The sequence below is a fragment of the Littorina saxatilis genome, linkage group LG10 (assembly GCF_037325665.1).
Source record: "Littorina saxatilis isolate snail1 linkage group LG10, US_GU_Lsax_2.0, whole genome shotgun sequence".
Classification (NCBI taxonomy): domain Eukaryota; kingdom Metazoa; phylum Mollusca; class Gastropoda; order Littorinimorpha; family Littorinidae; genus Littorina; species Littorina saxatilis.
In genome coordinates, this window is record NC_090254.1 from 33,078,736 (window position 1) to 33,139,683 (window position 60,948).

The 60,948-nt window shown below is 41.2% G+C and overlaps 1 protein-coding gene across 2 annotated transcripts; it reads left to right on the forward strand.

Moving 5' to 3' along the window:
* Window positions 1-13,741: 13,741 nt before the first annotated feature.
* On the forward strand, window positions 13,742-60,669 carry LOC138978624 (trifunctional purine biosynthetic protein adenosine-3-like). 2 transcript variants are annotated; one of them, XM_070351387.1, is made up of 20 exons: window positions 13,742-13,885; window positions 28,115-28,268; window positions 28,848-28,970; window positions 30,796-30,943; window positions 32,151-32,331; window positions 34,199-34,324; window positions 37,139-37,226; window positions 37,672-37,757; window positions 44,342-44,510; window positions 45,021-45,237; window positions 45,891-46,116; window positions 46,978-47,176; window positions 47,458-47,706; window positions 48,437-48,639; window positions 49,002-49,155; window positions 49,688-49,798; window positions 51,295-51,431; window positions 52,485-52,602; window positions 58,540-58,679; window positions 59,372-60,669. In XM_070351387.1, exons 2-20 carry the CDS (start codon window positions 28,121-28,123, stop codon window positions 59,552-59,554), a joined length of 3,006 nt encoding a protein of 1,001 aa, XP_070207488.1. In that variant the 5' UTR covers window positions 13,742-13,885; window positions 28,115-28,120; the 3' UTR covers window positions 59,555-60,669. The 2 variants fall into 2 exon arrangements, with proteins under 2 accessions (XP_070207488.1, XP_070207489.1); XM_070351388.1 differs by lacking the exon at window positions 13,742-13,885 and adding an exon at window positions 14,231-14,276.
* Window positions 60,670-60,948: the final 279 nt, after the last annotated feature.

A 60,948-nucleotide genomic window follows, 5' to 3' on the forward strand; every position in this document is an offset into this window, starting at 1 on the left:
ATCCTCATTACTGCCACAGAAATACACAAGTTGTTGTTGCAGCGTCTTAGAGATCGAGATTGTTAAATACTTTGCTCGAAGGTCTTGATAAAAAGGACATAAAAATACAACATGGTGTTCATCTTCTTTATCAGCTGTACAGAGAGGACAGTTTCTTGTCGTTTGGTTTGGTGTGTTCCGAAACTTGTGAGCGTTGATTTCGGATACTCCTGCGCGAACGAGCAACTCTGTACTTAATATCTTCGATTAATTCAATGTATTTCTCTTTTTCCAAACATGTTTTGTAACAATTATAAATGTCGAAACGTTCACTGCATTCTAAAAAGGAGAGAGAGGGAGAGAGAGGGAGAGAGAGAGAGAGAGAGAGAGAGAGAGAGAGAGATAGAGAGAGAGAGGGAGAGAGAGGGAGAGAGAGGAGAGAGAGATAGAGAGAGAGAAAAAAATTTGTATTCTAAATTTATTGATAGAGGAAAGAGGGAAACAAAGAGAGGAGGGAAAGGGAGAGAAATCGAGATAGGGGGAAAGAGAGATATATATTTGTACTCTAAATTTATTATAAGATACAAGAGAGAGGGGGGGGGGGGGGGGAGAAAGAGGGACCGTGAGAGTTACAGAGAGTGTGAGGGGAGAACAGCGGTAACCTTCCACTACCTAGGGTTTCTTCCCAGCATGACTGTGAGGTCTTGACACGCACCATGCCAAAGACCAACAGTAGACAATTTTAATGATGAACTCGAACTGCCTGAATCTGTGTTGCCTTTCTCATTGCAACTCGGCTGCATGATCACATGCCTGTATTTGTCATGTAAATTCTTACAACCCCGGATACAAAAACAAAACCAGAAAATGACGCCACAGTTTAAAAAAAAAAAAGCATGGCTTTAATTTAAAATAGCAACATTAACACCTAAATGTTTGTTATAATGCAGTAAAACTATTACATATCTGATTATTCTTATTCACCTATTTCGTCTCCTCTACCCCTGTGCGTGTATTGTATGTGCCTCTTGTTTTATGGACTGGGCAAAGGAGCTGCGCCTTCGGCTATCAGTGTGACTGACTTTTAGGGTTTAATGTCCTCTTAGACCAACTGGTCTATATTGGGACAGGTATTGGTAATACGTTGAAGTTATGGTGTGATACTTTGATTCGAACAAGCCCGCTGTGGCTGTCTTCTTTGACACACCAGCATTGGGTTTGTCTCGTCAAAGTATCGAAATACGATCATGATAATCAGAGACGAGAGATGATGCATGCGTGTCTTCGTGTTTTCCAAGCCCCTGAGACTTTCGCTGTGAACGTGGGATCTTTTTCGTGCGCATGTGTTCACACGGGGGTGTTCAGACACCGAAGAGAGTCTGCACAAAGTTGACTCCGAGAAATAAATCTCTCGCCGAACGTGGGGATCGAACCCACGCTGATAGCGACCGACTGGCTACAAAGCCAGCGCGCTACCAACTGAGCTACCTCCCCGCCGCGCTATCAGTGTCAAGTTACCAAAGGCGGAGGGGAAGTGTTTAACTAACCGTATCAAGCTTGTCGTGCATTCCGAACGCGTGTACTGGAGTGACTGACAGGGGCTTGTCTGGACTTGACTGCGCCTGAACTGATGCGTTGTTTCATCGAACTATTGACAGTTAAAAAGAGAAGTACGCCTTCTTTTGGTTTAAATACATATTTATCCAACAGTCCGAATTACAATAGAAAGGGCAAGATGAAGAAACACAAAAGCACTAGGCTCAAATAAGTGCTACCAAAATTAAACAGAAACGTTTAAAACAGTATATTAAGACAGTATAAGCATTTTACTTCACAGTTATTTTTCAAGTCAGTAATATCAGTATAAATATCACACACTTGAATGTTGTCCAAGAGCTTCAAGGCATAGTCACTGATGTCATTATTTCAGTTATTGTCAAGATTGTGGGTCATGAGAACTTAATTGTAATATTAATGGTTTTATGATAATACTAAAAATAAACAGCAAGAAAAAAAATATGAAAAAAGTTATAAGTGTATAGTACTTGTCTTAATTATAATAGTCCTGATTTTGTGATCAAGTGCTCTACACAAGGCTAGATGTTATCAGAGGTCAAGGATGTCAAATATCACGTAAAGTTGAAGCAACCAGAGCATCGGTGGCTAGCAGAGGAACCTCCGATTGGGCCACCAGAGAGGTGAAAGGAGAGGCTGGTGCAGCGGGGTGCCCGAGCCTCAGAAGGGTAGTTGGCGATGCAGCAAGGCCATTGATATCAGCGTGAACTTGTTATCAGCCGGTGCCGTTATCGGGTTACAGCCGTAGCCCTTTCGCCGTGGCTTCGCCGAGCTAGCACTGTAACTCAGATGCTGACCACCGGTTACGGGTTAGCGGCGCCACAGGACCATGGTTTCAGCGTTCCTTTTCGTGTTGGTATCAAGTTACCGTGCCCTGGCCAAGAACGCTAGCATTGAAGAAGGGAGAGAAAAGTTCTACCTCCCCATCTTCGGTTTATGTAAACGACTAGGGCTCCTTGCATTAGGAAGTATTCGGATTCTAAATGTTTATTATTATTATCACTAGCAATACTCGTGCTCCTCACGGGATGTAACAAATGTTTTATGATTTTCATTAATCACTGATGGTGTGGATATTAAAGTGTCTATGCGAATCCATACCATTATCAATTGCTATTATTGTTGCAATGGTCGACTTATCTTGTCTGAATCATGACTGATTTATTATTGTATTCATAGCTTCAAAGCGATGGTGATTCAGTGGAGTAGATTAGCTCCCCTGATCAGCGAAGCCTTATAACTATCAGTCATATGATTACCACAAATATGATGGTTAAAACCCTTATAACTTTGGAACCAGCCAACCATTTTTTTTAAATGAAATTAAACATGAAGACGCAGCACATTAGTCCCTTCAACTTAAGGGGGAAAAAAGAAGAAAAAATTCAACTCGATTTTCTGAGAAAAACATTGAAATATTCCCAGAACTTTGGGAGACATGGCTGATTATGTATTTTGACCATCGGGCCCCGTAATGACCTTGACCTTTGACCTATCCAATATAAATGTTGCACGCAATAGGCTATCGTGTGTCTACATCTACCTACAAAGTTTGGTTGAAAAATACTTAGCCGTTCAGGATTTATCGCAGTTCCTATATTGTGACATACATACATACTTACGGAATGGAACAATCGCAAACGTCCCCGCTGGATGACGAATTAAATTATAAAAAACGTATCAGTAAAATAAAATAACAATGAACAGCACACATTCCCTGAAAAGTAATGTAGCGTAGGGGAAAGGGAGAAAAAAAAGTGACACCGCGTGGATTCGAACGTGCGTGATTAGAACGTGATGAAGCAAGAGTGTCCTAACCAACTGGCCTACTAATAATTTGCAAAAGTTTCAGGGAGAAATACAGCTATGACATTACAAAAACCATAGGCAATGGATGTTCCGTTTGCCATTCCAATAAGTAACAACAATAATAACTTGATAGGTTTGAGAGTGAACTTGATTTGACATGATACTGTGTTGTCTAAAGTGTTTATTGGATTCTCGGGCAGTTTTATCCCGGACGGCTGCATGTCGAGCTTCAGGGGTGCCTAAGGGCATCCGGCGGTAGGTAAAAATATTTAATGTTCAAATAAACCCACTTAATTAAAAAAAATAAACACATTAGTCCCAGCCAGTCCTGATTGAGGTGGCCTCCACTATGCCCATGCAAAAGGAATAACGTGAAAGTTGCCCAGTACCACAGAAATTAGCAATTTCGTGTGACTGAGGCTACCAGTACCTGTATTAATATATGAATTATGATTGGCAACGGTAAGCGATTTCACACAGATTAGCGCGGGACAAATATTGACAGAATTTTTTTTAATCATAACTGCAATGTTCTTCTCCCCCAAAAAACAACAACAACAACGCAACACCTCCCCCCCTCCCCAACCCCTAAGAAGAACAGGTCCGACAAACCCCTGCGTCACCCAGTGAGCTTTTTTTTTTAAATTAACGACGCCAATGGGATTCGATCTCCTGCCTCAGACACTTTCGTTTTGTCACGTTAGGAGAGCAATTTACCAACTTATCTATTTTGCGTCTTGACAGTTCGCGTGAGTGATATTTTAGTGACTTGTGTGACATATAGACTGACCGGAACAAACGCAAACGTCCACCCTCTGGGGGACAAACAACACATTTGCATTCAAACAAAGTAGTTTGTTGATCATAGTGCAATTATCCCGTTTGACTTGTGTCTGTTCTCAATATGACTAACATATATATGTACTCATTTCTCCCAAATAGGTAAAGCTATTGAAACTCATTTTGGCTATGAGCTCGAGGTCCATGGGAATAAACGCTCATAATTATGTCCTGCGGATCGATGACCCTGGTGTCACTCAAAATTATCCCGTCAGGAAATGCTATTTCGTATACATGTACTCAATTGTCTAACCGGCACGGTTGGCCTAGTGGTAAGGCGTCCGCCCAGTGAGCGGGAGGTCGTGGGTTCAAACCCCGGCCGGGTCATACCTAAGACTTTAAAATTGGCAATCTAGTGGCTGCTCCGCCTGGCGTCTGGCATTATGGGGTTAGTGCTAGGATTGGTTGGTCCGGTGTCAAAATAATGTGACTGGGTGAGACATGAAGCCTGTGCTGCGACTTCTGTCTTGTGTGTGGCGCACGTTCTATGTCAAAGCAGCACCGCCCTGATATGGCCCTTCGTGGTCGGCTGGGCGTTAAGCAAACAAACAAACAAACTCAATTGTCTCCAGTAAGGACACAGTTATTTTCTCCGAAATTAAGGCCCCAGTTTGTGGTGATTGATATTGATTTGCTCTGTAGTTTGATGATCCTAGTGCCAACATTATCCCGTCAGGCATGGTTTAAATGTTTTCGTTTGCACCCACTTTTCTCCAAAACTGATAAAACTGGTGACACCACTATTCGGAAGCATGCTCATCGGAGTCGATGCCGAGAAGCTCTGAACTTTGGTGACCCTAGGTACCATATTATCCGGCCAGGAAGGGTTTTAATATATGCTCACTTTACACCCGTTAGGGTCTATATGTTCTATCAGCCCCAGATACTTTACTTGATATTTGCTTTCGGTCCAGCCGACTCTTTTGAGCCATATCAGGACCAATCAGCCCGAGATGTCTTATCATTTCGATGAAGAAGACTTTAAATAATAAAACAACAACCACAGCACGAGATGATAAACGGAAAGTATTAGGATCCTTATGGTCACTTGTTAATTATTATTTTGTTACCCCTTTATCACATGCCGGCTATTGATACATGCCATATCATTATTTTTGTTATCAAAACGAATACGTTGTGTGTGTGTGTATTGTTAGGAAAACTCCAATCTTTTAGATTAGTTAACAATGTATCAAGAAAAATCACATATTTGAGCGAGTTTCTAGGTGACCGTCTTCGTGATTAGGGACCTAATGTACATCCTATATGATCTTCCATGAATGGGTTCGGTTGCTATTTGAATTTTCTGTAAAAGGGGTCGCTCAGATAATCGTCAAAATGTAACTGACAAGTCCAGTGGCTAACGAAGGAAAGCACCGATCACCATCAAGACTAAATCACTACCAGATGTCAGTAGGAATGTTGGTAACTGATCCACTGACCGCTATCATGTTTCACTACTCGCGTACAGAACTGACTGGGCTTGCTAATAAGCAAGCGTTAGTTTGTAACACATTCCCTGGCCCGTCCCAAGAGAACATGAAAGATATATATTTATGCTACACGGAAGCGTTCTGCTTTAAGCAGACTACATGTATAGACCGAAACAGTTCAAAATAATGATACTGGATTCAGACTTCAACATTATTGTTTTCATATTAGGCCTACGAAAAATGACTTACATAACTTATTTTATACTCGTTAAGAGAAATAATACATGCATCGAGGGACATTGCTTTTATTCTAGGCTACATCTCTTATGGAGGCATCTTACACACTCTCTCTCTTTCTTCACCCTCCCATCTCTCTCTCCTTCTCTCCCCCTCTATCTTTCTAATATTGACAACACCCCTCATATGATCACTCAACCTCTCCCCATCGCCCTCTGTCTCTCACCTTCTTACACACACTCTCTCTTTTCCCAACTCTCCTCTCTCTCCATCTCTCTCTCTCTTCAATAATGACACCCTCCACTCTCGAATCTCCAAACATTCGGTTAAACGTGATTAACTGGTATCGTACCCCTATGACAGCTAATATTCCATATTCTCTGCATTCTCTGCTTGTTGCATTACGTTAAAGGTTTTAATGCTCTTTTTTTTCAAGCCACATTTCACGTCAACCAACTTTTATCAAGACGTTATTCAAAGCGTCATTGTAGAAATGACATTCGGAAATATTAGGGGAATCTCTGTCATAACATTTTTTTCTATTTGTTTCCTATCAGGCATTTTTTGTTTTAATCACAAGTAATATGATACAGACACACAAAGAGAGACACCTATAGTGACAGCCGCTCTATCATGCTAGGACTGGTGTCAGTATACTGTGACTATATGAGGATGTCAATCAATCAATCAATATGAGGCTTATATCGCGCGTATTCCGTGGGTACAGTTCTAAGCGCAGGGATTTATTTATTTTATTTTTATTTTATGCAATTTATATCGCGCACATATTCAAGGCGCAGGGATGTATTTATGCCGTGTGAGATGGAATTTTTATTACACAATACATCACGCATTCACATCGGCCAGCAGATCGCAGCCATTTCGGCGCATATCCTACTTTTCACGGCCTATTATTCCAAGTCACACGGGTATTTTGGTGGACATTTTTATCTATGCCTATACAATTTTGCCAGGAAAGACCCTTTTGTCAATCGTGGGATCTTTAACGTGCACACCCCAATGTAGTGTACACGAAGGGACCTCGGTTTTTCGTCTCATCCGAAAGACTAGCACTTGAACCCACCACCTAGGTTAGGAAAGGGTGGAGAAAATTGCTAACGCCCTGACCCAGGGTCGAACTCGCAACCTCTCGCTTCCGAGCGCAACTGCGTTACCACTCGGCCACCCAGTCCGATGTAACCCTCTGCGACTTCAATCTCAGTGTGGCAGTACATTAATCTGCTGACCATAAACAAGGAATGCGTCCAGCTGTCTCTCTAGCTCTCCAGTAGGTTTCTCAGCGGGTTACCTGCTTGACGACGTGCTAATTGATGGCACGCGAACCGTGTAATGTATAGCCACTGCGCGAGTCGAACCGCTCTACGACTAGCTGCTCCTCTCCACGCCCCCCCCCCCCCCAACCCCCACCGCCAGCCCCACGCATCCCTCTCTCTCGCCCTGCCTCTCTTCCCCCGTTCCTCTCCCCCCCTCCCTCTCTCCCCCCCCTCTCTCTCCCCCTCCTTCTTTCTCCCCCCCTCTCTCTTTACCCTTAATTGTCAATCCGTTTTTCATTGCTAAATTCATACGAATAAATAAAAGCTTGATGTTTAGCAAGAATCACCTCTGATTTGTTATTTGCATTGTCACTGAAGACTAAACCGTCAGTGAAACTTAACAGTTCGCCACCTGTTTACCTCTTTTTATATTTTAATCCAGACAGCATTATCCACCACCACCCATTATATAAACATTCTATTTTGTGTAGTCCCGAAATCAATGTTGCACACCTTTTGATGCAGCTTTTAATAATATAAGAGATTTGATTTATACGTATTCCCTGTTTCACTCAATGAATATATATATATTCCCTAAAATATCCAGGTAATATACATATTTCCTGGAATTTGGAGGCCATTTTTAGACGTATTCCCTGACTTATATTTAGCATTCAAAAGGAGATACTTTGATGGAGTGAAAAATCTCTCTCTCTCTCTCTCTCTCTCTCTCTCTCTCTCTCTCTCTCTCTCTCTCTCTCTCTCTCTCTCTCTCTCTTATGCTTACAAATATAACAACAATCGCATAACAATAGAATTTACAACACAATATTACACTGTTTGCACCAATGAAGTGAGAAAAAATGACTTTTGTATTGGCAAAATCAACAAGCCGTAATAACTCTAGTTGGCGAGATATATTTTGTTTGTTTGTTTGTTTGTTTGCTTAACGCCCAGCCGACCACGAAGGGCCATATCAGGGCGGTGCTGCTTTGACATTTAACGTGCGCCACACACAAGACAGAAGTCGCAGCACAGGCTTCATGTCTCACCCAGTCACATTATTCTGACACCGGACCAACCAGTCCTAGCACTAACCCCATAATGCCAGACGCCAGGCGGAGCAGCCACTAGATTGCCAATTTTAAAGTCTTAGGTATGACCCGGCCGGGGTTCGAACCCACGACCTCCCGCTCACTGGGCGGACGCCTTACCACTAGGCCACCGTGTTGCGGTTTGGCGGGATATAGTGATCCTTACATTCGTTCGAAAAAAAGACCAATAAAGCTACCCTTTCAAACCATGTTCTGAGTTTTTTTGCTTATTTGCTATTGTGTTTGGTTGTAATATGTTATATAGAATTGTGCATGTGAAGTGATATTATATTTTTTAAATATGGAAAAAGTGAAAGCTGATTGAAAATGTATGGACAGATTAATAGATGAAAATGGCTCTCAATAACGACGCAAAAAGGAATTTTACAGGAGCAAGTGAGATTTTACAATAACGTGTTTGATAAAAATGGGAATTTTGTTGAGGAGGATGCTGAAAGTAAAGTTCTTAATTTAAATATTCCTCAGTTAAATGACGAACGAAAATATGGTTTGGAAACTGATTTTACCGTGTTAGAAATCGGCAGGGCGCTGTCTTTATTAAAAAATGGTTCGTCATCAGGTTTAGACGGATTGACTACAAGTTTCATGAAAAAATGTTGGCCTAAAGTAAAAATGATGGTGGTTAATTCCCTTCAAAGTGCATTTAGAGTCGGTGAATTGTCAGATACTCAGAAAAGAGCAGTTATCACGTTGATCCATAAGGATAAAGATTTGCCGAGAGATAGCCTTAAGAATTGGAAACCCTATATCTGTAACCAATACAGATTATAAAATGCTGGCAACATGTTTATCGCAGCGCGTATCTGGTGTTATTTCTGACCTCGTGTCAGAAGATCAGACAGGATGTATTAAGGGAAGAAAGGCAAGTAACTTGATTAGATTAATTGATGATGTCATTAATTACGCTAATGAAAGAAATCAAGCAGGTATATTACTTGCCCTTGACTACGCCCGAGCCTACGATTCCATCTCAAAAGACTATGTGGTCTGGTCCTTTAAAAAATTTGGTTTTGGCGAAAAATTTGTTAAATGGATTAAAGTTTTAAGAGAAGTTAAAAGGGCAATAACCAACCTGGCTCTTCCACGGTCTCAAATAGCATTACATATTGGTTTAATGACAAACACCACGAGCTGCATAAATTATATGGGTTGGATTTCGGAAGAAATAAGTGTAGAATTATTAGCAATACAAATCCGAAGTCACCCCAATATTAAAGGATTTGCCTTACCAGATGTAGGTTTTGCAGAACAAACATCGCGTATCTTGAAACTGGCTATGTACGCCGATGACATAACTGTTTTACTTCAAGATAAAAACGACATGGAAACGGTTTTGAAAATTATTGATGATTTTTCCAATATATCTCGCTTAAAATTAAATAAAAGTGAAACGGAAGCAATGTGGTAGGGATCGCGTAAAAACTGTCAAGAGAAATATTGCGATATTAAATGGAATACCCAGGTTAAAATCATGGGAATTAGTCAGTTTTAAAAATGACATCCCGGCCTCTGAAATTATGGAAAATTGGTCCAAAAAGACTTGAAAAAGTTGAACAAATCATTTGCAGATGGTCAAGAAGAAATTTAAGTATAAGCGGCAAATTATGTATTATTAAGTCCTTCTTAGTTTCACAATTTGTTTACGTTATGCAGGCGCTTCTTGCCCCTGTTAAAGTTCTCGATAAGTTGAATACTATTTTGTTCAGGTTTCTCTGGAAAAGGAAGTATTCAAATACAAAAGCCTTTGAAAAAGTTAAACGAAATGTATTGTGTAATGTGGTGGAAGAAGGTGGTATTAACATGATAAACGTCCACGATATGCAGACTTCTTTTTTACTGACATGGGCAGCAAAACTTCAACAACAAAAACATGAACCGTGGACAACGATTCCGTTAAGTCTTTATCAGGTATTGGGAAGAAATTTACTTTGTTTTAAAGCCACAACACTACTAAAACCAAGGTATTGAATGCATTCGATCAAACTTTTTGACAGAAGTTCTCTTAAAATGAATCCATAATAAAGCATTGATTTATGAGAGAGAAGATCGCTTTGGCGATCAATGTTTGTGGAACAATATAAAAGTGGTTTATAAAAATAAAAGCTTATATTTAAAAAAATGGATAGAAGCGCATTTAGATATGGTGAAAGATATTTGGGTTAACGGAGATATGATTCCTTTTAACCAACTGTGCACAAAGAAAGGATACAGTCCCTCTAGATTTTTTGAGTACCGCGCAGTGAAGACTGCTGTGCGAGCGCTTGCACTTCGCAAAAACACAGCCAGCCCGCGAGCAGGCGAACACAATAATGACCTTGACACACGGAACCCTGTGATCATTAACCCCTCCGCGAGAAAGATTCGCATGCTGATAGTCCAGTCTAAAGCGAGCGAGCCTTGCGCTGCTACATTTTGGTTACATAAATATCAGGTTAAACTAGATCACAGTCATTGGCTGTTAGCAAGCAAATGTACAAAAGAAGAAAGATTGCGATTGTTACAATGAAAAATATTACATAATATTTATCCCACGAATATATTATTAAATAAAATGAAAATTAGAGAAACAAAATTATGTACATTTTGTAAACACATTGATTATGTTGAACACTTTTTTTGTCAATGTGAGAAGTTGACGAGCTTTTGGGAAAATGTTGTCCATTATATTTTTAGAAATACAGGATCAAATGTGCACCTCTCAGAACACGATGTCTTGTTTGGTTATCAACCTAGTAATATATGCCAAAATAATAAGGTACTTAATCACATTATTTTGATTGCAAAAATGTGTATTAGTAAATATTAGTATGGTGATAGATACGATTTGAATAGTATCATTATTGGAAAATAAAATGTACATTAGAAGATTGTGAGTAATGTATAAGTCGAGATGAGGTGAAGTGATATATGACGTTTGTGAATATTATGAGGGGGGTGGGAGGGAGCGGATGGACGAGAATAAGAAAAACAAAAAAAGAGAAAAAAAAGGAGAAAAAAAAAGTAACCATCTATGGCTCCTCAATTGCTTTTTGTATAAACAACCATGCAAACCACACAAAAAAAACCAACAAAAAAAGAAACCGGTTTTCTCCAATTTAAAAAACCCAAAAAAAAACAAGTCGCGTAAGGCGAAATTACTACATTTTAGTCAAGCTGTGGAACTCACAGAATGAAACTGAACGCACTGCATTTTTTCACAGTGACCGTAGTCCGCCGCTCGCGCAAAACCAAGTGAAACTGACGAGACTGTTTAGCGCGGTGATGGTTTCGCTGTGCTGCATAGCACGCTTTTCTGTACCTCTCTTCGTTTTAACTTTCTGAGCGTGTTTTTAATCCAAACATATCATATCTATATGTTTTTGGAATCAGGAACCGACAAGGAATAAGATGAAATTGTTTTTTAATCGATTTCGGAAATTTGATTTTGATCAGAATTTTTTATATTTTTAATTTTGAGAGCTTGTTTTTAATCCGAATATAACATATTTATATGTTTTTGGAATCAGAAAATAATGAAGAATAAGATGAACGTAAATTTGGATCGTTTTATAAAAAAACAATTATTTACAATTTTCAGATTTGTAATGACCAAAGTCATTAATACATTTTTAAGCCACCAAGCTTAAATACAAAACCGAAGTCCGACCTTTGTCGAAGATTGCTTGGCCAAAATTTCAATCAATTTGATTCAAAAATGAGGGTGTGACAGTGCCGCTTCAACTTTTACAAAAAGCCGGTTATGACGTCATCAAAGACATTTATCGAAAAAAAGAAAAAAAATCCGGGGATATCATACCCAGGAACTCTCATGTCAAATTTCATAAAGATCGGTCCAGTAGTTTACTCTGAATCGCTCTACACACGCGCACGCACACCGGCACAAACAAAACTTGACTAAATGTAAAAAGAGAGAGAGAGAGAGAGAGAGAGAGAGAGAGAGAGAAAAAGAGAGAGAGAGAGAGAGAGAGAGAGATGATAATGATGATGATGGAACTTTATTTTTCAAGGATAGAGGTTTAAGGTGACGCCTTTTCTTACAACCGGTCCTTACTTCTAATACAAATGTCTAATAAATGATAAACAAGTAAAGCAACATGACAAATAAACAAAGTAAACGAACGAACCAGCAAACAATCGACAAGTAAGCAAACAAGCAAATAAACATAAACAACAAAATGACAAAGTAAGGAACATACAAATCAAAAGCAAAACATGCAACATATTAATTGAGGTTATACATGTAAAGTGATCGACGGTTAAAGTTCCATCCTCACCTATTCACACTTTACTGACACTATACACAACCATCAGTGTGTATAGGAAACAGGTACTTAACGTCTTCGTCCGTACGGGTTACACACTGTGTATAGCCAAACGGTACCTAATGTGGATTTCGTACGTACAGAAGTCACACAGATCCGTCTGCGTATGACCGGTACCTAAGGTGCTCCTCGTCCGTATGTGTGTATGTGTATGTGTGACGGTGTGTGTGTGTGGTGGTGGTGTGTGTGTGTGTGTGTGTGAGCACAAAGTATTCCTACGTGTATTTTGCAAATGCACAGTTAACAAGTTTGAAAATATCTCATGTCATCTCCAACAAACGGCTTAATTCACACACACGCACGCACAAAACATAATGAATCTTATATGTATGACTACCTTGTAAAAACACACACAACACGTTTACATGCACAACTGGTGATATAAAACACAATTTTAAAAACAATGTTTTTTAATCAAATTTAAACAAAAAAAGTAATACTTAGCTGATAAGTTATATCAATAAAACAATAAAAATAAAAACACAAAATGCATGTATACTATTACTACTATACTGTACCGCAGTACTATGTACTGTAGTACTATAGTACAAAGTACCACAGTGTACCATAGTACAAAGTACTTCGTACCATAGTACTACTGTAGTACAAGGTACATCACAAAAAAGTACCATAGTACAAAGTACTAGGTACTATAGTACTACTGTAGTACATGGTACATTTACTAAAAAGTACCATAGTACAAAGTACTAGGTACTATAGTACTACTGTAGTACATGGTACATTTACTAAAAAGTACCATAGTACAAAGTACAAAGTACTATACTGTACCACAAAGTACTATAGTACATGGTACATTTACTACACAGTACTATAGTACAAAGTACCATGTACTACAGTATGTACTATAGTACATGGTACATTTACTATAGTTTACTATAGTACAGGGTACATTTACTATAGTTTACTATAGTATACTATAGTACATCGTGTGGTACTTTTTCAGCTGGGGTATCTGCACAGTTATAAATTATAGTCACGCATAAAATTCAACAAATACATTAGAGAGAGAGAGAGAGAGAGAGAGAGAGAGAGAGAGAGAGAGAGAGAGAGAGGGGTCAGAATTTCACGAGGCAAAAATCTTTGACAGTACACAACACCCCCCCCCCCCCCCCCCCCCCGAATGATGGAGTGAAGTCCCTTGCTACAGCCCTGTACTTGTGTGATCCACGTGTTGTGTGAAGCGCAATAAGCTTATTGTTATTGCATTGGACGTCTGCTTGGAAGCACTCTCATAATTTGTGGATGTTTCTTGCCTTTTTTGATTCAGTGAGACTTCTCAGGTAGCTTTTGCTGATCAGTATGGATGCATTCTAGAAGGCTGTCACCCTCGCGTTTAACCACAGGCGGAAGGTATCGTTCACTGGACCACTACTTCCATAGAAAGACTACTTTCTATGGAAGTAGTGGTCCAGTGAACGATACCTTCCGCCTGTGGTTTAACGAAGATTAGATGCCGCAGACTGGCGTTCATGTACAGCTAGTACGATATGTTTCAGTGTGGGGACAATACATGTGTTGTTTTGTAGGGGGTGACTAGGTAGGTCATTGGCATTGTACGTTGTGGGTGCATTGACCTAGAAAACTGGTCCTGGGGTCGGTTACATCTGTGTTGTTAAAACGTTGCCACTGTCAGAAAGAGACCGTTGTTTTACACTGCCTGTCATTTCAAAGGTTTGCATCAAATGTGGGAATGCGTCTAAATTTATATCAATGTAATGTTATCATGCTCAATTGTGATATCAATTAGGTCTAATCTTTGGTAATAGTTTATTGACTTTGCTAATGATTTTTGCTGCAGCAGAAACAGAGGCTATCAATTCATTGTTGTATGTGAATAGGAAGATTTTACAGCCTTTCAATGGGGGACGGATTTGTTATGTCAGCATTATACTCTCAGAGCTGTTGTTTTTGTGTTGCTTCTTGTTTCAGAGTCCACCAAACTCTTTTCAGACTTTTCTGGGGTAATCTCTTTAGTTTGAAATGTTGAAGTTTTTTTCAGATGATATCATGAAGGAAAATATATTTGAATAGACCTCAGTTTATTAGTTCCTGAGTCTTTGAGAGTATTGTTTTGTTACATTGATATCTGCTATCATGCATTATATCTCTGTGCTTTTGAAAAGACAGTTAATTGTCTTCAGCTGATGTTTAAAAATGTCCTCATTGAGATCTATTAACCCTTAGGCTGGTTGTCGCGATACTTTGCGTATACTGTCACCTGGTTGTCACGACATATTTCGCGCTACTGGCTCAGTCTGTTTGGTCGGTCCCGATTACCTCCCATGGATGCGAAAACCTATATGACCGTTTTTCTTTATTTTTCTCTCTGTTAGTGTTAATTCACCAGTGGCTATGTAACATGTGTAACAGAATTGCACCAGTGTAAGGGTTAATACAATTCACGCACATGCACTCGCCTATGGAAGGCAAAAAACCGACTCCTTACAGTTGTTTCACTGTCTGAGAACACTGTGAGTGCTTTTTGTGTGTACATGTATAGGTGTACTCTTGGCAACTTTATATTCTGTCAGAACAGATGATGCATACATGTATGCCTTTCACCCTCCAGCCATCCATGACCAGAAAAAAAACCAAGTCATGTCAATTTGACAGTACCGACTCAACTTTAAAAAAAAACCCACCATTCAGATATATGACATTATCCCCGAGTACGCTAGTACAAGGGTCCAGCAGACTTTAATTGTGTGTCTGTGTGTGTGTCTCGACTTGTGTGTCTGTGTGTGTGTCGGGAAACTACTGGGCGCAGTTCGTTCAAAAGTTGATACACTAACTTGATAATAGGTCCGATTGATCGTATTAAAACTTCATAATGTTACCTGGGACCTAAATGCGAAATAAACCACAAAAAAAGACTTGGCGGTGGGAGGAATTCGCGGTGCAACAGCCAGCCAGGCAGTCTGATAGAACGGTGCAAGGTCTCGGCAAACCAAGACTATGCCATACTCGTAGCAAAGCCGCCGAATCCCAGCTGAAAAAGTACCACACGATGTACTATAGTATACTATAGTAAACTATAGTAAATGTACCCTGTACTATAGTAAACTATAGTAAATGTACCATGTACTATAGTACATACTGTAGTACATGGTACTTTGTACTATAGTACTGTGTAGTAAATGTACCATGTACTATAGTACTTTGTGGTACAGTATAGTACTTTGTACTTTGTACTATGGTACTTTTTAGTGAATGTACCATGTACTACAGTAGTACTATAGTACCTAGTACTTTGTACTATGGTACTTTTTATTGAATGTACCATGTACTACAGTAGTACTATAGTACCTAGTACTTTGTACTATGGTACTTTTTTGTGATGTACCTTGTACTACAGTAGTACTATGGTACGAAGTACTTTGTACTATGGTACACTGTGGTACTTTGTACTATAGTACTACAGTACATAGTACTGCGGTACAGTATAGTAGTAATAGTATATATGCATTTTGTGTTTTTATTTTTATTGTTTTATTGATATAACTTATCAGCTAAGTATTACTTTTTTTGTTTAAATTTGATTAAAAAACATTGTTTTTAAAATTGTGTTTTATATCACCAGTTGTGCATGTAAACGTGTTGGGTGTGTTTTTACAAGGTAGTCATACATATTATAAGATTCATTATGTTTTGTGCGTGCGTGTGTGTGAATTAAGCCGTTTGTTGGAGATGACATGAGATATTTTCAAACTTGTTAACTGTGCATTTGCAAAATACACGTAGGAATACTTTGTGCTCACACACACACACACACACACCACCACCACACACACACCGTCACACATACACACACACACACACACACACACACACAAATCCAGTCACACACACGCTCGCACGTGCACACACACAAACACGTGGGAACGCACATATTCACTTAGGAGAAAGGACTTTTGTAACGTCAGATGTACATAAGTATAGTTAGTTTTTTTGTAAACAGTTAGCATCAAATGTGAAATTAATTTTTCATTAACGTTAGCTGGAAACGCTTCTCACAAAAAAGTTTTCAAAAGAGAATTTAACAATTGCTTTAAAAGTTAAAGGATAAGGATACGCGATAAGGATAAGATTTTATATAGTCCTGTGAGGTTGCCCTCATGGAAATTCGGGCTGCTTTCTCCATGGGGAAAGCGAGCTGCCATACAGTATACGGCGGTACCCACACATTTTGTTTCCTGCATGCGTGTATTCATGTTTCCGAGCCCTGAGACTTTCGCTGTGAACTTGGGTTCTTTATCGTGTGCATGCGGCCACCGAGGAGAGTCTGCACGATGTTGACTCTAGGAAATAAATCCCTCGCCGAACGTGGGGATCGAACCCACGCCGATTGCGACAACTGGTTTTGAAGACAGCGCCTCTACCGACTGAGCTATTTCCCGCCCGCCCGAAACGCTTAGTAAAATGGTCTGCAGTGAAATTTTGAAACAATACCTTTTTTATGTTAAATTTAACGTTTGCCAAAATAATTCTTCATGTAGGATCAAGTGCAAAGTTCTTGGTTTGACCTGAAGTTGACTGAATTTTGCTGTGTGTACAATATTGTTTCATTTTAAATAATTTGAGAGAGAGAGAGAGAGAGAGAGAGAGAGAGAGAGAGAGAGAGACAGAGACAGAGACAGAGAGACAGAGAGAGACAGAGAGAGCGTTGTGGCATACAAGCATTACAAACAAGTGTTTTTTCACCCATGCAGAGAGGCACCCCTATTCTAATCACATCATATACACGGACATTCACACACACACACACACACACACACACACACACACACACACACACACACACACACACACACACACACACACACACACAATATGAGATTTAAAAAAAAGGTTATGGAATATGTACACATCGAATGCTTAACAGAGAGAGAGAGAGAGAGAGAGAGAGAGAGAGAGAGAGAGAGAGAGAGAGAGAGAGAGAGAGAGAGAGAGATCATAATTAACTTTGTTACGTCAGGATAAAGGTTTTAGGCTTAGCCTCAACTTCCAACCTGTCCTTGCAGGGCCGGACTACCGGGGGGGGGGGGGGGTGTTATGGGGGTTGCGCATGTACATGTACCTCACTTATTTAAAACATTTTTTATTATTGTTTATTTTATGCCGTTTCATGCAAGGAGCGACCATTTTCCTATCTCAGAATATGACCTACCCATCAGCTTCAGGGGGCTTTGCCCCCTGACCCCCACAAGGGGCTCTGCCCCTTGACCCCGCTAGGGAGAACATCCCCCTGGACCACCACTGGCAACCCCCACCCCCCCCTCTCTCCTCTTTGCCTAGTCCGGCCCTGCCGTGGAACATATACAGAGAATAATTGTAAACGTAAGCAAAAGACTGCACACCCACACACACACACACACGCACGCACGCACACGCACATGCCGCACTCACGCCCACACGCATGCACACACACAAACCGCTGACATTCGCTTACCAAAACACACACACACACACACACACACACACACACACACACACACACATATATACCCCCACACCCCCCCCATACACACATCCCCCATACACACACATACTGCGTAAACTCACACACCGTCACACACACACACACACACACACACACACACACACACACACACACACACACACACACACACACACTTGTGTGCGTTGCATATCTATGCACATGCTAAAATGAACAGAGCAGTACCTAAAAGGAACTGTAACTCATAAAATTAAATAACTAGTAAAAACATTTAAGTTTTGGTTGAGTATATATATACATAAAATATTGGACTAGCAAAGTCATCAAACACAAGACCAAACAAAAACAAAAACAAACTGAGCCGGCTACTTTCGATACGAAGAAAGGGTTCGCATGCGAGAGTTATGTCCCTTAAAAATCGAAGAGGAGACCACTCCGAAGTAAATCAAGGGACAGCACTAGTAACTGATTTTCAACGAACGAACGAAGAAAGTGTTTGCACCAGGGAGATTGGAAAAAAGCGGGCTACAACATCACGAAAGGAACCCACCAAGAGAGTGTAACCATAATTCAGAGAGCAGAAGATGGATCTGGACTGAGAAGTAAGCCTTCAAGAGTTTTCCACGTAATCGTATCCAGATTCGCTCAGGAGTTATCGAGTGATTTGCAACTGTAACTGCCAAGTCATCGACTATCGAGTGAGGAGTACGTATAATTATTCTTTACTCCCACAACTCTTTTTCACTATCACTGTCACTACCCGTATCCGAATATTTTTGAGATTTGCAAAGTTTATACCATTGTGAGAATCTGAATCTGATACAATTACAGTGACCATTGGGCCGTCTGGTTGGTTTTTTTCTTTTTGAGTTTGAGTTTGATGTTTTTACTTTGAGTTTTACTTGTTTGTTGATTCTATCTGGATCTGGCTGCCCCACATGGTGGTGTTCGTGGGGAGTACGTGACAGAGGCGGACTATTTCGTTAACTGTTTACTTGTAAATTCCCATTTTGAAAACATGTATGTATACATGACTTTTTCAGATTAAAAATCTGTCGGCAATGTGGAAAAGAGGTTGAACTGGTAACAGGAACAGTGAGCTGGTTGATCAACTTGATGGCATGGCTGTACCAAATCATTCAATTGGAACGGAACCGACAAAAACACCAATGTTTCCATTCTTCTTTGTGCTGAAAGTTTACACTGACAGGGACAACAAGTAAGTGACATTTTAAACTCTTGTCTTAAATTACCCGTACCACTTGTATAACACACACACACACACACACACACACACACACACACACACACACACACACTGACACACACACACACATATTTAAACATCAAGTTTTTCTGTTCACTTTCAGTGATGGACGGCCTATCTGGTGGCCTGTAATTATTCCAGTGTCTTGGGGGCACAAGAGGCAAAACTGTTTGATGTTACTCTTTGTGTTTTTATTTCTGCATGCTTTATTTGGATTACTAGAAAACCTCTTTTTATTCCTTTGTGCAAATCTATTTGACCTTTATTCTTTTACTTTTAGTGAAAAACAAAACTGCCTGAGTTGGTGGGGAAGCTTCTGGACTCCAGGTCAAAAAAACAGTCGGCAGGGTGATGACAGATGGCTGTACCAATGAGTCATTCAGATAGAAAAGGAAGCAGACACCAAGGATTCCATTCTCTGTGCTGAAATTGTGAAAAGTTGTACTCTTTAACCAGTAAGTAAATTATTAACAACAAATTATAAAATTTCATTTCAAATTTAATGTAATTTGCAATTATATTGTACTAGCATAGCTGAATTTGGTATTTATGATCCACTTTTGTGTAATGTTTGCAACACACACACATACATTCAAATATAAACTGCGTCTGAATCAGTGATGGACATTTCTTGTTTGATTCACTGTCTTGGAGTTTGATCAAATTTTCAAACAAATTTTGCTTTTCTTGGGTGTGTGTTTGTTTTTGTTTAGCCCTTAATTGTGATGCACAGACAGACACACACACTTAAAGACACACTCCCTTTTAGGACCTTGCTTTTTGACTCACATGCGAAGCAAAAGTGAGTCTATGTACTCACCCGAGTCGTCCGTCCGTCCGTCCGGAAAACTTTAACGTTGGATATTTCTTGGACACTATTCAGTCTATCAGTACCAAATTTGGCAAGATGGTGTATGATGACAAGGCCCCAAAAAGCATACATAGCATCTTGACCTTGCTTCAAGGTCAAGGTCGCAGGGGCCATAAATGTTGCCTAAAAAACAGCTATTTTTCACATTTTTCACATTTTCTCTGAAGTTTTTGAGATTCAATACCTCACCTATAAATGATATATAGGGCAAAGTAAGCCCCATCTTTTGATACCAGTTTGGTTTACCTTGCTTCAAGGTCAAGGTCACAGGAGCTCTTCAAAGTTGGATTGTATACATATTTTGAAGTGACCTTGACCCTGAACTATGGAAGATAACTGTTTCAAACTTAAAAATTATGTGGGGCACATGTTATGCTTTCATCATGAGACACATTTGGTCACATATGATCAAGGTCAAGGTCACTTTGACCCTTATGAAATGTGACCAAAATAAGGTAGTGAACCACTAAAAGTGACCATATCTCATGGTAGAAAGAGCCAATAAGCACCATTGTACTTCCTATGTCTTGAATTAACAACTTTGTGTTGCATGACCTTGGATGACCTTGACCTTGGGTCACATGTATTTTGGTAGGAAAAATGTGTAAAGCATGTGAGTCGTATGGGCTTTGCCCTTCTTGTTTCATATTTTCTGTGAATAACCTTTGTGAATCATCAATCAACGGCCTTTTTAAGACACCCAGGGGTCCTTTTTAAGGCCTATTTTTCTCAGATATTTTGAGGTCTAACAAGGGGAGTTCCACTGTATGAGCAAGCCTTAGTTCTATGTTTAAGTATAACAATGGGTGAAGTGCATCTGACTTTATATTTGTCATATCATTTTAAAAGCCCTAAAAAGTTTTGTTGATCATCATTATAAAAATACAGTCATGAAATTTCTGGCTGGATACTCAGTCCTCTCTTGTGTTACAGATGCTGTGAAGCGACAGGAGGTGCTCCTTCAGCAGATAAGGACAACAACAAAGAGTTTTGTATCACTTTATGGAACTTGTTATATCTTTCAGGGTCCTAAATGGAGGGTTTCACTGGAGCAGTGACTGTTGGACAAGTGCAGGGTGTGTTTGGACCTCCTGGATCAACATGTGTGCAGAACTGCTTAGGGCTTGAACTTCATGGGTGTGTGTAGGAAATTTCATATTAGATTTTGATATTAACATATTCCTGTGGTGCTATATAATTTAAATTATATGAGTAAATGAATATGTCTGTATGAATGTACGTATTTGCTGTGTCATTGTGGCATAGATATATAGACCTATAGCAATAACAAGACATACATGCTGTGAATGTATGCTTTTATGCTCTCCTTGTACAAATCTGAATTAACTGAAATTTTTCTTAATGGCCAAGCACAGCCAGCTCTTTTCGACCTTTACATAGGGCCACAGTCAGAGATTGTAGAGTACACAGAGACCATTCATACTTCTTTGCGCTAAGGTAGGACTGCAGGTTATGTTTTTATCACGGCTTTGTCAACATACTGTCATTTCTGTCCGGCTGACAGTGCTGCAAACATTCATTGGATTGAAAATGTGTTTGTTATTGTTTGTGAACATCCTTTTTTAAAAGACCTGGAAAAAAGCCCCAGAACAGATTATATAGTACATAATAATATGTAATTGAATTTAAATTTTCTTTTCAAATCAGTGTCTTTTTACAAACTAGCCTTTGTTATTTTTGTGAGTTTAAGTCAGATATCAACACATACTGAATGCATAGTTCAGTCTTAGAGTGGGAGAATGTTTGAGGCATAAATTGCTTTTGACAACAACAAAAGTTCCCGGTTGAATCGAGAAGTTCCCCCAAAATAATTTTATTACACATGCCTAAAGCCAGCATAGTGCAAGCAGATTTATTTGTGTATGTGCTTGTATAACATGTACAAAGACAGATAATTTGTACAAGTGTTGGCTCTTCATTTTTAATTATTTTTTCAGGATCCTTGGGGGGTTCCCCAGTATCTGTGACTTTAGGACAACATATCGAGTTCTGGTGGTTTTTTGACCTAATGGATCAACATATGTGCAGACCTGCTGAGTGCTTGAGGTAAATTGGTGCATTTAGATATATATTGTTTTGCCTACCTGAGAGATACCACCCATGTGTCATGATGTGATAAATGAACCATCTCTTCACAGGCGTGTCTATCATGTAAATGAGGTTGGTTCAAACAACATGTCTGTCAGGGATGTCATTTTCCACTGCTTATGCAAAATCTCCGAGACAAACTTCATTCTCAAAACACTCGCGAGAAAATGGCAAGCCCAAACGCGTTACGAGAATTACTTTGCATCTGTGACTTTGTAATCATGAGCAGTGGAATATATAAGGTCCCTGCCAGACCAGCTTGCCATGACCTCAATAATATGCCCATATGTGCGTGTATGGTTTAGTTACTACATGGGTTATCTCTCCGGTACGTAGGAATTGAAAACAGAATACTTCATGGCTTGCTGTGTGGCACCAGATTTACACTTATTGCTTTTCAAATATTGAAATATTCACGACGGGCGCATTGTACACGCAAGCACAAGACCAAGTGCGCACGGAAAAGATCCTGTAAACCATGTGGGAGTTCGGTGGGTTATAGAAACACGAAAATACCCAGCATGCCTCCCCCGAAATTGGCGTATGCTGTCTGAATGGCGGCCATACACGTAAAAATCCACATGAGTGAACGTGGGAGTCTTAAGCCCATGAACGAAGAAACAGAAGAAGAAATAATATTCACTTTTACTTGTGTAAACCCAGTAACACACAGTAGGCTATGTAGTGTTCTCTATTTGTATCATTGAAACGCTTCTGTCCCGTCAATCACACTTTAAATTGCCTTATATTTTGGATGACATATGCCACCCCTTTGGTATTCCACTGATAATAGTTTAATGTTTTAGCTAAATAGTTTCAGCTAATCGCTATGGAGTATGCAAACACTGGAATTATATGCGATGAAACACTCAAGCTGCTTTCTCTTGCTTATAGCTGAGAGCAGCACTGTAGCTCAGTGACTGTCGGGTGGAGGATCCAATTCCTGCCTGTTTCCGACATAATGGATCAACATGAGTGCAGACCTGCTGAGCGCCTTATCTTCTTGGGTGTGTATAGATGTATACATTAAAGGCACAGTAAGCCTCCCGTAAACCATCACAGAGCTCCCCGAGCGTCTACATACAGTACAAGCATACTTCCATTTGAACGCTCACCGAACGGGAACATCCTGGCTGCTTTCTGTCGAGCGTGAAAAATTTTCAAAGAATTTATTTTCGTGGACTTGGTCCTCTACAACAATGGCGCCTCGTTTTGGTGCTGGACGGCTGTTATGAATATTCAATACCGGAAATCACGCCCGGACAGTAAGCCTCCCGTAAACCATCACAGATACTGTCAGGCTTTTACACACAGTACAAACACCCTTCCATTTGAACGCTCACCAAACGGGAATATCCTAGGTGCCCTACGTAAAGAGCGAGCAATTTTTAAAGAATTAATTTTGCCGATTGAACTCAGGTCAAAAATGAGTTACTTCCCTTCGGGTCTCATTCTATCGATGTAAACTGGCGATAGCCGTGGATCGATGATTATCAGAATGTTTTTGGACCGTGGTGCGTTTTTGCGCTAGACCTAACTTTTAAAATCTAAATAATAAATTGACAGCTTGTCACACAAACATTCTTTAATCATAAAAGAATTCTTTTTTCATCAAGACAAGATCAGTACAATTCGAAGTTGTGAAAGTTTGAAAAAAGAAAAGCCCGGAAGCAGGGTCACGCAAGGGTCGTAGCAGACGGCGGTTAATGCATATATCACCGTTCCTCTCAACAGTCAAAAACCATCGCTAGAGTTTTTGTGAACCACAGCCGTTTGTTTCGTGCATAAAAACGTGCTATTGTAGATAAGCTCACATGGAGTCGCATTCAAATGACTAACTGACGACTACATTGTGAAAAAAGGGAAACTGGATCACACTGGTTCACGATGGCTCAGGGGTAAGATAAACCACGCAAAAATAAATTATTTGAAAATTGTTCGCTCTTTATGGAGGGCACCTAGGATGTTCTCAATCGGTGAGTGTTTAAATGAAAGGGTGTTTGTATTGTAGTCTGTGTGTAAAAGCCTGACCGTATCTGTGATGGTTTACGGGAGGCTTACTGTGCCTTCAATTGTATTCATAAATTCACACACCCACACACACACACACATACTGACAAAGACATTCATATTCATGCCTGCACACACGCAAGCACAAACATACACGCACCAGCACGTTTCAAACCCCCACCACCACCACCGTCTCAGTCGGTGCAGCTGTTTCGGAGCCTTTAGTCATCATAATACACACACAGACGGACACAACTTTTAAAAGTTAGATATATATGCACTAAAAGCCACGGCACTTTAAGTTAGGTTTCATTATCATTCTCTTAAAGTTTGGCCCTCTTTGCTTCAGTCTGCATGCTTTCTCATAGTCATACTGCTGTGTCATTGCAGGTTTCATTCCATGCTCTGGTGTGGGTGTCATAAGCAAGAGAGCCTCCTGTTCACTTCCAGCAGATGACTGCATGGTGAAGGACCTTGATACCACTTACAGACGTCAAAGCAGCTAGCTAGATGCCATTGGAGAACAACCAAAACTATTCAGCGGGTGCCATCGGCGAACATAAATACAAGTTACAGAACAGGAAAGCAGATATCACTGGCAAAGGGAACCGGACAGCAGCTACAATAAACTTAATCAGATGCCTGTAGCAAATAATCTGGACACCAATCACAAATCAAACAGATGTGGAGGACAGAGAACATTTCATGTGATTATTGCCACATATATAACCCTGTTTTGAAAAAAAGGGACATAACGCCACACTATATACTTTCTGGTTGCATGCTGAAAACTCTCCATTGGACATTTAGTGAGTTTTGACTCACCAGGTCAGGAGAATGTCACTGATGGGGAGCATAATTTGGCTGACTTACAATGGGTAGACAGAATTGAACATTGTTGTTTTCTTGCATGGTTTTCGGGATAGACTTTACAAAGTTAACATACTGCTATGGTTTGATCAATTTCAAACATGACCACATTTGGCATTTTTTCAAAACCACATTTTTGACAAATATCAAGGATGTGTTGCGAAAGCATGTGTTCTTATTTTTCTGAAATGTTTTGAAAGCTAGATTTTTGATACTTTACAGGCTATTGAAGTTGGATGACCTGTAGATGTGACCCATGTAAAATTGATCCTCATAAACTTTTAAGTTCACAGAAATTAATAATAATAACAGAGAAATGGTATTATTTTGAATGTGTTTGAAGCAAGATCGTTGTAACTCAATAACCCCCCGTGGGTTAGGGGGAAGAATCTACCCGATGCTCCCCAGCATGTCGTAAGAGGCGACTAACGGATTCTGTTTCTCCTTTTACCCTTGTTAAGTGTTTCTTGTATAGAATATAGTCAATTTTTGTACAGATTTTAGTCAAGCAGTATGTAAGACATGTTAAGTCCTTTGTACTGGAAACTTGCATTCTCCCAGTAAGGTCATATAATGATATATTGTACTACGTTGCAAGCCCCTGAAGCAAATTTTTGATTAGTGCTTTTGTGAACAAGAAACAATTGACAAGTGGCTCTATCCCATCTCCCCCCTTTCCCCATCGCGATATAACCTTGAATGGTTGAAAACGACGTTTAACACCAAATAAAGAAAGAAAGTAACTCAATAACTTTATCTGTGTAAGGTCACACACATACAGGGTTAGATGACATCAAGTCAGCTTGATAGTTTGCATTATTCAAGTTCAGATTGGGGTAGAGTTCCGGTCAATAATAGGGACAATCATTGTCTCCTTTGATTGTTCACAGAGTTTTCATGTACTGTTGTATGCATGGTCACTTTCAAAGCTAATCATAGAAATTTAACTTGGCTGTAGGGGAGATAATTTTGAGAAAATATGTGTTGTGCTAAAGATGAATTCCCACAAAGAAGAGTGCTATAATAAATCTGTTTCGTGCATTTTATTATTACTTGTTCTGGTTAACAGGGTTATAAAAAAATTGCATTAAAGCTGTTTCTGCATTGGGACATTTACCAAAAATCAACAGCTTGGTTACTCACTGTGCAAGATGGACACCTTATTTAAAATTATTATTTAATTGAGTCTTTTACATGTTAGTGGATATTTTAAAATGTTCTTACATAAGTTTGACTATTAATGCTCTGCCGAAAAATGAAAATAAAATTTAAAACATGTGATGAACCTTTACTTTCCTACCAAATGTGACAGATTGACTGCAGCGAGTGGCCTGATCGTGCACACACACATTCAATTCACACAAAACAATTGATTCAGCAAAAATTGGGGCCACATTTACATACAGTGTAATTTTTAAGGCTATGGTACTTTTTCAAGAAAGTACTGCAGTATACTATAGTAAACTGTAGTAAAAGTACTATAGTACAAAATCTACAGCAACAAAAGTACCACACTGTACTATAGTAAACTATAGTAAAAGTACTATAGTACAAATGTACCATGCCAAAAATACCACGCTGTACTATAGTAAACTATAGTAAAAGTACTATAGTACAAATGTACTCTACGAAAGTACCACGCTGTACTACACTTTACTCTAGTAAACTGTAGTACATGTACTCTAGTAAACTATAGTTTACTATAGTTTACTATAGTATACTATAGTACATTTTGGCAAAAAAGTGCTCAAAATACTATAGTACATTTAAATGTACTATAGTTTACTATAGTATACTATAGTACATGTACCACAATGTACTATAGTACACACTAATGTATTGTACTATAGTACTTTTTGTACTATAGTTTACTATAGTACTAGTACTATGGTACACCATAGTACAATTCAATGTACTATAGTACTTGTACTATAGTAAACTATAGTATACCATAGTACAATTCAATGTACCATAGTACTTGTACTATAGTAAACTATAGTATACTATAGTACAAGTACTATGGTATACTATAGTACATAGTGTAGTACTTTTTTACTTGGGATGGTACCGTAAACCAAGAATAGTGACGTAAGAAAATAGAATGTCGTCTTTTGATTTGGAACGTGACATGTTTTAGAATGGAGATGTGGTAGTGTGTGTGTGTGTGTGTGTGTGTGTGTGTGTGTGTGTGTGTGAGAGAGAGAGAGGGAGAGAGAGAAGGAGTGAGGGAGAGAGAGTGTGTGTGTGTGTGTGTGGGTGTGTGAGAATGTCTGAAGAGTACTCGGGTCCAGCGCGAGCGTTTTTTATGAAATGTTGTTATCCACCAAATTGAAAGAAAAGAATCTTGGAATATCATCTGGAAGAATTCACATTATCTTTCTATTCATACCAGGTACAAATATAAACACTATTTCATTATAAAAACGGGCGGGGATGTAGCTCAGTCGGTAGCGCGCTGGATTTGTATCCAGTTGGCCGCTGTCAGCGTGAGTTCGTCCCCACGTTCGGCGAGAGATTTATTTCTCAGAATCAACTTTGTGTGCAGACTCAGTCTCCTCGGTGTCCGAACACCCCCGTGTGTACACGCAAGCACAAGACCAAGTGCGCACGAAAAAGATCCTGTAATCCATGTCAGAGTTCGGTGGGTTATAGAAACACGAAAATACCCAGCGTGCTTCCTCCGAAAGCGGCGTATGGCTGCCTAAATGGCGGGGTAAAAACGGTCATACACGTAAAAGCCGTGGGAGTTTCAGCCCATGAACGAACAAACAAACAATTATAAAAACAATTAGTTTTGGTCTTCTCTTGAAAATCTGTCCACAACAAGTTACGACAAAATTCCATGAAGTCGATTTGTGAATGCAAAAAGGGAAACCTCTGATCTGTCTTGATTGCTGATGTTTATTTATTTATTTGACACACAGGAGAACATGGCGCCAGTCAAGGTGCTGCTGATTGGCAGCGGCGGGAGGGAAAATGCACTGGCATGGAAACTGGCACTGTCATCTCAGGTGGAGAAGGTGTTTGTTGCCCCTGGCAACGCTGGAACAAACGATGGAAGAAAGATGGAGAATGTTGGTGAGTATTGTGTGAGAATTGGGGGGGGGGGGGGGGGGGGGGGTGATGAAACAGTATTGAAGACCAGTGTTGGGTTTATATTGTCTTTTTTTGTTTTATGTGCACATTGTCTAATGTCTTGAAATATAACAAAAACTCTTATGGTAAATTTACGGAATGTTTGATAATTGACAACACAAAATCTTTACGAGTAATTAAGTCAACCCATGGGTGAACAGACAAATAGTAATGAGGAAGCTAAGTCCCAAGGGATTCTGTTCTATTATACATGTCACCCTATTTTCCTAAAATAAATACGTTTAAACCAAATAGAAGACTTATCTTGAGTGTTTCTTCCAATGCAAAAAGAACCAACTGATCTCTTCAAAATAGACAATTTTTGGAAATAACTCCATTGGATTTGTATGGATTGTGGAAGAGTGACCTTTTCTTGCAAAACCTCTTACAAACATGTGAGGGGCCAGTCACTAACGAGGGGTGTGTCTAAACATGGGCGTGTTTCCACATGTTTCCGACACTCCCCTCGTTAGTGATTGGCCCCTCCAATTCGTCTTTTACACCATGCTTGTTTGTTTTCAGATGTAAGTGTGAAAGATTTTGAGGCTGTGTCTGCGTGGTGCCAGGAGCAGGGTATCTCATTGGTACTTGTGGGTCCGGAAGACCCTCTTGCTGCCGGCATAGCTGATCATCTCACAAAGAAAGGTTGGTTTCACGATGGTACCAGGCCAACAAACGAATACAACAAAATCTGATTACAAGGCAAACAAAAATTAGGGTTGGTAGGTTGATTACTTTAAAAAAAATTACGATTATGGTAGTCGTGATATTTTTTTTTACCCAGGTGCATATTGCTTTCATTGGTCAGAACTCGTGCAAACTGTGACCCTGGATGTTGTAGAAGAGGTGCTTTCCTTGTAAGTTCTCGAAAATTTAGTTGTTATTTTTTTAATGTCAAAAAAAGCTTTGTGAAAAAAAAGGTGGGTCTGAGAGCCAGACACACTGAATTTTTGTGTGTTAGGTCTTATCAGTCACTGATGCTAACATAATACGAAATGACTGATTGTTTTTTGCTGGGAGTAAGCAACAAACAAAAAAATATGCATTTCAGACATGCACTGATGCAGTCCTCTGGGATTGAGAATGACTCCCCTGATTCTGAAGTGTCTTGTTGACTTATGATGATTCAGTCAAATGTCAAAATGAGTTGTGTGCTGAATAATGACTGCCTGCATTTTTTTCAGTTGCAGCATTTTGTGTGTGTGTGTGTGTGGTATATATTTCATGCAGCCCTAGTGGGGGCCCGGTAGCTCAGTTGGTAGAGCACTGGACTTGTGATCGAAAGGTCGCTGGTTCGAATCCGGGCCGGGACGGACACGGGTCAACTTAATGTGCAGACCCAGAGACGGAAGCCATGTCCCACCCCCGTGTCATCACAATGGCACGTAAAAGACCTTGGTCATTCTGCCATAAGTGCAGGTGGCTGAATACACCTAAACACGCAGACACCTGGGTAGCGCGACTCCGTTGCTGCTAGCTTTCCACTGGGAGGAAGCGACCCGAATTTCCCAGCGATGGGACAATAACGTAATGAAAATGAAAATGAAATGAAATGAAAATGATACTGCTGTCCATTTCTCATTCAACAAAGATTGAACAGGACTTCGCCATACACTGAGGATGTCTGTTACTTTTCTTGTTGCTTCTCATACAGTGGCACCCCCCCTTTTAAGACCCCCCACTTTAAAACTCCCTTTTTTTAAGACCCTGGTTTCTCTGACTTTCTGTTCATAACCTGTGTAAAGTTACCCCCATTTTAAGACTTCTTCCTTTTTAAGCACCCCCCGCTGGTTAGGGGGAAGAATTTACCTGATGCTCCCCAGCATGTCGTAAGAGGCGACTAATGGATTCTGTTTCTCCTTTTACCCTTGTTAAGTGTTTCTTGTATAGAATATAGTCAATGTTTGTAAAGATTTTAGTCAAGCAGTATGTAAGAAATGTTAAGTCCTTTGTACTGGAAACTTGCATTCTCCCAGTAAGGTAATACATTGTACTACGTTGCAAGCCTCTGGAGCAAATTTTTGATTTGTGCTTTTGTGAACAAGAAACAATTAACAAGTGGCTCTATCCCATCTCCCCCCCTTTCTCCGTCGCGATATAACCCTTCGTGGTTGAAAACGACGTTAAACACCAAATAAAGAAAGACCAGTAAGGTAATATATTGCACTACGTTGCAAGCCCCTGGAGCAAATTTTTGAGTAGTAGAGATGGGATAGAGCCACTTGTTGATTGTTTCTTGTTCACAAAAGCTTGTGAACAAGAAACAATTAACAAGTGGCTCTATCCCATCTCCCCCCCTTTCCCCATCGCGATATAACCTTCGTGGTTGAAAACGACGTTAAACACCAAATAAAGAAAGTAAAGAAAGTTCCTTTTTAAGACCTGATTTTCTCAGATTTGTGGAGGTCTTAAAAGGGGGGTTCCACTGTGTCATACAGGTATTACCCAATGTAGGCGCTGTGTTTTGCAGGAATTGCGTGCTTTGGGCCCAGCGCTACGGCAGCAGAAATTGAAGCCAGCAAGGACTTCGCCAAGCAGTTCATGTCACGGCAAGGCATCCCTACAGCACGGTTCCAGTCCTTCACTGATGCAGAGGAAGCATGCAAGCACATCACCGGGTGATTTATGATAATCATGATGATAATAATCATAAATCACTTTTTAGGAGAGTTAAAGGATTTGTAACAAAATATCGACTTTACCAATATTCAACTCGTAAGTATAGCTGTAAAGGCAGTCCTGAATTGAGCCCGAACTCGACTTCGTGAAGTCTTTTCATCGAAAACTCGGTACTGAAGCTCCTTGCGGGCAGCTTCGCAAAGTATAGTTAGCATAGTCGACTTTTCCCAGTTAATTTGAGGCTTTTGTTGTTGGTGCTGATCTTTTTATATTTAGTCAAGTTTTGACTAAATATTTTAACATCGAGGGGGAATCGAAACGAGGGTCGTGGTGTATGTGTGTGTGTGTGTGTGCGTGTGTGTGTGCGTGTGTGTGTGTCTGTGTGTGTCTGTGTGTGTGTGTAGAGCGATTCAGACTAAACTACTGGACCGATCTTTATGAAATTTGACATGAGAGTTCCTGGGTATGAAATCCCCGAGCGTTTTTTTCATTTTTTTGATAAATGCCTTTGATGACGTCATATCCGGCTTTTCGTGAAAGTTGAGGCGGCACTGTCACGCCCTCATTTTTCAACCAAATTAGTTGAAATTTTGGTCGAGTAATCTTCGACGAAGCCCGGACTTCGGTATTGCATTTCAGCTTGGTGGCTTAAAAATTAATTAATGACTTTGGTCATTAAAAATCTGAAAATTGTAAAAAAAAAATAAAAGTTTATAAAACGATCCAAATTTACGTTTATCTTATTCTCCATCATTTGCTGATTCCAAAAACATATAAATATGTTATATTCGGATTAAAAACAAGCTCTGAAAATTAAATATATAAAAATTATTATCAAAATTAAATTGTCGAAATCAATTTAAAAACACTTTCATCTTATTCCTTGTCGGTTCCTGATTCCAAAAACATATAGATATGATATGTTTGGATTAAAAACATGCTCAGAAAGTTAAAACAAAGAGAGGTACAGAAAAGCGTGCTATCCTTCTTAGCGCAACTAATACCCCGCTCTTCTTGTCAATTTCACTGCCTTTGCCATGAGCGGTGGACTGACGATGCTACGAGTATACGGTCTTGCTGAAAAATGGCATTGCGTTCAGTTTCATTCTGTAAGTTCGACAGCTACTTGACTAAATATTGTATTTTCGCCTTACGCGACTTGTTCTCTTTTTAATAGCGTTCCACGCCTTGCCTCTGACGTTTCAGTGTAAGCTACAGAGCACTAGTGGTGAAGGCGAGCGGGCTAGCGGCGGGAAAGGGAGTTGTGGTGGCCAGCAGCAAAGACGAAGCGTGCCAGGCTGCCCGTTCCATGCTGTCCGACAAGTCCTTTGGCGCAGCAGGGGAGACTATCGTGGTGGAAGAGCTTTTGCAAGGAGAGGAAGTCTCTGTGAGTAAAAGCCTGCGTGCTTGTCAAAGCTGGTTTTGGTAGTGCGGTACAGTGGAACCCTCCTTTTTAAGACCCCCATGTTTAAGACTCTCTTCATTTTAAGACTATTTTCTCAGATTTTCTGTTCGTATCCTCTGTAAATTTACCCCCATTTTAAGACCTGATATTCACAGATTTTTGTTTAGGTCTTAAAAGGAGGTTCCACTGAATTACTTACCATGTGAGACTGCTCTGGTAAAAGCGCACCTTCCGTAGTTCATTTGTCTGAAATTTTAAAATCTATATAGGTTACATACCTCGGAGTCCTGGATAGCTTGCATATATATTTTCCTGAGGGTCGATTTTTAGGTATTCCTGAGCCTCAGTACTTTACACCAGGTGCTAGCTCTACTCTGTGTTTACCTGTTTGTGTGTGTGCTCATTATAGTGAAGTGAGGATGCAGTGTGTGTTTACCTGTTTGTGTGTGCGCTCATTATAGTGAAGTGAGGATGCAGTGTGTGTTTACCTGTTTGTGTGTGTGCTCATTATAGTGAAGTGAGGATGCAGTGTGTGTTTACCTGTTTGTGTGTGCGCTCATTATAGTGAAGTGAGGATGCAGTGTGTGTTTACCTGTTTGTGTGTGCGCTCATTATAGTGAAGTGAGGATGCAGTGTGTGTTTACCTGTTTGTGTGTGCGCTCATTATAGTGAAGTGAGGATGCAGTGTGTGTTGACCTGTTTGTGTGTGCGCTCATTATAGTGAAGTGAGGATGCAGTGTGTGTTTACCTGTTTGTGTGTGCGCTCATTATAGTGAAGTGAGGATGCAGTGTGTGTTTACCTGTTTGTGTGTGCGCTCATTATAGTGAAGTGAGGATGCAGTGTGTGTTTACCTGTTTGTGTGTGCGCTCATTATAGTGAAGTGAGGATGCAGTGTGTGTTTACCTGTTTGTGTGTGCGCTCATTATAGTGAAGTGAGAATGCAGTGTGTGTTTACCTGTTTGTGTGTGTGCTCATTATAGTGAAGTGAGGATGCAGTGTGTGTTTACCTGTTTGTGTGTGCGCTCATTATAGTGAAGTGAGGATGCAGTGTGTGTTGACCTGTTTGTGTGTGCGCTCATTATAGTGAAGTGAGGATGCAGTGTGTGTTTACCTGTTTGTGTGTGCGCTCATTATAGTGAAGTGAGGATGCAGTGTGTGTTTACCTGTTTGTGTGTGCGCTCATTATAGTGAAGTGAGGATGCAGTGTGTGTTTACCTGTTTGTGTGTGCGCTCATTATAGTGAAGTGAGGATGCAGTGTGTGTTTACCTGTTTGTGTGTGCGCTCATTATAGTGAAGTGAGAATGCAGTGTGTGTTTACCTGTTTGTGTGTGCGCTCATTATAGTGAAGTGAGGATGCAGTGTGTGTTTACCTGTTAGTGTGTGCGCTCATTATAGTGAAGTGAGGATGCAGTGTGTGTTTACCTGTTTGTGTGTGCGCTCATTATAGTGAAGTGAGGATGCAGTGTGTGTTTACCTGTTTGGGTGTGCGCTCATTATAGTGAAGTGAGAATGCAGTGTGTGTTTACCTGTTTGGGTGTGCGCTCATTATAGTGAAGTGAGGATGCAGTGTGTGTTTACCTGTTTGGGTGTGCGCTCATTATAGTGAAGTGAGGATGCAGTGTGTGTTTACCTGTTTGGGTGTGCGCTCATTATAGTGAAGTGAGAATGCAGTGTGTGTTTACCTGTTTGGGTGTGCGCTCATTATAGTGAAGTGAGGATGCAGTGTGTGTTTACCTGTTTGTCTGTGCGCTCATTATAGTGAAGTGAGGATGCAGTGTGTGTTTACCTGTTTGGGTGTGCGCTCATTATAGTGAAGTGAAGCATGCAGTGTGTGTTCACTCCACCAGGTGCTAGCCTTCACAGACGGTGATGCTGTGTCGGTGATGCCACCAGCACAGGACCACAAGAGGCTGGGAGAGGGAGACACCGGTCCCAACACCGGGGGCATGGGGGCCTACTGTCCTTACCCAAAGGTGAGACTGAGTGTGTGTGGTTTGTGTGTGTGTGTGTGTGTGTGTGTGTGTGTGTGTGTGCAGGCATGGGGGCCTACTGCCCTTACCCATAGGTGAGACAGTGTAGAGTATGCTTGTCTTTTTCTGTTTGTGTGTATGTATTGTGTGTGTGTGTGCCTGCGCTGCATATGTTTGTGTGTTGTTTTATTCTAATTTTATGTTTGTGTGTTGATGTGTGTGTGTGTTTGTATACAAACGTGTGTGTTTGTATGTGTGTGTCTACATTTGTGTTAGTTTTCTGTAAAAACTGCTTATGTTTGAAGAGGTGTTTAAGACAAAACATAGCACTGCAAGAGACTGTGTATGGGAGACACAGACACAAGCACAGATGGCATCAGAGTACTGTTCATAGGCCGGAATGAGAATGTGGAGTATGTTACACATAGGCTTTATACTTTCATGTCTGTCCGTATATGTTACAGGCAATCCGTGAAGTTAGGAAATTCACGTATTTCCTGATTCATTTAGGAAATTCATGTAATTCGTTAACAGCTCAGGAAATACATGAATTTCCTAAAATATTTAGGAAATTCACGTATTTCCTAAAATAAAACGCCAACAATTACATGGATTTCCTGATCTATAAATACACCCAAACGAAGGGCGCCGAATACTTGTGTGAAATACTTTTTTTCCCCGACACGTGAGACTTTTATTATGCACGAACTGTAAACTATTCACACATTTCCTGTAAATAAGAGACGATTTGATATTTGATATATGAATTTGTTGTCAATCTGCCAGGAAGTTGAACAAGTGTTCACAAGTTAGTGACATGTGTTGTGTTTACTTTTATTATGCTCGTTTTTTAATCCCAACATGTTCATATGATCGAAAGTAGTATAATTTTGTTAATAAATGCATTTTTTTAAAACTGTTTCTCCGTGCCATGGAAGTCTCGCGTGTAAAAACAAATAATAATAATAATGCAAACTTTTATAGCGCTATTCTAGAAAAATGTCTACTCTTAGCGCTTTACAATACATACATCGACCAAGCATACTATACACGCACAGGCAAAGAAACCGACCAAACATAACCAACAAACTATACATGCACAGACAACAACAAAAAACCGACCAAACATACAATACACGCACAGGCAAAAATAACGACCAAACATAAGCAAACATACTATGACCAAACATAACCAACATACTATACGCACGCAGACAAAGAGAACAATCAGCACATGTAATAATTACTGACAACTAATAATGCAGGCATACAGTGACAGTCCAATACACAGCCTGATTCAAGCAGATTTTATTGTGACTGAAAAAAGATGGCGCAAGTTTACTTGATGATGATGATTCTTAAAATTTGTTTCCCACAGGAACTAGAGCCTATTAGGGACATGAGGTGTTTATGTGCTAAAACGTTTACTTTGATTATGCTAATTGTTTTAGTCTAATATGTTCATATGATCGAGAGTAGTACAATTTTTGTGAATAAGTGCATTTTTTAAACTGTGCCATGGAAGTCTCGAGTGTAAAAACAAATGCTGATTTTACTTTTGTACTGCATTTGTTTAAACTGTTTCACCGTGCCATGGAGGTCTCGCGTGTATAAACTAATGCTGATTCAAGCAGATTTTATTGTGACTGAAAAAGATGGCTCAAGTTTACTTGATGATGATGATTCTTAAAATGTTAGTCCCACAGGAACTAGAGCCTATTAGGGACATGAGGTGTTTATGTGCTAAAGTTTACTTTGATTATGATCATTGTTTTAGTCCAATATGTTCATATGATCGAGAGTAGTACAATTTTGTGAATAAGTGCATTTTTTAAACTGTTTCCCCGTTTTATTAAATAATAATTGAATAAATGTAGCAAAATGAAAGGGACTATTTCTCATTTCTTTACAATTTTCGTGCATCGTTTGGGTGTATTTATAGATTAGGAAATCCATGTAACTGTTGGCGTTTTATTTTAGGAAATACGCGAATTTCCCAACTATTTTAGGAAATTCATGTATTTCCTAAGCTGTTTAGGAAAAACATGTATTTCCTAAATGAATCAGGAAATACGCGAATTTCCTAACTTCACGGATTGCCTGTAACATATATAAGACAAGATATCGAACACAGGAGACAAGATTTAGGAGACAGAAAACATCAGAAATGGAAGCTTGATACTCCTGGAGAGAGCATTAGCTGCTATAGCACTGTCTCGAAACTAACACGATAGTCGGACAGAATTGCGCCCCTGGAACGGCAGGTAGTTCCGGTTTGTGTTTGCAAAATGGAACCGCATGACAATCCGCCCTTCAACTTCTTTACCCACGTAGTTTGAACAGCAGACACAGTAACGTTTCCCTCCGCCACTTATCTTCTTCTCTCGTTCAACCGGAACTACCCGCCGCGGGTTATGGCAGGGACGAACAACTCTTATCGCTTTCGTTTTGAGACAGTGCTATAGCATCTACTCCTTTTTATACTCTGCATATCGTATATACGGGGAACATAGGTTTCACTCTGTTTATTTGTCTGTTTCTCTGTTTGTCTGTCTTTCTCTTCAGACTTGTATCTCTAGTTTAGTTTAGATTTTGAGATCGGTGCAGAATCAGGAATTGTGAGCAGACTAAGGTCTCTGGTGTGGTGTGTGATTCCTTGCAGGATTTGTTGAGATCATATTGCACAAATATTAGCTAAACAATAAGACTGGGTACATTATGGTTTTCTTGCATTTAAAACACCCTCTTTTATAGTTTGCCATTGAGTCTGTAAATGTTTGCTTTGCCTGATAATGTTTTGTTCCTTGTTACTGACAGATTAATGAGGCTGAGTTGCAATACATCAAAGAAAAGATCATCCAAAAAACAGTTGATGGGCTGAGGAATGAGGGCCGCAAGTATGTGGGTAAGCAGAATAAAAGACCGCTGGGTCGCTATATCTGTGAACGCAACGTTTTGTTTTGTCAATAATTAAACATTCAAACAACATACCTTTCTTGTTTTTTTTATTCTGAATGTTGGGACGTTGGCAGTCTATTTTTGGATTTGTGGGTATAAGCAGTTTTTTGTTTTTTTTACATTCACTAAGACCTCCAGAAATCTGAGAAAATTATGTCTTAGAAAGAAGGGAGTCTTAAATTGGGGGTCTTAAATTGGGGGGTCTACGTTGCAAGCCCCTGGAGCAAATTTTTGATTAGTGCTTTTGTGAACAAGAAACAATTGACAAGTGGCTCTATCCCCTCTCCCCCCTTTCCCCGTCGCGATATAACCTTCGTGGTTGAAAACGACGTTAAACACCAAATAAAGAAAGAAAGAAAGTCTTTAATGCATTGTATGTTGTGTGTGAACAGGTGTGTTGTATGCGGGTATCATGCTGACCAGTGACGGACCCAAGGTGCTGGAGTTCAACTGTCGCTTTGGGGACCCTGAGACACAGGTAATTATTACTGTGGTCTGCTGCTAGTTTCATGTTCTTTGATAGAGTGGGAACCCCCTTGTAAGACCTGTTTCCAGAGAATAGGTGAGGGTGGGAGTGAGGGACGAAGAGAAAGAGAGAAAGAGGAGAAGACGATTCTTTGGTAACAAGCATTTCAATGGTTCTGCTCCTACCTGACTGGACGCACTCAGGCTGTTGTTATCCAAAATAGGCACTCCGAGGACACCATACTAAAGTATGGAGTCCCACAAGGATCTGTGTTAGGCCCAGTGTTATTCACTATGTACATACAGCCGTTAGGCAAAGTCATAAAGCACCACAATGTCCTGTACCACATGTTCGCAGACGACACTCAACTACAAAAATCCGCACACACCAAACAGTTTACAGAGTTAGTGCAGTCAATAGAATCATGCAGCGATCACATCAAACAGTGGATGACAGTCAACAAGCTCAAGATGAACGATGATAAGACAGAGATCATGCCAGTTGGCAAACAATCAAACTTAAAGCTTCTTTCAGAAACATCCAGTCTTACCCTTTCCGATACCACAGTCACATTCAGCACCAAAATAAAAAACCTGGGTGTCCACCTTGACAGTAGCCTGTCAATGGACGCCCACATCAACTCACTCTGCAGAACCGCCTTTCTTGAAATGCGGAGGATTAGCCAAATCAGACACCTTCTTTCCCTCGACGCAACCAAGACACTGGTTTCGGCTTTTATTTTGTCGAGACTGGATTACTGCAACTCGCTCCTAGCCGGCCTCCCAGACGCCAAGCTAGACCGCCTACAGCGCATCATGAACAATGCAGCACGTCTTGTGCTGCGCAAGCGCAAGCGCGACCATGTCACCCCTCTCCTCATGACCCTTCACTGGCTACCAATCAAAGCACGCATAACATATAAAATAGCTACCCTGTGTTACCGTAGCCTTCACGACGACTCTGCCCCTTCTTACCTGTCTTCGCTCTTAAAGCCACACGTCCCCACACGCAACCTCAGATCCGCTGACGCAGGGCACCTTGTTGTCCCACGCATCAAACTGAACGCTTTCGGCAAGCGCGCCTTTATCTACACAGCTCCCTCTATTTGGAACTCTCTGCCCATGTCTGTCCGCCTTTCTACCTCTCTCCTTTCCTTCAAGTCCTCTCTAAAAACACACCTCTTCCGGCAATACTTCAACGCCTAGCCTGTTCAGTATCTGCCACATTGAGGAGAGGGGTCACTTGCCATCGTAGCGCGCTGTGGGCCGGCTGGGGACGGGTTGCTATTTCATGTGCCTGTTTCCTTGTTTATTTCCGTGTTTTTTTTCCTTGTACGTGCGCGCGATAGCTGTCGCGGTGTATGAGTGCGACTACACGTGCCTTGGCGTGTGTGTGCGAGTGTGCGAGGGCTGTATTTTGTACCGTACTTTCCGGGTGACAAGGCGCTTCGTTATCTAAGACGCACCCCCTAGTTTTTAAAATAAATTGTAATCCAGTCACCCATTGGACGCAGGGGGCCGATAGGGCGCACCAAAATTGAAAAAGTATACCGGTAGTCGAAGAATGAAAATAAGCCGGCGAGATCAAAGCCAGGTCCATTGTTTATAGACACGACCTTCTTCCCAGGGGTCAATGACCCAGTTTTTGCCATGAGAGGTGGTTCCTGTCATATCTGAGAGAGGAAACACTTCCCGGGCTTCGGGGTCAGTGACCGGTCAGTGACCGAGTTTAACAGAGTCGAACTCTGTGTGTGCGGCGAGATCAAAGACATTGTGATAGCTGGGTGGCCTTGTTTATAGACACGACCTTCTTCCCAGGGGTCAATGACCCAGTTTTTGCCATGAGAGGTGGTTCCCCTGTCATATCTGAGAGAGGAAATACTTCCTGCACCGGGTCAGTGATCGGTCAGTGACCGAGTTTAACAGAGTGGAAATAATTATGTGTGCTCTGTGTGTGCGGCCAGATCAAAGGCAGGCATTGTGATAGCTGGGTGGCTTGAGAGCTCAGGAAACTTGGCCAGGGCAGTACCTAGTAGCTGAAACATGCATTATCACAAGTTGTTTGACGGGTACTCAGGCGGTCTCTTTGATTTTTTTCGTATTTCATACACGGATTAGACGCTTCGTTATACAAGACGCAGGGGTCGAACTCGAGGAAAAAAGTCGCGCCTTATGACCCGGAAAGTACGGTATATTGATTATTTGATACATGTATAAATGTGTCTTCAGGAATATGTTTTGTTTTAATCTTGTGTCAATACTATTTAGTTCTGCCTCGTTATTAGCCATTAAGTATAACTGTTTTATCATCATTGCTTTGTTGTTGTTCTTTAGCCATTTACGTTGAACGACTTGTTATACATTGACATTGATAGTTTTATTCTTCTTCTTCTTCGTCGTTCGCTAGATAGTTTTTATCATAAGAACCTTTTCTAATTCCTATTAACTCGATGTTCTTTAACTATATTTATACATAAATGCATATATTGTAAAGCAGTATGCATTGTTAGAGGATTTTTAGTACAGCAGTCCCTCTCATGAACGGACACCCTTGGGCCCTAGCAAAACTGTCCGTACATTGCAGGTGTCCGGTCACGGGAGGGGTGACCACACCACCCCCTCCCCCGGGCCATACACTCGACTCGCACAGAGACACACAAACAACAGGATTGAGTCTATGCTAATCACTTCTTGTGGCTACTAAACAATAACAATAAACTCCTAATAGTTCTTTAAACGTTTTGTAAAAAGGATTTGTTTGAAAAGTGTTGAAAAGAAGAGATAAAATAAATCCTCAAGGCAGTGAACACACTCACCATGCGCTGACATACGAAAGCAGCCACACAAACACAGTACAGAGGAGCGTGTGCAGATGCTTTGCAAGAATAAGCTTGAAAACCAGTTTGAATAAATAGCAGCAGATAGAGCTGCATGTCATAATCCAGGCATGGGAATTGTCCGCCGAACGGCGGATTTCCGCCGAATTTTTTTTTTGTTCCGCCGAAAATGCAAAAGTGTCCGCCGAAAAAATAAAGGGGGGGAGGCACACAAAAAAAGCACCGGTTACTTTGGCCTTTGCGCAAAATCCCGCGAAAACTTTCCGTACTTTGTTCACGCACTGCTACCGCCCGCCTCAGTTATTGAACTTTTATGTTTGAAAGTAAACCAGATTGCACAGATTGTGTTACAAGTTACATTTTCCTGTTTGTCTCAACAGATCAATTTTTGTACAAATTTAAACCATATAATACATGTATATATATTTTTTCTTCAAAAAAGCAAAAATTGGTACATTTTTGTACTAAAAACTCTGATTCTAAAAACAGAATTTAATGGCAAACTTGGAGCTCAGATGACACCAGATTGCACCATCTGGGTTCTTTGGAGAAAAATTTTTTCCGGGGGGGCATGCCCCCGGACCCCCCTAGTAAGGCTAAGCGCTTCGCGCCGTCGACTTGACGCTTCGCGTCTTCAGTTATAAATTTTCCGCCTTTTTTACATTATTCAATTCCCATGCCTGATAATCATGTAATTTATTTTTTTCTTGTCTGGCTTTACTGACTGCATGCCGATCATGTGGCATGGCAGTGACTTTTCACTCTTCAGTCGGAAATACACTGTACATAACACAGCTCCCACTCTCCCTCACTAATGCCTACCCCAAGCCGTGACAACTGATGCTTGGAAATTTTGTGGAAGAGTACACCTCTCTATTTCTCTACAATGCTCTTCCTGCTGACATGCAGTGACACCGGACACCCCACAGAGTTTAGCCAGCTAACCCTCCACCCCCCCCCCCCTCCACCCCCACTTCCTCTCTCTCACTCCCTCCAGCCATGTACTGTTGGGGGCTGTGGCCAGAGAGGTGTCAGCTAATTGAGGCCAGCTGCACTGTTCACTCAGAGCAAAACCAGTTGACTGTGTCGTAACTTTTGACAAGGCAAGACAACTGAAGGGTTCATAGATTAGGCAACCGACTCACTGGTCAAGGCTGAGGGGAAACAAGAGTATCTTGTCAATGAAAGAGGTTACACACAGACACACGATGCTGAGAACTGTGGCCGGTTTTTCACTCACTTTCGCTCAGGACCTTCATCGACTGTGGTTTCTGTTGTTTACGTCCAACAGACAAGAATAAAGAGCTCAGTGCAGTTTCATGTTGGCATCTTCGCATGTACTCTTCACTCCTGACCAAAACTACCCCACCTCCTGATGGGTACATGTGCACTCAAGTTATCAGTGACTGTCATCACGCCATTGCGGCTGTGATCTTCGTACCAAGAGCCGGACTGCTCTGTTATCGATTTTGTTGTGGTGAAAATTTGACGATGGTCTGTCCGTACATTGGAGGTATGACCTGCTGTTGGGACCGAAAATGAGTGTCCGCGTCCACGTTTTGCAGGTGTCCGTTTAAGGGGGGGCAAATATAGAGGGAAAACACTCCGTGCCGAGCAAATGTGTCCGTACATGTCAGGTGTCCGCTCACGCCGGGGGCCGTACATTGCAGGGACTGCTGTAGCAGTGTTTAAATGTCGAAGCTGCTTTTCCCATTTTTACCCAAGAGACCGACTGTATATTGTGTTATTGTATTTGTCAGACTTGATTGTACCAAGTCCCTACACATGTTGTAATGCGCTTAGAGCCAAATATTTTTGTTTTTTGTAAGGGATAGGCGCAATATAAATACACTTTATTATTATTATTATAACAGCTAGATAACTGATGTTTCCTATCAGTCTCTGCCCTATAAGATGGCATACACTAGCATTTTGAATGACAGAAAAAAATAATTACGATCATAGATAATTGAGAACATTAAAGAACTTGCTTTTTTGAGATTTTCTGTTCACAACCTCTTTAAAGTTGCCTCCATTTCAAGACTCCCTCCTTTTTAAGACCTGATTTTTTTAGATTTGTGATGGGATTCTACTACAGAGGAACCCCCCTTTTAAGACCTCCAAAAATGTGTGAAAACCAGGTCTTACAATGGAAGGGGTCTTTTGTTTGTTTGTTTGTTTGTTTGTTTGCTTAACGCCCAGCCGACCACGAAGGGCCATATCAGGGCGGTGCTGCTTTGACATATAACGTGCGCCACACACAAGACAGAAGTCGCAGCACAGGCTTCGTGTCTCACCCAGTCACATTATTCTGACACCGGACCAACCAGTCCTAGCACTAACCCCATAATGCCAGACGCCAGGCGGAGCAGCCACTAGATTGCCAATTTTAAAGTCTTAGGTATGACCCGGCCGGGGTTTGAACCCACGACCTCCCGATCACGGGGCGGACGCCTTACCACTAGGCCAACCGTGCCGGTGGAAGGGGTCTTCAAATTGGGTAAATTTACAGATGTTATGAACAGAAAGTCTGAGAAAACAATGTCTTTAAAGCAGGGCCCAGCATTGTAAGCCGTTTGGCGTACTTTAATTACGCCGCAGTAACATCTCCAGTATGCGGAACTCGATTTGGTGTACGCAGAAATGCAAAAACCTGTTATTCCCAAACGGTAAACCCAAACAGTCCCAGCTTTTGTTTTGTGCGCCGTTTGGTTCAATTCTCAATCAGTTTCACAGTTTGCTTGAGCACGCACTTCCTCTGGCATCGCGCGAGCATGCTTTGTGCCAGTGTTTTGTGGCTCTAGACTTGAAATAATGTCTCGAAGCGACATTGTTGAACGTGGTCAGCCATTCAGTGACAAAGAATCCAGGTATTCCTGGAAGTGGGATCCCGCAGTGGGGCACTGCGCCCCACTGCGGTTATGAAATTAAAGGCCCCTCCTGTTTTTGGAACCGCAGGAGCTTTCTAGTTTGCTGTTAGGTAGATTTTTGGTTCCTCTTTCCTGTCATGCTCTCTTTTTCTTCATGAATTCTTTTCTTTTTTCTGCCTTCTTGCTCATTCACCTGTATTTTTTCCAAAAATCTCTTCTCTTGCCGCTTGTCTCGCGATTCATGTATAGTTTAATCTGTTAGTGTTCTGATGTAAGTCCAGCAGTAGATAGGTTAAGCCTATTTTAACATACTGGAAACTGGTAATCTTCCAGTAGGTATTAATTTAGTTTTACTAAAGCCTGCTGGGACACAAGTAATGGGTTAGTGCATTTGTAAACAGGAATCGCTTGACAAGTGGCCCCCTTCATCCCCCCCTTCCTCGTCCTGATATGGCTCTGCGTAGTCGGCTGGACGTTAAGCAACAAATAAACAAACAAACAAACAAACTGGAAGTGGGAATGGCTGGATTTTGTTCCGAAGGCGGGAGGCAAGTCAGAAGAAGTAATGTGCCGATACGGACTATGGCTCCGAAAGGTTGCTATTTCTGGCAAAGCATACTCAATCTTCTTTGGGGGGGGTCATTTTAGGTAAAAAATCTTAAAATTTGGGGGTAATTCTGGCCACCTGGACCCCACTGGGGGCCCCCAGACCCCCGCCTTTGTAAGCTGAACTCACTTTTTTCAATGCTAGGCCCTGTTAAAGGAAGGGAGTCTTAAATTGGGGGGTCTTAAAAGGGGGTTCCACTGTACAATAAAAATAACATGTCTTTACCTTAAAGGTAAGCTAAGTTAAAAAGTCACCTTCACTCCGATAAAATGTGTTGTTTCAGTCACTGATGCCGCTGTTGACGTCAGACCTGTATGAGACATGCAAGGCGTGTGTGGAGGGAAAGCTGAAGGACCATCCTCCCCACTTTGACAGTCATCAGACCACCCTGGGTATCGTGCTGGCCAGTGGGGGGTACCCTGGCTCTTACGACAAGTGGAAAGAAATTACAGGTGTGTGTGTACAGTACAGTTCTCAGACCGAGTTAAAAGCAGTGCTCTGCACACTGACTGAGGTAGATTTTGACAAACAGAACTCTCCCCTGTTGTTAGGTAAGATAGAGAGAGAGGGGAGAGAGAGATGTTATTGCCTTGTTTGCTAAAGCACTCTGTCCAGAAATTACTCAGACTCTCACCTTCTTTAACTCTCCCACCCTGCTTTTACCTTAATGTAAAACAGTGGTGCCTTAATTGAGGTCTCTCCAGTGAGAAGACACTTTCCAAATAAATGTTCCCGTCTGTCCAGACTTTGCCCTTACCCTCAGGTTATTCTACAGTGGAACCCCCCTTTTAAGACTCCCTCGTTTTCTCAGACTATCTGTTCATAACCTCTCTAATTTTACTCCTATTTTAAGACTTCCTCCTCTTTAAGACCTGATTTTTTTAAAAGACTTTTAGAGGAAAAGAGGGGGTTCCTTTGTAATATTTTATATTCAATTTTCTACTGCATTTTTGTCTGCACAGGGATTCATGAGGCGGAGGCTCAGGGACTGATGGTATTCCATGCCGGGACGGCGCAGAAAGACGGCAAGATCGTCACCAGCGGTGGGCGGGTTCTGGCAGTGGTTGCCATGGACACCGATCTGCCCGGTGCCTCTGAGCGTGCCAAGAAAGGGGCCTCACTCATTCGTTTCGATGGCTGCTTCCATCGCTCCGACATTGGCTATCGTGTGTTGAAAAGGTGTGGTTAAAAGATCAGGATGGCCTTTCTTTTTCTTACTTTGATGTTGGAACCTCGTACAGTCTGCTGCTTTCATTTTGCCCAAAAATGTTTGACTTTTTTTTTTTTCAAAGCTTCGATTTCACTCCTTTTCATACCAATATCATTTGTACCTCATTTGTAAGTTGTTTCTTTGTAACAGAGGGTTTAGCGCATGCTTCTTATTAATTTAAATGGATGTTGCGACTGATTGGTATTTCTATGTCATCTCATTATCTATGTGTATCTTAACTTTTAGTTGGTATGCCCAAGTCTGTATGTCCAACATCTGTGGTCTGTAAATGCTGTTCAATATCATGACTATGTCTGTGCTCATTTAAGGCTGGTAAGAAAGAATGACAGACTTCTTGGAATGTCTTGACACTTTTGGCAACCGAGTGTCCCAAGGGGGTCCTTTCATCACAGGTACAGTGGAACCCCCTTTTTTAAGACCCCCAATTTAAGACTTCCTCCCTTTTAAGACCTTCATTTTTTTGAATTCCTATTCATAGCCTCTGTAAATTTACCCCCATTTTAAGACCCCCTCCTTTTTAAGACCTGAGTTGCTAAAATTTTAGGAGGTCGTAAAAGGGGGTTCCACTGTACCACTGTACAACCTTTTCATTTCCCAACAGCTCCAACCATGCAGCGACTGGTGGCATGAGTTACAAAGACGCTGGGGTGAACATTGTGGCTGGCAACGAGCTGGTGGAGGGAATCAAACCTTTGGCCAAATCCACTCAGCGTGACGGCTGTCTGTCCTCGCTGGGTCTCTTTGGAGCTCTGTTTGACGTCAAGGCTGCTGGGTACCAAGATCCCGTCTTGGTGTCAGGGACCGATGGGGTTGGGACCAAACTCAAGGTAATAGGCGTGTGGCTGCCTAAATGGAGGGGTAAAAACAGTCATACATGTAAAAGCCCACTCCCGCAAAAACGTGAGTGAACGTTGGGAGTTGCAGCCCATGAACGAAGAAGCAGAAGAAGACGAATTGTGAATATTGTGTTGCGTTGTGGGAGAATGACCTTTTCTTGCAAAACCTCTGCCAAACATTGGAGGGGCCAATCACTAGCGACGGGAGTATTGGAAACACGTGCTCTCGTCCACGTGTTTGCAAAGAAAATGTCACTCTTCCACAACTCATACGAACCCGACAAAGTTATTTCAGAAAATTGTCTACAGTGGAAACCCCTTTTAAGACCTCGAAAAATGTGACAAAATCAGGTCTTAAAAAGGAGGGAGTCTTAAAATGGGGGGACTTTTTTTTTAGAAGTTATGAACAGAAAGTCTACAAAAACTGGGTCTTAAAAGAGAGGAAGTGTTAAATTGGGGGGTCTTGGGGGTACTTCTTGTCTGCAGTCAATTATTAGGAGTTCCAAGGATGCTGATCCTTATAACGGCTGGCAAAAAAATCCTTTTTTGTCTTCTTTTTCAAGCTCGGTTTACATCTCTACTCCTAATTTTCGCCAGTGAGCAACAATTTTGAGTCTGTTCATACTGTCATCATTGATTTGTATTTTAAGTAATATCCCAGTTGACTGATTACAAACATTGTATTTTCATTGTCTGGTCTAGCTATTTTTATCCTTATGCATCATTTAGCGACTTTGTTGCTGCTAGCTTTCCACTGGGAGGAAGCGACCCGAATTTCCCAGCGATGGGACAATAAAGTTATGAAAATGAAAATGAACAAATCATTACGACCTTGAATTGACCTTTCCCCAGGTGGCCCACGCTGTAGGAAAGCATGACACGATCGGCATTGACCTTGTCGCCATGTGCGTCAACGACATTCTGGCCCACGGAGCGGAACCTCTGTTCTTCCTTGACTACTTTGCAACGGGCAAGCTTCACGTGTCGCTCACCACAGAGGTCATCAAGGGCATCGCCGAGGGCTGCAGGCAGGCTGGCTGTGCCCTTGTTGGTGAGTACTGTGCACCAGAATGTGATCATGTCTGTTGCTAAATGGGACTTTTTCTGCGACTTTGGACACTGTTGACAGAAGCCTGTGTTTAGAGAAATGTGGGGTGAAAGTTGGAGAAAAATGTATACAAACTTTACTGAGCTCACATTAAATTTCCAAAAGTTCAAGTAAGTATTATTGATAGAAAGTGATAAAAAACAAATGTAAATGAGAAAAAATTTGCATGTCGAGTTTGATTACATGTAGTATGAATAGTGACCCTATCATTACACTATCCTCAGGCGGGGAAACGGCAGAAATGCCAGGCATGTATGCAGGAGAAGACTACGACGTGGCCGGCTTTGCCGTGGGGGCTGTGGAGAGAAACCTCATGTTGCCCAAGACTTGTGAAATTCACGTGGACAATGTTGTCATTGGCCTCAGTTCTAGCGGTCTCCATAGCAATGGTTTCAGCCTTGTCCGCAAACTTGTGGATAAGCATCAGCTTCAGTACGACATGCCCTCTCCCCTCAAGACCGGAAACACTTTAGGTAATGTGTTAAGCTGTGTCCTATTTTAGTTGATTTAGGTACATTATACAATATTTGTATAGAGTGCACGTTTGTGCATGTTCTATCTTAAAAAAATAAAAGGAATTGTAACTAAAATTGATCGATATATAACTTATTTGTATTTTTGACCAAAATATGACATTTTACACAGATCTCGACAGTCAGTGTTCCTCCGAGGCCGGGCCAGAGGACGAGGTGAACAATGACTGTCAAGATCTGTGTAAAATGTCATATTTTGGTCTAAAATACAAATAACAGTTATGTATTGATCAATTTTAGTTAGAATTCCTTTTATTTTTTAAGATAGAACGCACACAAACATACACTCTTTTGTAGTCTCGGCTATCCGCCTAAATATGAGTTTATGACATCACATGGCTCAAATACATTTCAGCATAATGTTGTTTCAGATTGCAAAGGACGCATGCTTTGATTCTGCCTCAATATCTTGTAATGTAGTTTAACTGCATCAGGAAATTAGGTATGTTTTTGTGAGGAAAAAGAGAGAAATAAAATATGGTCTAACTGCTAAAATGGATAACTTTTGTTATACTAGCACTTCTAAACCTGTGTGAGTTATAGTTCACAAGCAAACAGATACTTCTCACTCCATTCTTTTCCATCATTCCTAGAAGTATTGAAGACTGACAAAAGATTTAATAACTGTATTCATTTCTTCTATAGAATGAAAGTTGTTTGTCATGTACAGGCTACGACTTGCTGGTCCCCACCAAGATCTACGTCAAGTCCTTGCTGCCCTTGATGCGAGAAGGCAAGGTCAAGGCCTTTGCACACATCACTGGCGGCGGATTGGTTGAAAATGTTCCCAGGGTGCTCCCCGATAACCTGGAGATCCGGTTGGACGCCAAGTCCTGGACCATTCCCCCTGTCTTTGGATGGATTGCTGATGCTGTGAGTGTTTGTGTGTGAGTGTGAATGTGTGTGTGTGTGTATCACCATTTGTGAGTGCATGCATTTGTGTGTGTGTGAGTGTATTGTGTGTGTGTGTGTGTGTGAGTGTTTGTGTGTGTGTGATTGTGTTTGTGTGTGTGTTTCACTGTGCGTGTGTGTGTGTGTGTGTTTGAGTGTGTTTATATGTGTGCTTGCAAAATGTATGCGGCATGCTGACATATTGCAGGTGGTTATAGTCACTGAGCCTTTACTGCAGATTTAAATCCTAGAATTAAAATTTTGTTGTTGTTAGTCATTGAAGATTTGTAACTTCACATTTCAGGACCTGTGTGTTTAATCCTTGAAACTGTTTCCGTCTCAAGGGAAACGTGAGTCAAGAAGAGATGGCGCGTACTTTCAACTGCGGCATTGGGGGTGTCTTGATAGTGAGCAAGACCCACGTAGAGGAGATCGTGGACCGCTTAAACGCAGCAGGAGAAAAGGCTTCAGTGATCGGTGTGGTTGAGCCAAGAACAGGTACAGTTGTTTCAAATATTGATCAGGATTTAGACGGACGCAGTGGCCTAGTAGATAAGATGCCGGTCTCCCAAGTTGAAGGTGTCTGCGCTTTGTGTCTTAAGGGTTGAGATTTTCCGATCTCCCAGGTCAACTTATGTGCAGACCTGCTAGTGCCTTTTTTGCCCTTCGTATGTACCCTCAACCACAAGACCAATATATTTCATCTGCTGCAAATTGTTGGTGTGACTGGGTGATGCAGTAGTCCCCCTTTTCACATCAGCTGCTCTGCAGAGTTGTCTGCAGGCCTTGATTTATGAGCTATTTATAGCTCAAACATTTCATGACGGCTAGTTAGACGTGACATCGATGAATTCAAAATAGCTGTTTTTGATAGGGTCTGATTGATGTTGTCTCTTTGTAAAAAAAAAACCAGTCATACACGTAAAAACCCACTTGTACGAAAACATGAGTGGACGTGGGAGTTTCAGCCCATGAACAAAGAAGAAGAACCCTCTTGATGATCCTGTGTTTTGCATTGTTTACCTACCAGACGCTGAGCAGGTGAAGATCAAGCACCTGGGATCAGCAGTGATGCAGTCATGGAGGAAACTGCCAGGTGTCGCCAGGAAGAAACGTGTCGCTGTTCTAATCTCTGGCTCAGGTAATGCGACACATTCATTTCGTTTCACACTTTATTATCCCATTGCAGGCAGTGATGGCGCCAGTATTTTTTTAAACCGGTACGCAAACTTTTATGATGCAAACAGTCCAGAAAAAAACGGTAGGCTGGTCATTGGAACCAGTAAGAGTCCAACTGAGAGTACTGGTTTCAAAGAGAACAATTAAATGACGGGGGAAACCTGTCACAGCTGCTGCTTCTCACTGAGATTTTTTTTTTATAGCGTCATAGAGTGGAGTCCAGCTATAACGAACCTGTGTATAACGAAATCCCGCTTTTAACGAACTGCCATTGAACTCATTTGCATAACGAACCCCTCTTATAACAAACACGTTTTCATCGCCCTAGAGCCGTTTTGTCTCTGAAAGTCACAAGGCTACAACAAACTGATGTCAATAATTGTCTCCAAAGACAAAAATACACAAACACAAGTGCACATCGCGTGATGAGCGAACTCTGAACAAACAGCGGGAGGTGCACGGAACAGCCACCACCGCTGTGTTTTCACTATTCCAATCAGCTGCTAAGCTATGACTGTGCTCTAAAAAGTCACAAGGCTACAATGATCTGCGTGTTAGACGAGATCAAAGGCAGGTCCATTGTGATAGCTGGGTGGCCTTGTTTATGAGACTCTGACCTTCTTCCCAGGGGTCATTGACCCAGTCTTAGCTATGAGAGGTGGTTCCCCTTTCATATGAGAGAGGAAACACTTCCTGCACCCGGTCAGTGACCGAGTTTAACCTATGGGGAGTTTAACCTAAGGGGCGGTCTCTTTGATGTCTTGAGAGGAAACTTGGCCAGGGTAGTACATGCACCAGAACTGGTGGACACCATGAAATGGGAGATTGATCAGAATGTACATGTACATGCTTTTACACGACTTTTTAAATTTTACTTCTAAAATTGTGACAGTAAAGTGAACATGTGAACTATGCCTCTTTGGATTATATTATGAAGCTGTTGAAAACATGCAGAGATTGTACTCTCCAAGGAAAGATCGATGGGACGATCATTTGAAGGTGAGTGGGAAAACTTGTCTTAAGGCCATTTAGGGTTGAAAACTCTACAGTGAATTACTGATATAACGAACTAAAATGTATCTCCCTTGAGATTCGTTGTACCCGGACTCCACTGTACTGTATGGCGGCTCGCTTTCCCCAGTGACAAAGCAGCCCGAATTTCCATGAGGGTAACCTCACAGGACTATATGAAATCTCATCTTCCTTTATTTTTATCCTCTGTTGTGCGTCAGGTACCAACCTCCAGGCCCTGATAGACCACACCAAGAACCCGGGCAACAAGAGTGCGGCAGAGATTGTGCTGGTCATTTCCCCCTTCATTGAATTGTTCTGTGTTGTGCGTCAGGTACCAACCTCCAGGCCCTGATAGATCACACCAAAAACCCGGGCAACAAGAGTGCGGCAGAGATTGTGCTGGTCATTTCCCCCTTCATTGAATTGTTCTGTGTTGTGCGTCAGGTACCAACCTCCAGGCCATGATAGATCACACCAAGAACCCGGGCAACAAGAGTGCGGCAGAGATTGTGCTGGTCATTTCCAACAAGGCGGGTGTGAAGGGGCTGGAGAGGGCCCAGACAGCTGGCATTAACGCAAGGGTGTGTATTGGTCTGCGCCAGTCACCTTTGAAATACAGTTGAACCCCCCTCTTAAGACCCCCCAATTTAAGACTTCCTCCCTTTTAAGACCCTGTTTTCACAGACGTTTTGTACATAACCTCTGTAAATGTGCCCCCATTTTAAGACTCCCTCCTGATTTTCTCAGATTTTTGGAAGTCTTAAAAGAGAGGTTCCACTGTGTGTAGTGTAAGTAACAAAAGTTGATAGGGGTGAGGACAGGAGAGGGGAGTTGGATGGTGGGGGATGAGGGCGTTAAAACACTTTCAGAAAACCATAAGCAGTAGATATTGCAGCCATAGTTAGAATGCTTTCAGAAAACCATAAGAAGTAGATTTAGCAGCCATCGTTAGAATGCTTTCAGAAAAACATAAATAGATTCAGCAGCTATCGTTAGAACGCTTTCAGAGAACCGTAAGAAGTAGATTCAGCAGTCATCGTTAGAACGCTTTAAGAAAACCGTAAGAAGTAGATTCAGCAGTCATCGTTAGAACGCTTTAAGAAAACCGTTAGAAGTAGATTCAGCCGCCATCGTTAAAACGCTTTTAGAAAACTGTCAGAAGTAGATTCAGCATCCAACGTTAGAATGCTTTTGGAAAGCCTTAAGTAGTAGATTCAGCAGCCATCATTAAAACGCTTTCAGAAAACCTTATGAAGTAGATTCAGCAGCCATCGTTAGAACACTTTAAAAAAAAAACATAAGAAGTAGATTTGGCAGCCATCTTTGAAGTTGATTCTTGGTAGTCTTAGACCGTATGATATTTATCAAGCATAAAAACCAAGAAAGGTACCGGGATTGCTGATGCAAGGGGAACTTATTCAAAAGACAGATGTGAATGATATGAACAAACGTTGATTAAGGACTACTACTCTTTCAAAAACATTAGGAATTTAGATCAGATGACTGTCTTCACATTTGTGTGTGTGCATGGTTTCCTGTAAAATAAGGATGTACAAAGTTGTACTTTGCTTTCAATAAAATGGTAATTTTTTTTTCTCAAAATCTCATATCTTGACCCTGTTATTATATACCAGGTGATCGACCACAAGAAGTACAAGAGTCGTGACGAGTTTGACGCTGCAGTGCACGAAGCACTGTTGGCTGCTGGGATTGAAATCGTCTGCCTGGCTGGCTTCATGAGAATTTTGACAGGTGGGTGACATTTGATGTGGTGTAAAAAGTTAAAGAATGGATGATGTTCAGAAATAACTCTTGTCGTTTTTTGTGTGGCCTGTGAAGCGTTGGTTTTTTTAAGGGTAGGCAAGCTAATACGGCATAGCAACAAATGGTTTTTTTACGACATAAGTATTTGAAGAAAAAAATTACTGTTCACCTTTCAAGGTATAAGTGTACATGGGTGATGTTTTAAGATGAGTTTAAAATGAGTTTGATGGTTCAATAAAAAAAAAAATGGAGTTCAAACAAGAGCTTTTCTGTTTGGTACGGTTTGCTTGATTTTAACTCCAGGGTACATTATGTAATACAGTTTAACATACAGTTTTATCTCCCACAATTCCGAGAGGAATGGGTCACGTGAGATAGAACGCGGGAATACGTCACTGAACGAATGGTTTCCGTCCTGTGAAGACGTGTTGGTGCACTGTCTCTCTTGCTTTGCTTTCATTTTCCTCTAACCTTTCTCTGTACAAGTTTTAGTTGTAGGTTAGTTGAAGTGTATTGACTATTTTGATTGTTTATCATTGTGTCAACTTGCAAGGTAAGGAAACAGTTTGGAGTTTTCGGTGTTTGTTGGTTTTTTGAACCGGGAACTTGTTGTTTCGCGTATGAATTTTATTCGTCGAAGCTAACACATGGAAATGTTAGGCGTCAGTCGGCGCGTTCATTGTTTTTGCAGGTGTGACCTACTATATTTGAGTCAGTTGGGATCGTTACTTGTTTTTGCACGTGTGACCTAAGGTCAGTCGGAATTGTGACTTGTTTTGGTAGGATGACATATTATTTTGGCTACGGAAATGAAGTACACGTTTGCTGACACAGTCAGTCACGATTTGCTGACATAGTCAGTCACGATTTGCTGAAGCAGCCTCTTTGTTTTTTCAGCAGCTGTCTCGATTACAGCAATTACTATCGCCTGAGGCGAACTATGGGCCACAGAAGGTCCGCTGTGCTAAGGCTGAGCACTAGTCCATTGAAGATTTGAAAATCTTTGCAGTGGATTTTAAATTGTTTTCATACTGTAACGGGGCGCTTGCTCGTCCCCAGGAATCAATATAACTTTTTCGTGTGGTTTTTGTTCGGAATATGGCGGACTCGGGAGGTGGTGAATGTGCTGCTGGCGGGAAGAAAACCGGCAAGAAACCGGCGAAAGCACAACCTTCTGAAGTGATACCGTCAGAAAAGACGGGAGTTGATCAGTCTCTTTCAATAGAGAAGAGCTCGTCTGGCCCACGTGATTGTGAAGTTACTCTGAAAATGGACAAAATTTTGGAGACAATGACTGCCTTGTCTGGCAGACTATCTGATTTGGAGAAAGTTGGTAAGCTTAATGCGACGCCTGTTGCTTCAACATCGCGTGGAACCGAGTCGCATGGAACCGAAAGCAGTTCGGCGCAAGAGTCGCAAGCGGATGGAGAAGACGGTGCTTCGGTTAGATTTGCTCATGAGCAGTTCGAAAATGAGTTTGATTCGGCTGAAGACACGGATGTTGCTTCGGACAATGATTTTGACGCAGGCATAGTAGTGGATACAGTTGGCGAGGGGATTCATCCATCTCTGGCAGATCGTTTTGAAGAAGGACTTCTTCTTCCATCAGATCGGGCACGTGTGCGAGACACTCTTCAGAACTATCCGCGGCCCAAAAATGTCACGTCGCTTCGAACGCCGACTCTCAATCGTGAATTAGATGGCAAACTGTTAGACAAGTTTGCAAAGAAAAGAGACTCGAACCTGTCCTTTGTTCAGGAACAAGTAGGTTGTACGCTGAAAATTATCGCTCAGCTTATGTCCGACCTCAAAGAAAAACCAGCAAGTCGGAAGTTGAGTGAGCGTGACAGCTTTAGCAAACTGGCCGATGCGGCTCGACTTCTTATGGCTTCACACAAGGACCTGTCACAAGTGCGGCGCGAAAACTCAGGCCGACACTTAGCCAAGACTGCAGGGCCTTATGCAATGCGCAGCTAAATTTCAAACTGACGTCTAACGGGTTTTTGTTTGGGGAGGATCTAGCGAAAAGGGTCGACGATGCAGTGAAGAACAGGAACTTATCATCCACACTGTCACAGCCCCTTTCAAAAAACGCCACCAGAGGTCGTCAGTTCTACCAAGGGCGACCTCGACAACAGTTTCAGCAGAGACAACAGTACCAGCAGAGAAGAGGTGTCTCCAACCGACAGACAGGACACAAATTCTCTCCCAAGTTCCACTCCCAACAGAGCGGGATTCCCTCCAAGAAAACAAAACGGGATTAGAATCTAATATTTGTGCGCCAGCGGTTTCTATTTTTAGGGAACAGGTCAGTTCAAAATTTGTGAATACTCCTGAGAACTTTCATAGTGGAAAAGTCGCTGATCATTTGAATAGTTGGAGACAGTTAACCTCTGATAGATGGATCCTTCAGCAAGTCGCAGGAATTGAAATTGAATTTATGATCACTGGTGAACACATTCCAGACAGGAAAGAAATTAGATTTTCTTCTTCCGAGGATGAGCTAGTGGCTAATGAGGTAGCGAAGTTAGTGGAGAAACAGATTGTTCAAGAGGTGGATCAACGGCCAGATCAACTTTTATCCAGTATTTTCTTGCGTCAGAAAAAAGATGGTAGTCAAAGGGTGATTTTAAACCTAAAAAATTTGAATCAGACAATTGAAAAGATTCACTTCAAGATGGATACATTAAAAAACGCAGTGTCATTAATGAAAAAAGATTGCTTTTTTGCCTCAGTTGATCTAAAAGATGCATATTTCTCCATACGCATCGCTCCCAAGTTCAGAAAATATTTCAGATTTCAGTTTCATGGCAAAACTTTTGAGTTCTTGGCTCTTCCACAGGGATATCGTGATTCTCCCCGCATTTTCACGAAACTACTAAAGCCTGTATTGGTCCACTTACGTTTATCTGGCCATACCCTTCTGATATACATTGATGATACCCTTTTGCAAGGAGACACTTTTGAAGAATGCCAGGCAGCAGTGTTAGATACATGTGCTTTGTTGGATCGTTTGGGCTTTACTGTGCATCCTGTGAAGTCAGTATTTACACCTACTCAATGCATTGAGTTTTTAGGGTTTCAGCTTGATTCTCAGAACATGTTAGTTTCTCTGACCCCCCGGACAGTTGATAAAATTCGTACTAAGTGCGCTGATTTGGCTGGAAGAAAGAAATGTACAATTAGGCAGTTGGCTGAAGTTATCGGATATTTAGTGGCTGCCCAACCGGGTGTTTGGGTTGCACCTCTCTTTTTTAAACGATTAGAGATCGCAAAAAATGAAGCCCTTGCTGTTAGGAAAGGTGACTTTGATGCAGAACTTGTGGTTTCAGAACAAGTTCGTTCAGACCTTCTCTGGTGGATTGATAATGTAAAGCAATATCCTTCCCCTGTTAGCAGAGGCATACCTACTGTAATAGTAAAATCAGATGCTTCGAAAATAGGGTGGGGGGCGGAGTGTCAGGGTAGCACCACAGGTGGAATGTGGACCAAGGAAGAAGCTTTTGAACATATTAACTGTTTGGAACTTAAAGCAGCTTATTTTGCCTTGAAATCCCTTTGCAGGGGATTATGTCACTCTTACATTCAGTTACTTACAGACAATAGCACCACTGTTGCTTGTATTAATAACATGGGCAGCACAAAAGTTTTGTGCAACGACATTGCCAGAGACATTTGGTTGTGGTGCTTATCACATAGTAATTGTGTAACAGCAACACACTTACCGGGTTGCCTAAATATAGAGGCAGATGCAGAATCCCGTGTAGATAGACACAACATTGAATGGCATTTGGACACACAAGTGTTTGCAGAAGTCATCAATCGGTTTGGTCTCTGTGATGTAGACTTATTTGCTTCTCGTGTTAACGCACAGTTAAGAAAGTATGTTTCATGGAAACCTGACCCAGATGCATTTGCCATTGATGCATTTTCCTTAGACTGGTCATTGTTCAAGGCGTTCTGTTTTCCGCCTTTCAGTCTCATTCCAAGAGTGCTCCAAAGGATAGAAGTCTTAGAGGCGGAGTGTGTGCTGGTGGTGCCATTATGGACAACGCAAGTGTGGTTCACGAAACTGTTGCGTCTACTAGTAGAACTGCCGGTCATGTTGCCCCGAAAAGAAAACTTACTCAGTCATCCACTGACAGGGGAGCACCATCCACTACTGAAGAAGATGAAACTAGTAGCATGTTCCTTGTCCGGACAGCCCTCCAGAAACAGGGAATTCAGGATGAAGCAACAGAAATTATCATGTCAGCCTGGAGAGAGGGTACAAAGCGTAACTACGAGTCATATTTCAAACGCTGGCTTCAGCATTGCCTTGAACGGGATAGAGATCCCTTTTGTGCCTCTCCACATGAGTTGATAAGGTTTTTAACGAAACTGTTCCAAGAAGGCAAAGGATACAGCAGTTTGAACATGGCACGAAGCGCTGTTTCCGCATTGTCCCTTCAGGATAATTGTTCAGTGGGTTGTCATCCACTGGTGAAGAAGTTTTTGAAAGGAGCTTTCAACAGACGGCCTGCTTTGCCCCGTACTTGTGTGACCTGGGACGCTAATCTAGTGCTAAATTTTTTAAAAGAATGGTCACCGGCAAAATTTTTATCGCTGGCGCAATTGACGCTTAAAACTGTGCTGTTGTGCTTGTTGGTCTCTAGTCAAAGGGGACAGGCGATTTGGTTGATGGACTTGCGTAACATGAGTTGGACAAAGGAAGATGTACGATGTAGGTTTGGGGATTTGCTCAAAACTTCTGGCCCAAACAAACATCAGAATGAAGTGGTATTTTGTGCTTTTCCGTCTGATTTGGCAATTTGTGTTGTACATTATTTGAAACAATATGTCAAAAGAACTCGTGCATTTAGAGGAACGGAAACGAGACTCTTTATCAGTTGGACAGCCCCTCACAAAGCGGTGTCGAGAGATACTATCCGTCGATGGACAAAGATTGGATTACAAAAAGCGGGTATTGACATGACAATATTTACGCCGCATTCAACTCGTTCCGCTGCATCTAGTAAAGCTGCAAGTAAAATTCCTCTGGCAACCATTCTGAAGACTGTTGGTTGGCGTCGGGCTAACACCTTCACAACTTTTTACAAGAAACCAGTGGACAGTGGGAGGAGTTTTGGACAGGCTGTTCTGTCATGAAGAATTGGGGTAGGTTTATATGTACAGTATTTCAATTCATCGACAGTGCTAGGGTGTAAATGTTGCAGACTTTAAAGTCTCACGTGACCCATTCCTCTCGGAATTGTGGGAGATAAAATTACATAATTATGACGAGCTTACCTGAGTAAGTGAAGTCTAATTGTGGTTTTATCGACCACAATGTAGAGAGGAAAGGGATTACGTGCCTCGCCCTAAGTTGTCTTCAGAGTTATACTGATAACCGTTTTCCCTCCCTATCCCTTTCCTCTCTCTTTCTCTTTTTTCTGCACCATTTACACGTCGTTAAACAGTGACGTATTCCCGCGTTCTATCTCACGTAATCCCTTTCCTCTCTACATTGTGGTCGATAAAACCACAATTAGACTTCACTTACTCAGGTAAGCTCGTCATAATTATGTAAATTGCATTGGTTCAGACTTCCATATAACACAGATTCTTCAAACAGGTAGCTATTTGAAGACCAAGATGAAAAGTAGTCAGAGAAAATACATGTTGGAATTAGTAACTATGTTTTCTTAAAAATGTTATACCTTTTTATTAAGAATTTCTATCCCCGTGTTTTCCTCCGGTAGGTTACCATGCCTTCTTTCAAAGCTTGTTTTTTGTTTTGTTGTCTTGTCATCATATTCAATATGGCTAGTCCTTAAGAGGTCTATATATGTGCCTGTAGGACATGAACATTCTTTATCATCGTAGTCACATGGAATATCATCTCGTTTCAAGGTGAATTTGTTGTTTGTATGTATGGTCTTGCAGAGGGCTTTGTGACCAAGTGGCAAGGCAAGATGCTCAACATCCATCCCTCGCTGCTTCCGTCCTTCAGAGGTGCTGACGGAATCAAGATGGCCTTGGAGGGGGGAGTCAGGGTCACTGGTTGCACTGTTCACTTTGTGGCTGTAAGTTAATATTCCTTTGAAAACAAACAACTGTAAGATCTTGGCACGACTTCAAGAGTTTTTAATTCATAACAGACACTTGAGGTAGTGTGCATAATAAATCACCTAAGTGGGCGGGACCCATACAAGCATTGTATAGGATTGGTTGAAATCTTAGAGAAATTGCAGTTTCAACTAATCCAACACAGTGTGTGATCTCACCCAGTTTTGCTCTTTCTCGTGCACACCATACCCTGGTCTAGATCTAGTGCATTGGGAAGCGTGTGTGTGTTTGTGGATTAACAAAAAAGTGTGATATTGTAGCTAGTGTTCCTTGTCTAAGCTTTCAAAGGTGAGTGAGTGAAGAGTTTGTTTTTGTTAAAATAGATATTACCTTATCATTTGCAAAGATGCAATTGCAATGATTGTATATATCATGTTGTTTAATTGAACCTGTAAAACGCTTCAAGCTGTGGGGAAGCGTTATATAAGTACAGTGGAACCCCCCTTTTAAGACCTCAAAAAAGGTGAGAAAATCAGGTCTTATAAAGGAGGGGGTCTTAAAATGGAGGTAAATTTACAGCGGTTATGAACAGAAAGTCTGAGAAAACAAGGTCTTCAAAAGGAGGGAGTCTTAAATTGGGGGGTCTTAAAAGGGGGGTTCCACTGTATTATAATTATCATTTGCTCGTTTTGTTTTTGTGTGCAACCAGGCGGAAGTAGACACTGGTGCCATCATAACGCAGGAGGCTGTACCAGTGTACCCTGGCGATACGGAGGAGACTTTGGCCCAGCGGATTCACGCCGTGGAACACAAAGCATTTCCCTCTGCCCTGGAACTGCTGGCCAGCGAGAGAATCGAACTCCAAGAGGACGGGAAGCTGTTGTGGAAATGAGAATTGAAAGCGCCCTTTATCCGCATTCATTCTTGAAAAATGTAGAAGCACTGTACTCAGAGACTTTGCTTGATTGTTATTTGATCTGCATGGGTGGGATTCTTCCGGTGTATGCCGGAAATCCGGATTCGATTATGGCCTTTTTTTTCTCTCTCTTTTTGTTTGTTGGTTCGGTTGAGGTTGGTTCATCTGAGAACACAGTGTGTTCAGGATTCATGACAATTTTCAGTCCCACCCATGGTGAAATTATGCCATTGAGACGGAAACAGGTGTGAAAATGAGATTGAAAACAGGTGCAAAACTATAACAGTGAGATTGAAAAAGGTGTGAAGTTATGAAAATGAGATTTGTACTACAATGCAAGCCCCTGGAGCAATTTTTTTATTAGTGCTTTTGTGAACAAGAAACAATTGACAAGTGGCTCTATCCCATCTCCCCCCTTTCCCCGTCGCGATATAACCTTCGTGGTTGAAAACGACGTTAAACACCAAATAAATAAAGAAAGAATGAAAATGAGATTAAAAAAGGTGTGAAATTATGAAAATGAGATTTACAAAAGCATGTACTTTTTGTGTGTTGAGATTAAAAAAGCAGGTTACTTTTTTCTGCTTTGGGTTGCACTTGAGTCCTTGTTTTTTGGAGGGAAAAAAAAAAAATTCCCGACCTACCAACCCTATTTTTTTGGCCTATGTTACCGTAAACAGACCTTTTTTTTTTTGGCCTTAGCTTGTTACTGGATGTAAATGTTGTGTCACTTTGCTTTTAATGGTTTTACATTCTTTACTTAATCTTGTTTTTGAACCCTCTTTACAAACTTTACATTTGTTTTTTCTGCTGTACCTACCGTTTTCTCCTCCCTCCTCCATCCTCCCCCCTCTTCCTCCTGCTAGCTTTTTCTTATTCTTTCTGATTTACTTTAACTATGCTCTTCTTGTAGATAGTTCAACAATTGATAAGTATTGCATGTCCGACATCATATTTGCGTTATTTTCCTACTTCGTAGGGCGCGTAATATAAGCGTTTGCTTGAGTTCGTGTCCCTATTGTTTATCGTTGTATTTTTGTATCATGTTTGATTTAATAAAACATTGTTTAAACCAATGGTTGAAGCAGAAAGAGGCTTTTTTGCTTGGCTTTGATTCGATGTCAGTTTCTTACTTTTGAACAATACGTACTGAAGTGATTGTACACCTTGTCTGAATTATAGCTGATGGTGATGTAACTGTTGTAAACGTTTCTTTTCTTCTTCTGTTTCTTCTTTTGTTTTGTCTTTGTGTTTTTTTGTTTTGTTTGTTTGATACCAGCAGCTACACATTCATTCCTTGGCTTCAGGAAGCATATATATTGGGAAATTCAATGGTAGCAGTGATACTCATTACCATTAAATTAAATTAC

Bases quoted from the DNA above. Each gene is read 5' to 3' on its own strand.
- LOC138978624 (XM_070351387.1), top strand. From the start codon at position 28,121: ATGGCGCCAGTCAAGGTGCTGCTGATTGGCAGCGGCGGGAGGGAAAAT. The intron at 51,432-52,484 runs GTGTGTATTGGT...ATTATATACCAG, and splicing joins CAGCTGGCATTAACGCAAGG to GTGATCGACCACAAGAAGTA. The intron at 52,603-58,539 runs GTGGGTGACATT...ATGGTCTTGCAG, and splicing joins CTTCATGAGAATTTTGACAG to AGGGCTTTGTGACCAAGTGG.